The 71,335-nt window shown below is 42.3% G+C and overlaps 3 protein-coding genes and 1 long non-coding RNA gene across 7 annotated transcripts in view; 1 reads left to right on the top strand and 3 right to left on the bottom strand.

Moving 5' to 3' along the window:
• The window catches only part of LOC109522029 (uncharacterized), a 14,989-nt gene extending 5,110 nt beyond the window's left edge, over window positions 1–9,879 (bottom strand). The window contains exons 1-2 of the long non-coding RNA XR_002169486.1: window positions 9,769–9,879; window positions 5,473–5,591 (exon numbers count right to left, since the gene is read on the bottom strand). This is a non-coding gene — a long non-coding RNA (uncharacterized LOC109522029). The remainder of the gene's footprint in view (window positions 1–5,472; window positions 5,592–9,768) is intronic.
• A 19,490-nt stretch (window positions 9,880–29,369) lies between these two features.
• Window positions 29,370–36,287, bottom strand: timm44 (translocase of inner mitochondrial membrane 44 homolog (yeast)). Of its 2 annotated transcripts, none has more exons than XM_019880193.1 (13): window positions 36,198–36,287; window positions 35,703–35,807; window positions 35,343–35,522; window positions 35,177–35,257; window positions 34,933–35,082; window positions 34,162–34,298; window positions 33,945–34,030; window positions 32,804–32,896; window positions 32,323–32,447; window positions 31,586–31,636; window positions 31,352–31,441; window positions 30,687–30,797; window positions 29,370–29,987 (listed from the first exon to the last, which is right to left on the bottom strand). In XM_019880193.1, exons 1-13 carry the CDS (start codon window positions 36,225–36,227, stop codon window positions 29,868–29,870), a joined length of 1,359 nt encoding a protein of 452 aa, XP_019735752.1. In that variant the 5' UTR covers window positions 36,228–36,287; the 3' UTR covers window positions 29,370–29,867. The 2 variants fall into 2 exon arrangements, with proteins under 2 accessions (XP_019735752.1, XP_019735751.1); XM_019880192.1 differs by having other exon boundaries at window positions 35,343–35,546.
• Window positions 36,288–36,753: 466 nt separating this feature from the next.
• On the bottom strand, window positions 36,754–43,511 carry hnrnpm (heterogeneous nuclear ribonucleoprotein M). Of its 3 annotated transcripts, none has more exons than XM_019880175.1 (16): window positions 43,309–43,511; window positions 42,638–42,819; window positions 41,132–41,184; window positions 40,412–40,419; window positions 40,211–40,304; window positions 39,898–40,128; window positions 39,086–39,239; window positions 38,927–38,976; window positions 38,792–38,849; window positions 38,558–38,665; window positions 38,436–38,480; window positions 38,272–38,340; window positions 38,101–38,196; window positions 37,418–38,004; window positions 37,272–37,323; window positions 36,754–37,166 (listed from the first exon to the last, which is right to left on the bottom strand). In XM_019880175.1, exons 1-16 carry the CDS (start codon window positions 43,380–43,382, stop codon window positions 37,003–37,005), a joined length of 2,025 nt encoding a protein of 674 aa, XP_019735734.1. In that variant the 5' UTR covers window positions 43,383–43,511; the 3' UTR covers window positions 36,754–37,002. The 3 variants fall into 3 exon arrangements, with proteins under 3 accessions (XP_019735734.1, XP_019735733.1, XP_019735735.1); XM_019880174.1 differs by having other exon boundaries at window positions 38,272–38,346; XM_019880176.1 differs by lacking the exon at window positions 41,132–41,184 and having other exon boundaries at window positions 38,272–38,346; window positions 43,309–43,510.
• Window positions 43,512–43,986: 475 nt separating this feature from the next.
• dmap1 (DNA methyltransferase 1 associated protein 1) lies at window positions 43,987–50,110 on the top strand. Its single transcript, XM_019880191.1, has 10 exons — window positions 43,987–44,398; window positions 44,578–44,669; window positions 44,977–45,172; window positions 45,276–45,434; window positions 45,542–45,709; window positions 45,945–46,130; window positions 46,459–46,530; window positions 47,215–47,287; window positions 48,687–49,027; window positions 49,492–50,110. The coding sequence occupies exons 1-10, from the start codon at window positions 44,303–44,305 to the stop codon at window positions 49,549–49,551; spliced, it is 1,443 nt and encodes a 480-aa protein (XP_019735750.1). The 5' UTR covers window positions 43,987–44,302; the 3' UTR covers window positions 49,552–50,110.
• Window positions 50,111–71,335: the final 21,225 nt, after the last annotated feature.

Below are 71,335 nucleotides of genomic sequence, written 5' to 3' on the forward strand. Positions count from 1 at the left end.
ATTACGCTAAATATTTTTGGGGTTGGATTTGGAATGACATACAGAAGAAGTATTGTACCTAAGTTAATTTTTGTAAAGCAAATAAATCATCTTAATGTTGGTTTGATGTTTAGCAGTTTTGTGTCATCCTTAAATGGCAAGTCTTATGCACGACAGCCTTTTGCACTGGGAAAAAACCCCCACAATATGTGGTTATTTTTTTGATTCATCAAACCGTTGGATCATCATTTATGTCATTCATTTATATAGGAGGTCTGAGGTCGCCCACAGTATCGCTGAGGAAAACTTGTGGCCCCGCCCCTCCAGCATTTACGCTGTCCATCCCCGATTTAGACATTAAATTATCCATCCGTCCATTTTCAAGACCACATTTCCTGTTGAGGGCTGCAGGAGCTGGAGCCATCACAGTGAAAGGCAAACTACACCATCGAGACAGACAACCATTCCCACTCACAATCACTGAGTGAGACTTGTACCCACAATACCTGCAGAGCAAGTGAACCGTCAGTGAGGACATTGAAATTGATTTTGTTTTTAATTTAATCCCCTTTTTCTTAATAGCCTTATTTTTCTTAGATGCCTATATGAAGGGAATCTATTTAGTAAAGGAACCAAATTCGGTCAAAATGGAAATGCCACACCCCCAATAATGCAGTACATCAATGTGATTTCATCCAGCCAAACAGTAAAGAAAGATAATAATAACAATGAAACATTTGTATTCAGAAATGCTGCTCGAAAGTTACTTTTTCAGAAGGCGTATTATTCGGAATTCACCCACGACTTCTGGTAAATGTCTAAAGTAGCCCCAAAACTTAGACTTGCTCATGCGTGATGTCACACAAAATGACCTCTCATTTGGAGAGAGCCCAGAACAGCAACAAAGGAATAACTCAAAGTTTGCTTGCTTTTGAGCCAGCCTCAAGACGCTATATAAAGGGAAATAGAAAATGAAGAAATCCAAACCTGTACATCAGGTTTCAGGCCACCTGAGCACCCTCACATTCAAAGCAGTAAGCAAAGGTTGCAATTTTGAGGCAAATTTCTTGAATTTCCATGATTCCCATTGAGAAAAATGTGACATCTGAACAAATTGTGTTTGAGCTTATGGCTTCCACTCTATATCGATGCGTGCCCTATATGGGGTTATGTCAAAATAATATGTAGTGCCTCAACACTTTGCCCTCATCAGGGTGATAAATGGCGACTGCAAAACAGGAAAAGTGGTCCTCTGCTGTTGGAAAGCGTTCCAATCAGTCCACAGAGAAACTTGACATTGTGGCAAAGTAGACAAATGAGCGAGGGATATTGAGGGCAAGACAAATGGAAGTGTACACAGATGAAGGAGCAAGGGGAAAAGAACGAGCTCTTTGTGATTCTCAACAACAGCAAGCAATTCCATCTGGGAACCGGCCCCACCATCTATCATTTTAGCCACAGCTCAAAAAGAACATGAAGTCCAGTTCCTCTATCAGCAATTTTAAAGCTTTCAAGGTTACTTCCACTTTAGTATTCACAGTTCTCAAGATTCCACATCAGAGTTTGTTTTGCACATTTCTGACGCACTCTCCTTAAATAAGAATGATTTAAATACATAAGCCGGACGAAGAAGTTAGTGTCGTGTGTGTGTGTGTGTGTGTGTGTGTGTGTGTGTGTGTGTGTGTGTGTGTGTGTGTGTGTGTGTGTGTGTGTGTGTGGGCACGCTCACTCCTTTCTCCAAAGACGTCAAACAGGATCAGATTCCCGGACGTCGCCTCAGGCCCGTCGTGTCATCTCCTCTGGTTGTTTGTGTCACTGTCCCTGACAGCATGGAGCACCAGTATGGCTCAGCTTAAATCTGACGTCTTTAGATAGAGTTTGAGCTGGTCATCGGTCAATAATCATGGGATAATCCGTAACATTAGATACAACTGCACCACCAGAAATATATTAGATATCCTGGTGTTAAAAAATAATAATAATTTGGAGTTTCGAGGTATTAATTCAAGAATATGTCCATTACAGTGCAATAGTAGTTTTCCACGATGTAAAACCTGCAGTGCAGTGTCTCTTCAATTTGGTAACCAGGTGAGAGGCTGAAAGCATTAACAACAGAATGATGTTAAATTATTACATTTCTAAGGTCATCGAAAATCTGATTAAAAAAAAGGTTTTGGTTTTTTTCTCTTCCCATGGAGCCATGTGAGTCTGATTTTAACGATGTGTCTAACACACACCTCACAACCCCTGAAATTTATTGAGAAATCTAGAGCGCCCACACGCCCGCTCTATCACTCTTGCCCACCAGTATTTGCAGCACACCTCAATCATGTGCGTCATATCTGACCATCAGTTCCATCAGTCCCCCTCAACACCACGCACTGTTGTCACTTGCGTCCCTTTACAAAATTGCCCTTATCACCCTCTCCAACCCCCCTAGTCCCCAAAGCCCTCAATCCCTCCAGTCAGAGTTAATCAACATCAGCCCAATCACCTCCACTTACATCATATATTTAATTCACAAATCCGACACATGAAATATTCATACAATGAGTCGGACGGGTCCACAACTGGTAGCAAGCAGGTCAAGCGGACAAAGGCCCAGAGCTTCGAATCTATACAAATTCATTTCCTGAACAATTTATCTGAAGTTTCATGTTTTTATTTTTCTTATTAAAATTGTAATTGCACAAATTAATATTAAAGCTTCAAAGAAAAATTATATCACAAGATAATTAAAATATTAGTACTGTAGTCACATTCCAACAATGCGCATTACATTGGTAGAAGACTATACATGTAATTAAAAAATGTATCTAAATCAATATGATTCTATTGGATGCAGCCACTTAACAAAATAAACTTGAGTAAACTCAACGCGCCATTTCTTTCAGTGTACTGTACACGCAGACATGTACACAAAAATTTTACAACAAAAACAGCAGGCCCCAAACCTATTTGAGCTACTAACCATTTTCATGTGAAGATATATTTTCAAGGACCAAAATAAAAAACAATGCTTAAAAATATCACTCAACATTAGCTCGACTTAAACGAACTGTGGCCATTTGGCATATTCGAGGTTTTGTTACAGTAACGACACCTTGCAGTTGGTATTTGTTATCTTATTATGAATAACGTTGTTGTTTGCACAAGGTTGTTGTCTGAACATTATTGGACATAATCTGCTTGAATGAAGCTTCACTGTTGTCACTCCCCTTGCTCCGATGATATGAATCGCAGCGACCGGTGTTAGCCTCAATCTGTTAGCTTTCAAGCTAACATTGGAAGCATCAGCTAGCTTCCACTGCCCGTGAGTAAACAGTAACACGTTACGCCACCGGAGCTTAAGGCAGTAGAACGCCGTGCCTACGGCGTGTTGTAAACCATACATAGCAACCGACTACCAAGTATTTTTGTTGTTTTCAACCTGCAACGTGACACATTACGTTTTTTTTTTTAAATGTTCATGCCAGTCAATGTTACAGGCGTGATGAGGGAGCGTATACTGATATTCGGAACAAAATATGAACGATCTTTAAGGTCTAACGTCTGCACGAGTTGAACGCTGGGTGACGACTATTTTTCTGTATTTTCGGACCACACAATCATTAAGAATTGTCAACAATGAAAAAAATAATGCATTGTGCATTGGATTTAAAAGCTATTGTTATCGCACCTTTCATGGAAAATAATTTCTTCAGTAATTGGAGGAAAAATATTACGAGAAACACAACAGTGCGCTGACTGATAAAAGTTGAATTAAAGGAGTTGAAAAGTGGATAAAGGTCAAAATGGACGGATATAGAAGCAGATAAGAGGAAGGAGAAAAGGCGTTAAGGAGAATACTAATAGCTGTGATTCACCCCTTCATTTCGCAGCTACCTGGGGAGCTCGGGAGGTCGCATGGCATCAGTCAGATACATCTGGAGGTCGAATGGAGAGAACAAGCAAGGAGGAGAGGCAAAGAAACAGAAGACTTAAGGAAGATGAGAAGCACTGCAATATGGACATGTCAGCACTCTTAAAGTCTGAAAACAGCACTTCCTTTCCATCAGGCCGACCGTCTGTCAAATCCACCGGGACAGAACGGAGACGGTGCCAACCCGTCATTCCGGCCCACGACGAAAGCCATATATATTACATGCGCTACCCACACAACGCAACGCTCAAGAAGCATCAAGCTGGCAGGGCAAAGAGTCAGCAGGAAAGGAGCGAGACGGTTTTTGCTGCAGGCGTCTCAAAGATGCGGATGATTAGACAGGAAGTAGAACAATGTTTTGGGGTTTCAACAAGAGGGCACACACCGCAGAGGCTGGAGAGATCATATCAACACGGGAGTAGTTGTTCCTCACGATGCAGTTCTAACTGCTTCCATTCACCGAGGAAGACTCTCAACAAGATGTTGCAGTGTGTCTGACAAAAAAAAGGGGTGGGAAGTGATTCCGATACCATTGATACTGCTTATTGATCAGATTCCTTAATGGTTCTCTCATCAATTCTCTTTGGGTGAGGGAATGAAATGATGCATCATTTCACACGTCCAGTAAATCAAAATGACGAAAAAAAAGGCAGAATGTGTTACAGACGGTTTATACGGTATATGGTACATTAGAGGTAAATGGACCAATAAATTGGGAAATCGATTTCTCTGCAACCCGTGGATTAACATTCCACGGGTTATGCAAGGTTCCTTGCATAACTACCTGTAAAAAATTTAATATTAGAAACCCTTAATCAAACCCAGATGTCACACGATTTCTACTTTGTCGTGGCATTTTTCGTTTGCTGGATGCTGTGAGATGTTTCCATTTTTTTCCATCCATTTTCTGTACCATTTATCCTCACGACAGTCACAGGTGTGCTGAAGCCTATTCCAGCTCACTTGGGGTGGTTGCTGGGGTACACCCTGCTGGTCGCCAGCCAATCTAATCTTATCTGAATAATATGTTTGCCTTCTGTCACACTTGTTTGTTTGCGTGGTGGAGTGTGGAGGCAAAGGGAGGACCCAAGTGCAAAGAAGCAGGGAGCCAAGACAGGAACAGGAATAATTCCCCTGGAGGAATTTCCTTTCAAAAGAAGAAAACGATATAAACAAGGTGTGGGATTATCAAAACATTAAATTCATCAAATCTAAAATAAAAAAAGAAGGGTTCAAAGTAACATAGAAACGAATGGGATACATTCGACTCCCAAGAGCAGGAATGATAACATGACAAGCCTTACACGACACATGACAGCACATTTGGGAGACGCTGGCTTATAGGTACAAATTCTGTACTTAACAATGGCAATGTAAATCCACCCTATGATGTCAGGTATAGGCTAGTCCGTGTCATGCACTTGGGTGATAAAATGCAAATTCGAACCATAAAGCTCAGCGAGACCCTGCTGACTAACCTGATCGCTCATGACAAAAGAAGCCACCAAGTGGTCTCGGAGGTAGCGCTTAAAGGCACTAGAAAAGACATAACAAAGACACGGACACATCACCTTGCTGAAGTGAAGGCCATCTGTGCAGCTGATTACATTATTGAGTTTACGGCGTAGCGAAGAATGGGGGCCGTGGGTCGGAAAGCCTTGCGCACCAGAAGAGGCCAAACACATCTGGGCTGCAAAAAATGGGAAAGATTATCTGCACACTTTTCTTTTGTGGATCATCAGCACTTTTCATTGACACATGTCCTCACTTTTTCTTTTTTTTTTTTTTTACCACAGGATTTCCAGTTAATAGACTCTCCCTGGGAGCTAAGCATGAAGGGTGGGTGTCTGGATAGGTGGCGGGGGGTGTCTTTAAATGACACCAAATGGGTTGTTTATGACCTTGTGTGCTAGAGAGTCACATTACATACAACCAAATTGAATCACACTCACTGTGACATTGCTATTATTTCAGGGGCAATAAACTGCGATATCAAAAAATATATCGACACGCAGGTCATTTTCCCCACATAGCCACTTGAAAAAGTCATTTTCGAACTGAAGCGTATTATAGCATTTAAATTACGGCTGTCAAAACAAGGAGGCAAAGACAATTTGGTGTCTTTAAGAGAGGCCTGACAGTGTCATAAAGACGCCGCCATGGCGGGCGATGAAGAATAAATGATAGCAGATATGGCAGCTAATAACACAGACAGACTGGCACAGTGTGTGCGCTGATTCACTAATGTGCTTTTTGTTACATTGCACATCCTCCTGGTAAACCTCAGGAGGTGTTTGCGAGGCAAACCCACCACAGGGTTTTTATTTTCTTCGGTCACTCCGCTCCAGTTACAGGTCATTACGGAACGACACTGGCAGGGGCTTCCTGGAGATCAGCATTACCTCGCCGCCGTTGTTGTCTATTTATCGACAACGGTAAACTGAGAGTGCACATGGAAGCAAAGTGGTCAGGGACTACAGCATGTAGGTTGCCGAAAGGCTTGGATCAGGAATCATTTTCCACATGTGAACCCCCCCCCTCCCGACACTTAGCGGGGACATACACTGGGCTCATACGAAGTCACGACTTCTCTCATTTTTATTGCACTGTTCCCCCACTTTAACATGGTGATCATTCATGGCACCGTTGTGCTGCAGATTTTCAAAAGATCATTTGAATGTTTTTTTGACAGTATACATACAGGTCAGAATATAGAGTTATACGCCCTCAGTGTACTTCGTAGTTATCACAGTGTGCCAAAGCGAGCAGCACTGAGGTCGACTGGAAATGATGCAGCATAATTCAAAGCAAGAAGGAGAGGAAAAAGAGGAAGAAAAGGTCCCAAAACTAACTGAGCTCCAGCAGTAGCTGTTGTTCCCACAAAGCACAAACAATATATGCCTACGAGTTTGGCTGTATGCTCTGTTGTGTGTTTTGGTAAATGCTACATTCTGTTACCCGGGCTATTATGTTTCCATATATGTATTAGCATTAAGTAAGCAGACTTTTCGTTAGCCAAAACCATATGGTTTGGTTGAAAATGTTGGTGTTTCCATATTTAATTTCTGTACAGTGGTACCTCTACTTACGAACGTCTCTTCATACGAATTTTTCAAGTTACGAAACGCCTCAACAGGAAAATATTGCCTCTTGTTACGAAAGAAATTTCAAGATCCAAAAGGTAACAATACAGTATGGGCTGCTCATCGCAACTCCGAGTTTCCTGAACGCAACATACTTTTATAGCTGCTCTTCCATTGGCTATTACCTAGCATCTTCCTGGCATGCCATTGGTTAAGAGGGACCTCGACCGAATGTGTCTAAGCAGCGTCCTCATCATTCGCCCCTTGGGCCATGAGGCGTTCCGATAGTTTTGCGTAAATGTGAATCACCCAGAAAAAGTGTTCACCAGTCGGGCGATCGCTCACTCTGCTGCTGTTTGCCTTGGACATTTTCGTAGGATTGTTAAAAGCTGACAAAAGCAAATGTCCTTGGATCAGTTCAAAACGCCAGGCAAAAATACTTCGGAGAGAGACCATGAACAAAAGAGGGCAAAAAACGATGAGGACGCAGTTAAAAGTTAAATGACCATTATTATTCTTTACTCTATTTTTTTTTTACATTATGCACAACTCTCATTTATTGTGCAATAATATAATTGTAACATGCATTTGTTACATATTATAATGCATATTTATGCTTTAGAAAACACTTATGTCTAATTTTTTTTGGGGGGTGGAGGGGGGCCTTGGAACGGATTACGGCATTTATATGGAAAACAGGTCTCTACTTACAAATGTTTCTAGTTAAGAAATTCCTTCGAGAACCAATTAATTTCATCAGTAGAAGTACCACTGTATTTCATTTTTCAGTTTTAGAGTCAACTCGGAGTGACAAATAAACAGCTTGAAATGAGCACGCTTGACCTCTCATTTGGCAAACTGTACAATCGTGTGAGTGAGAACAGGTATGAAGGTATGAAGGAATGCTTCCAAAAGCGTTTTTTCAAAGGTTTAAATATATTTTCCCAAGTTTAACTTTGTTTAAAGTGTGTGGGAGGGGTAAAAACACTTTGAAAAGGCATTTACAGGAATTACAGAAATTTCAATTCTACTCAATTCATCAATGTACTATTTATAAATAACTGATCAAACCTTTAAAGTGTTTGGAAAACCACTACGCCCTTGTAATTGTTTTTAAACATTTTTTCTAGAAATACAGTTGCTCAGGCATATTTCAATACAGAAAACAGGCGGCACATGCATTATATATTGAAACATGTCTGCAAAGACAAATATAAGCGCAAAGTCACTTTTGAAATACCCGGGATGTCGAAATAATGACATGCATCCCTCCATCCACTTCAGTGCAGAACGAGAGCCACAATAACGAATTCATTGTTAAATGAATACCTGTCTGACAGTGTCTGAGCAAAGCCGAGCAAGTGTACCTAATATTGTGGCCTGTGACACAGATGCCAGGGTGGGTGTGTGCATTCAGTTTTGTAACCATGACTGAGGGAGGTTTCCTCGAAAATCCGACCAATGCACAGCCTGTGGTTACAAACATTGGGCCACATAGGAGACCTTGATTAGATTTAAACCTGGGATCCAAGCAACAAAAGTAATATCAACACATGAAAATGCAAACTAATGCTCATATCGCCAATATATCATTCACCTGAAAAGTACCAGAAACACACCCATCACTCATTTCACTTAACAAAACGTCTGCGATTCAACAGGACATCTTGGGCCCCTCTTCTGTCCAGCATCAATTTGCAAAACTGAGATTACATCATGATGGGAAAATGAGATTTACTTTTCTGAGTGACAATTTTGAAATGAAGATTCATGCAAATGGATGGCTGATTATGCACATGTACTTTGTACAAATCTAATGAGCCACAACAGAGCATCCCGCGAAATAATAAATAAGTCTACCCGGCAGGGTTATTCAATAACCTCAAGGTGTCTTGTTCCTGACTAAATGGGAATTCCACACAAGCAGCGTCATTGCGATTGCATAGCACGCTGGTGGTGCAAGATGTGGCCATACGGCTGCAAATAAATCCAAGAAAGCACGTGGTTAAATGCATTCTGGTTGATTTGCAGGTCAAGTGTTCATTTGATAAATATCAATTTAAATGAATCTGTATTGTTTCAAACATGCGTCGATACTATTTCCTAATACCATGTGTTGCAACACATTATTTGCAAGAGAGAAAAGTATCACATTTTACTTAATCTGTAAAAAATGTCAATTCGCTCACTTATCTATGACAGCTACGCACAGTGGCAGGAGGAACGATGGAAAATAGATGGTGGAAGGGGCAGACTAAAATTAACCTATGTAGAAACTTTTTTGGGGGGGGGGCCATTTTTGTTTGGTGGTGCGCCGTGTGATTTTTCTTCCCCCCTTACTAACGTGCCGTGGCTCAGGAAAGGCTGGGAAACACTGGTTGATTATATTACATAATACACCATGTTTAACTTAATGTATATCATAGTATATTATATATTACAACGCCGTACTTAAAACAGAGGTTCGACAGACAGTCAGCAAAATTCTATGGCACATTATACACCATGTTTAACTTAATGTATATAATGGTATATTATATATTACAACGCCGAACTTCAAAACAGAGGTTCGACAGACAGTCAGCAAAATTCTATGGCACACTGAGCTGGACAAACATCAGAATGGCAGTCAATGCAACTTTGCTTTAAAGCTACGTCAGACTGCAGTCACTTTAAGGTCGATCAGGAGTCTGGATTTTTGTTGTTGTTGTTGTTTGTTTGCTGTTGCTGTTTTTTTTCCCTCCCAGGCAAGCCTTTTAATCGGAACACAAATATTTTACGAACCTGATTCCAGGCGCGTTTCCTCAGCGCAGCCTCAAACTTTACGACGCTGTCCTCCTCCCTCCGCCTCCTCCTTCTCTCTTGCTGCTGTTCAGCTGCGCTTTTGCACAAACTGGAGACTCCCTGCAAAAAGCAGCCGCTCTCGTCAAGCCTCGCCCACGCCGAGTCGGCAGCCAATCAGCCAGCGACTTTCTCTACCTGATTGTACTCATCAAACGTGACATCCAAAGCCAGTGGTTTTGTTGTTTATGAAATCTTGTGACATTACCCATAACATTTTGGTCCACTTGCACTCATGAGATATGGTGCATTTTGCACCTTTTCAAAATTTAGTCGGGCATCCACACACACTTCTCACTGTGCCCCTCCCCAAATGTTATATTTAGTACATGACAGCGAAAAGTTGGCTTCAAATAGCCCGCGGACAGGACTTTGGACACCCTGTTGTTTGTCTGTGTGTGCCCTGCAATTGACGAGCACCCATTCGAGAATGTACTCCATCTCTCAAAGTCAGCTACGATAGTCTCCAGATCACCTGTGACTAGTGACAAACACACCTTAGGTGTTTTGGTCGGTAGAAGGTTTGGGTTGAGTCTCCAGGTCAGTTTGGGTTAAGGCAGGGTTGTTAGGTTTTGGGTTTGCATTAGGGTCGGGTGTAGTTTTAAGGTGACTGTAGGGTTTGGGTTGTCGCAGGTGCATGATAGATACAATTCGTCCATTGACGTGTGCAAATATAAAATGCATAGCTGATTGAAACACCACAGCCTGTAAATATCTCAAAATTGTTCTATTCAGATGCACCATTAACAGGTTGGTGCTCCTTCGCAACCATAAAATGACATTTAATAGACCTGGTAGACTTATTACTGTGCAGAGTTAACACCCCTCTGTGTCTGTCCTTGAAAAGTCTTTTAGCACGCTTCAGGCCAGACCGGACTGTTGTAAAATCGCTGCAGGCCTCCATTGAGCGTGTGCTTTGCGTAGGGGAGAACATTAATTATAAGAAAAAGTTATTTTTCTACATCTGTTTGAAATATCAATTATCTGCAAAGTGTTCATGTGCGATTTGGTTCTACATAAAGGTTTCAGAGGTCATTGTGACCTCACTCATCATTTGATCTACTCTCTCCTCAGAAGACGAGCTCCAAATGATAGCTCTCTGATGAGATTCTGGTTACATTTGTGAATAAAACACAAAATCTTCTAATGCTTCACATCACACCACGCGACATTTGCAAACCATTCCTAGTGGCCTACTCCTAAGTCCCTTCTCCGCTCTTCCTTTTTCCTGCGGGGGATGTAGTGACATCTGTGCAATCTGTGCTGCCTGCTGCCACCCTTCCATCGTGACGCCAGTTGCTGCTGGCACGATCGGTTCGTATGGGTTCCAGGTACAGTGGGTTGGTGGCGGGGAATTGTTTGTGTGTTCACAGTAAGGAGACAATTACCAGGCGGACCGGCCGTGCATGTGGAGAGGCCTTAATTAGATTTATGACTGTGGCCTTTTGGATCTTGGTGTACGACTTCCACTTTACTTATGTAATTAAAGAGGGACTTTGCCCTGTTTGCTGGGGGCATGGCGAGCTAAATGTAGACTGTAGCTCCTTTGAATTGATTAGCAGTGTATATAAAAATGCAAAAAAAAAAAAAAAAGGGAAACTGCTGAAACGCAGAACATGGAACAAGATTACCTTTGACCTCAGTCACTTGCACCATCTGCTGCCTCATATTCAGCAGAGGCCTTGGTCCAAAAATGACTCCATTTTCAAAGAACACAGTTAATATACTGCTCTTCTGATCGTATTTCCCACTTTATTCGATTTACCTTTATTGTAATATTAGGGTCATTGTTTAGTAAATCCATTAAATTATTGTACTTTTTCTTTCTCGAATACTTATTTGTATTCCAAAAATGTTGATAAATATAAACAGAAAGGGGGGGGGGGATGAACCCTACAATATACTGTAACGATGTAAAATAAATCCTCCTCTCATGTTGTCATTCAAAAGTGAGTCTTTTCATCTTTGTGAAGGTAACATTTCTGATCCAGCTCTTACATCGGATCTCATTTGATTTTGCACTTAATGTTGCTTGAGTGAACGTTTTTAATCGCCTGCCTTCCATTTGGGCAGGCAAACACAACGTCGGAAGTTCTTTGATGAACGTCATGTGTGCATGTGGGCGGACACAAGGCAGCGTTCAAACCTTTGACCACCCAAATGGACTTACATCTATTAACACGGTACTTTTAATTAAGGCAATTTCCTCTTGGAACAAATTGGCAGCGTCACATTAGGGACTAAAAACGCTCATGAGTGCACGACCAGAGAGACTGAAAGCATGTGTGCATGTGTACGCAAAAGTACATTACAGATTCGTTAGTGTGTCTCGCCATGAGATTGCTTTCTCTGGGAGGTTCCATTTAGACCCTAATCGTATTTATTGAAGACCATTTTCCATCTTATTAACCTTATAGCATATATTTCTGATGAATGTGTTTTTATATGCGCGTGTGTGTTTTGTCCAGCATCCAAACATTCATCTTTTGTTGATTTGAATATGTGTGTGGGGGAGCCAGGTGGCCATAACCAATCAATAAGCCTGATAATGAGATCTAAAGGGTGTCGTTATGACTGGCCCGCGGGCGTGCAGGGGCTTGTCTTCCGTAAAGAGCACCCTTGTCCTTTGAGAGTACACATCCATCATTTCCCTTTTTAGCCAATACAACACAGATGAAACACCACTGACTATTTATTTTTTCTTGTGTTTTGCAAAGATAGCACCGCTCAACAATCATTTAACCAAACTTTAATTACAGTGTCATTTTCATTTGCAGTGGTGAATTGTACTAAAATTTATTTTCTCAATTTATTTTCTCAATGTTTTTGTTTGACTCAAAATAAGTTGGGTCCTCAGTTTTATGTGTGTGCGTGCGCGCGCGCGCCTGTGTGTGTGTGTGTGTGTGTGTGTGTGTGTGTGTGTGTGTGTGTGTGTGTGTGTTCTTTAATGTGAAACAGGACACTGGGTCCATTCATCCTTCTTAAAACAATTACCATATTGGCCCAAATATAAGACGGTGTTTTTTGCATTGAAATAAGACTGAAAAAGTGGGGGTTGTCTTATATTCGGGGTCTAGACATTATACCCATTCATGACGCTAGATGGCGCCAGATATAATTGAAGCGAATGCTGAACTTGACTCCCAAGGCCAAAGTGAACCCCTATCACAAAGAATAAAAATAAAAATAGCGGTAGCACGAAGAAGAAAAATAAAAAATAGCAGTAAGAAAGAAAAGAGAAGAAAATAATTGAAGAGATAACAGAAAATGGAGAAACGTGGTGACAATCTGGAGAAAAGTGGGTCGAAGATCGGCCAGGTTAACCGGCAGCTGAGGAGAAGTTATGATGTAATTTACATTTTATAAAACCAGAAGCCATTCATTTATGAATGTGATTGCACTTTAGTTTACATATTTAGATGTTCAGATAGTAAGATTTGAATGAGGCAAAATAACATGCTTTTTCTCTCAAATATATTGTTATAATCATTTGTTTCAGATGTACTGTAATTATTTTCTGTATAAAAATTAATGTGGTGTTCAAAAAGTCTTTTTTCAAACTTGAGTCTTGAAAAAGAGGGGGTCGTCTTCTAATCAGGGCCGTCTTATATTCGGGCCAATACAGTAATGCCAAAAGTTTCCTCACCATGCTGACAGATAAATCCAGGCAGTTGTCAGCGCTTGGTTGAATGCTTGAGTTTTGTTTTTCATGCAAAATGGGGCCGTGATTGCCTCCCACTTCCTTGGGAGAGGAATGGATGGCGTGTCTGTGTTTTAACCCTGATATGTGAGCGTCAACGGAGGAGCAACACATGTAGAAAGACAATATAACGATATTCACATGTATGTATTGTTTATCATCTGCAAAAAATGACTAATATTACTGCTGCTTACCGTTCAGTTGTGACTGTCTCCTCGTATATCTGTATGTCTATGTTACACTGCCCCCAGGTGGGCAAGGTGGTGCAGTGAATTAATTATGATGCACAAACTGTTTAATTCTTCACATTCTATTTATGTTTATACCAGATGTTTTTTTTATAAAGTACACGATTGTAGAGTGCTATTGAAATGGATGAATGACATTTCCATTCATTTCAATGGAAAACGTCAAGTTTTTTAAGTTACACATCTAAACTCGCATCTCAAGGCACCGTTTTATTTTAATGTAGATATATACTATAAAAATAATAAATAGATCATCAAGTACATATAAATATACAGCTTGCATTGCCTCTCATGAGATACACACGACAGTGTGCTTAAAATGCAACGCCACCACTGAGTTTGCATAGACCTTATTTAGTGTAGATACAAAAGTATTAGTCAAGCATTATGTTAACAGACAAGTGGTACAATTTTGAGTGGCAGCAGTTGAAATTACTTTCTGGTTTGCATACACAGAGGCATGTTTACATAAGTGGAGGCTACATGGACACGGACATGGAATATGGTCATGTTTAGTGTATATGTGTGTGTGTGTATGTTATGTACGCGGGGGTGTGGGGGGGGGCGGATTTTCACAGAAAGCTTGAAATCTTCTCACTCTTCCCTGAGGCTCCATGTCCTCTGGAGGCTGTAATCCATCCCGTGGTGAGGGCTGGCAAATGGATCATGACAAAAACATGAACGGAAGAACACACTGGTCTTCAAAGTGATTGAGCCAAAGTGAGCTGAATCTACGTGAAAGTCATCAAAACCTGCTGGGGAATGTGAACTGCTTTGTTGCCACTGACCTTGTGAGTTCCATGTCCCCCATGTATAATGTGTGTGTGTGTGTGTGTGTGTGTGTGTGTGTGTGTGTGTGTGTGTGCAATTTACTGTACAGTGTGAGTTTCGGCTGATGGAGCATGGAGGAACCTTGCTTGTATTGTGTCAGTCCTCCAACTGAAGGTTTCGGTTAGTCTAACGTTCAATTAATTCTGCGGGGGATGCCGAGCCGAATCAGTCCATTTGTCTGCGCGGTGTGCACATGAATGCAATCTTTGCAGAACTGTCGTCTCTGGGTGCCTGTTTTCTGAGTGTGTACAAGTGTGTCCTCTGCTGTCAGGGTCATTGAGAGGAAACCTTTTATTTCTCTGGTGCGTTGCTGCAAGCGGAACAAAGTGCACTTGGAGGGGAATGGGATTCAGTTGTTTCTTTTTTGTCCTGTTTTAAGCCAAGCTTTCATTCTCAAAGTTCAACACCTTACAACAAACAACACAATCACATGCCTCTTACTCCTCCTCCTCAGATGGTAGAAACTGGGCGCGGAGAACTGAAGTTTCATGAAGAAATAAAATGACAGTGTCACAATCTATGGCATCATTATCTCAGTAATGTACACTAAAAATCCATCCGTTACGACATTTCGCACATATCATATGATGTGTTTCTCGGTATTCTACAAATGCAGGGTGTCCAAATTAAGTCACTGTAGACCTACGTATTTTTTCTGTTCCGCTTTAGCTATTATTTGGACAATATTGCTACCTTGCCAATGGCTCATCGACTGACAGTGGAGCAGCGTTGCACACCTGCCACCTGGCAAGATCTTTTTCTGTCCCTGACTGCAATTCAGTACCAGTTTGAAAAGCTTTTGTGGTGGTAACACGGCTCGAATACGTACTACAATTTATGCCACCCAAGCAAGTTTCTGAAAACAAAATCGGATTTGACGAACCTTTCATCGTTGCATTAAATTCCTAAAGCAGGCATTCATGTAAAGTAAGATAAAGTCTGTCTGGAGGGCTTCATTGGAATGCAGAATCAACAAAAGTTCAATGAAATATACTTTGTAAATACTTTTTGTGCCATGATTTTTTTTCCAATATAAATGATGAACCTTGGTTCATGTACATAATGAATCAATGTAGGGATAATAGCAGTGAATATATATATATATATATTTAAGTAAGATTAGCTAGGAAACAGTTGGCATTCCAAATCAAAGGCCCATTATAGCCTCTGTAATGGCTTTTTTTTTTTTTTGGTGTTGTGCCATGATTTTTTTTCCAATATAAATGATGAACCTTGGTTCATGTACATAATGAATCAATGCTGGGATAATAGCAGTGAATATATTTTTTTTAAGTAAGATTGGCTAGGAAACATTTGGCATTCAAAATCAAAGGCACATTATAGCCTCTGTAATGGCTTTTTTTTTTCATCTGGTTGACGCACGTTAAATTCGGCATTAAACTATACTAGGCTGGTATCAATGTAAAATGTCAGGGCAGTGTTTGGATGATCATTGTGGAACGGATAAAGAAATTGCTGAAAATATGATTTATGACTGCAATGTATTTGAAAGCTAGTATCATCATCATACCAGTGACAAAACAGTCATTACATTAACTAAAATCAAAAGTGAGAAAATGTGCGCAACTGAGTCAGACACATGTACAGTAAGATTCCATTTATGTTCCCCGACATCAGAAGTGAACCATCATCCATCACGCCTCACTTATGATGGCAACAATTTGCTTTTATGGCAACATTAGCTCCACCTATGACCTTGGTGAATGGAATTTAAGGATTCATTTTATGCCCCGGAAGAGAATGAAGCCAAGTTAAATGCACCATTCCTTCTTTGGATAGACTTTGATTCTGAAGTTGTTTCTCTCATACGAGTAAACAACACCTAGGTTGGCTTGTCCAAGTGATTGTACAGAATGCGTATGCATTGGGTGTCAAACAAAATTACTAATTCTGAGACTGAGTTTGAAGGACTAATCACACCTTTCTTAAATTTATGTTGAATACTTTTTTCAAAAAAATAATGTGGTTTCGGACAAAAATGGAAAAACAACTCAAACGATGATCTACAGTACTATAAAAGTTCCTATACAGTGAAAACTTCTAAATTTGACATACCACATAGAAGAATGTTAACAACGAGGCGCTCTAATGTAGCCAGGTCAATGCGAAGCCCTTGCCCATCCGCTGGCTGTCACGTCAGACTTTTTACCTTTTTTTACCTTGCTGTACCTTTGTGAGATGCACTTACTCACGGCAGACAACAAGGCGCTCTAAAGTGGTCATGCCAGCCCGAAGCCCTGGTCCACATCCTGGCTGTCAAGCAAGCAAAACATTTGGTGTTTGCTGAACATGAAAAATAGAAAGAAAAATTTTCAGCAGATGTTTGTCACTTTTTATCTCTAGTTAGATAGCTTGTAGCATATATTCAACACCAGCTGGACTGAATATATACTAAAATGCCAGTTTAAAGGATAAAGGATTAGGTCCGAAGTAACAGGTGACCGTGCAGTACCTGTTTGCAATGTTCAGAAATGAGAATAAAAAAGAAGACACAAAAATAATCACTGCGTTTTCTCTAAAATCAATGTAAATAGGCTATCATATCCTATGCCGATATCCATTTAAAACGTCAGTGCAGATTTTTAAACTTAAAAATTTGCTTTGTTTTACTACTCTACAAGCAGACCACGACTACTGCATGACCATCAAAGAGACCAGTTAAGAACCTCAGCTTTTAAAGTAAAACAAATGAGGAGTGTTTGTTATCAGCTTTAAATAAAATGCAAAGTAGAAGTTCAAGAATGAAATTCACTTGAACTCAAAAGAGAAGAGACTTGGTTGAGTTAAGTTAATGGATGGTCCACGATTTTAAATTCTTTGCACCTGATTAACATCACCAAAGGATTCATTCTGGCCACTTGCATATTGTCACCGACTCTGGGAAATAACTCAAACAAATATTAATACCAAATGAGGAAAAATCCTTGTCACCTGAGCAACGAGTCATTCTGTTGCAATGCATCACACAAATTAACATACTCCTCCATGAGTCAACTAAACTTACGGTACACTCCCTGACAAGAGTCGAGTCCAAATCTCAAATCCATGAAACTGTTGGACATATTGAAGGTAACTTCAGCAGGTCGCTCAAAGTTATACCTTTGTAGCTAAAGCGGCCAGAGCTCAACTCATTCCAAGATGCATAAGCTCGTTTGAACAAGCTAACATATTTCAGGCTACTCGTTATCAAACTTGCAGGTCATGTCAACCCGAACAACCATCCATCCATCCATTCATCTATTATCTGAACCGTGTTATCCTCACAACGGTTGCGAGCGTGCTGAAGCCTCTCCCAGCCGTCTTAAGGCAGTAGGCGGCGTTCACCCTGAATCGGTTGCCAGAAAGACAACCCGAACAACCCAATATTGAAACCAAAGTAAGCCTTGATTGTGGCTCTCCATTCCATTTGGTATTTTTAACCTACTAAGCCTAAAATTGAGATATGAAAAAAATTGGCTTTTTTTTGTTTGCATGTTTCAGCTAAATAATCAATACATAAATAAAAAATCATTCACATTTTCATTTTTCTTATGTGAAATGAAAATGGAAAGAGCAAATGATACACGGATACACTATACTGCTGACCTTTCTGTTTTCTTTTACACACCAATTTCACTTGCCAGAAGCGACTGTAAATATGAATATACTCCGAATGTTGTTGGCGACATGGTGACGCATGTGGTTAGCGCCTGTGGAGTTTTCACGTCCTCTAAGTACTCCAGCTTCCTCGCACATTCCAGAAGGATTAGCTTCATGTGAGACTTGAAATTGCCCAAAGGCGTGTGTCATGTGCCCTGTGATTGACTGGCGACCAGTGTTGTGCTGTCACCTAACCAACTCAGCAGCTATCGTGAACAGAGTAAGAGCAGAAAACGGATGCACGGATGGCAAAATGGTTCCAAATATTTGCCACTTGTGCAAGATTAAATAGTTACGATTCATGTGAATCGATTATGCAACAAAAAAAGACCTAACCAGGCTGTGCTCGTGGCAAATGACAGCAAAGGGTAAAAACAACAACAACAACAACAAACGGAAAACAAGTGTGACATATTCTGTCCATTCACGACTCAACTCCACATCAGGGTCAGTCATTGTGGGATTTATGACCCATAAGGTAGAGTGTAAATGTTGCCTTTGGGAGCGCACTCGGACCGTGTGAAGTGAAGCAAGTGCACATGAGCGCTTCGGCGACGGGTGGGAGGCTCACAAAGACCAGACGTTGTGCTGAAGCCTGAAGGGGATGCATTAAAAATTCAAAATTGCCTCAACGCTCTTCATCAGCTTGCAGTACAAATGCAAAAACGGAGATGAGTGACCAGTTTGGGATATTTTCCTCTCGGTTTTTAATTTCCGCCCTTTGCATATTTTATCAAAAGACCCCTCGCCTCTCTCCTTAATCTACCTCCTCATCTTACTTCCTCCCCCTGCTGTCTCCTGGCCGCTATCCATCATGCCATCTGACTTTAATATGCTTTACACAGGAATATAAACCATTCATCACTCTGTGCCGAGGCCCGGGACATTGCCTCGCTGCACATTTCATAGGCCAGTAAGCCTCAGCAATAGAACCGCTAATGCCTCTATTTCGTCCGGCAGGCGGGTCAGGTACAATCCGTCACAGGCCCGACCACGCTGGCTGTGACACGCCCTCTTTGGACCCATCTGCGGTTTCTTGGTAAACATCTCTTCGTCTCTCTGGAAGGACGGATGGATTGGCAGAGGACTGACTCTTGACATGCATACTCCCGATGCTTATCGACGACGTCATTACATTTCTACGACTCAATCAGAATAATCCAACTGATGTGATAACGCCAGCACTCGCAGAGTAATCTCAACACGAATTGGGGGACCTAATGGAGACTTTGCCGCTGGTTCTAAGTAGGGTGCGGAGGTTCACTAGGAAATGAAAGTCTGTGGGGACAATGAAATCACATTATCAAGTTCCATTCATGCATTGCTTTAAAATGACTGCAATTATTCCTTGAAGCATGATTAGCCTAGCAGGGATTCTCAAGAGAACTGTGCTGTGGATTAACTGTGTCAACCTGACATTAGTGTAATTTGCCAGGGGATTGCAGGAAAGGAAACACTGAACGATGAAGAACATTCAAGTGTGTTAACGTGACTTTTGTTGCAGGGCTCTGTAGGGTAGCGACATGTTTTTTGGCTTTCTGACTGAGGGGTTCAGTTTGTTGCAACCAAAGTGTATCAGGGACACACCAAAAGAAATATAGTACAATTCTAATTTAAAAAAAAAAAAAAAAGGGGTACTGTTGAGGACATGTAGTAAAATTAAGAGAGAAAAAAGTTGTATGTTAAACATTGAGAGGAGAAAAAATAAGTCGATATAGAAGAACAAAGTGCAGTAATATTGTCCAGTTGTACGGTAAATATTATGTCATCGTAATAAAACAAAAAAAGTTTTCAAATCAGGTAAGTCTCAATGTTACAACAATACATTCTTTTTTTCCTTGAAAAACATGATTTTAATCTGTCTGCCACCAAGAGGCTGCATAATGATGACAATGATGATGACAATAACAAAGGAGTTTATATTAGTCATTTTTACGTCAACGATAAAGAAAACATGCCTGTGAATATTGTTTTATTGTTACGTGTATTGAGGCACCTTTTTTGTTATCTGTTGTTCAAATATCTGTTGCTTAAACTTTTAAGGAATAATGTCACATATTTGTGAGCCCATTTAAAGGTACACCCTGAACCAGTTGCCAGCCAATCGCAGAGCAAACATAAACGAACAACCGTTTGATCATGAGAGCACCGTCAATTTAGAGTGTTCACTGAACCTACCGTGCATGTTTTGACAATGTGCAGGCACGTGGAGAACATGCAAACTCCACACAGAAAGGCCACATCCGGAATCAAACACCGGACCTCTGCACTGTGAGGCAACTACCGTGCGGCCCAAATGATTAATTCACTATCAAAATAATGATCAAGTAATTTGATCATCAATTAGTTGTTGAAAAGAATCAGTCATCACAATTGTCCAATATAAATTCCTCCACATGTAATTTAGAACAGAATAAGATCAGCAGTATGTGTCATCATGCATGTCATGACAATGTAATTATAAAATTAATTAAATAAAATTATATCAAACACCACTTATAAAATATACTTATAGTCAGATATTTGTAATACTTTGAATTGGTCCTTAGAATATTTTAGATTTTTTTTTTCCTCAATGTCTATTTTTGATGTACATTGTGGTCTTTAAAAGTCTTTTGTATAGTGCAAATAATCATTGGGGAAAAGCAAACTTTAGAGGAATAAGAATAGACTGGATTCAAGCTCATTTCAGGAGCGCTTAGCTGCTGCTTATCGCAGGTCATCAAAATTCCTGCATTGTTGAATGAAGCTTAATGAAAAGATGCTGTTTCATGATTACTGCACAAGATGTGGAACTTCATTAGGGGCGTTAATGGCGTAAGTTGAAAAATGATCGTTAGTACCTCTGCCAAAGAGTTTAGGCTTTCATCGGATTTTGTTTGCCTGTGAGAATTATTACTGCTTGTTTATTCTGATTTACTGCATTGTGCTCATCCTCATTCGTGTCACGACTGAGCTGGAGCCTCTTTGGATGAGAACCGAGGTCAACCCTGGACTGGTCACCGTGGTCGGGCACATGTAGACAAACAACTTTTCACACTCACATTCACAAGTCGAGGCCCTTTGGAGTCTTCAGATGATCGAACACGCGAAAGAAGAAAACTCAAGAGCACAAGAAGAAGAAAAAAAAAAAAGCAAACATTCTAATCTGGGACTTTAAATCTGTGAGCCGGACATGCGAACCAGTAGGACACCATGCTGCCCCATGGGAATGAATGCAAATTATTATTTCTTTAATGACTTTTACCCCCCGTGGCTGATTTAAATATTAATTCAATAATCAATGTTGAATAGATGAAAAATCATTCTGTTGAAATTGTTCAAATAAAATCTAATTGTACAAACTATTCAAATCAAGACCTTCTCTGCAAAGTTCATTTTCAAACATATAATTGGTCCCTACAATTTCCACTATATGAAGTGCAGTCATTCCAACTTTCATTTATTATTGCAGCATTCTTTTGAAGCCTTGGTGGAGGTCCTGAGGTAAGTATAATAGTTTTCCGTGCACTTCAATTCTCCTGCAGTGGTTACCTTGCACTCACTCTCATCTCTAATGTTCCCACTCAGTTTTTATTCATCCATGTTATGAGTCCTCATCTTTCCCCACTTGGCCTTATTCTCGTTCCACCTTCCGCCTCCGTTCATACATCACCTTAGCTCCTCTACCATTCTGACCCTGACCTTAAACACTATTGATGAGAGGAAGGAACTATTCGTTCACAAGCTCATCTGCACTACCTGTCACGCTGGCGTAAGAAGAGGAAAACGACTACTGTGTGAAGTTGGGGGGGATAAAAATCAGTCACATCACAAGTCTGTGGACCAGCGCTCTGACCCGTGGGACTTACAGAAGATTCTTTTTTTCATGATTAACAGTCAACAAATTTCTTTCTGCTATTGCCCACAAGCCCCAGTGACTGATCAGGCTTGGTACCATCATTAGGCATATTGATAGGTGATGTAGAGCAGGGAGCCAAATCGAGCAGCAGGATCCAAGACGTAACCCACCCCGTTTATCCTTTGGCCCAAAGTCCCACCCTGATTTAGTCCCATGGATTAGCTGCCACTGTGACTCAAGTCAGCTGTCACCACGTTTGCACACAGGACTTGTGAAACTGCATGCTCGAGACCTCCGGCAAGGCCTACACAACACCAAAGATGCATAATCAATAAGTGAGTGTTCCGTAATTTCATATGGATCCAAGGAACAAAATGTCTATGTTATATTAGCACGACTAATAACAACCTGATCTGTTGAGATTTGTCCGTGAGTGTCCGAACATGTTCAATGACATTTTCTGCTTGAATTTAAATCGCAGGCGGCCCGGTGATCCAGTGGTTAGCGCGTTGACCTCACAGTGCAGAGGTCGTGGGTTCGATACCGGCTCCAGCCTTCCTGTGTGGAGTTTGCATGTTCTCCCCAGCCCTCCGTGGGTTTTTTCTGGGTACTCCGGTTTCCCCCCCCCCACATTCCAAAAACATGCATGGCAGGCTGATTGAACACTCAAAATTGTCCCAAGGTGTGTGTGTGTGAGCGCGGATGGTTGTTCTGTGTCTCCTGCGATTGGCTGGCGACCGGTTCAGGATGTCCCCCACCTACTGCCCAAAGACAGCTGGGTTAGGCTCCAACACCCCCCCGCGACCCTTGTGAGGATATGTGGTCCAGAAAATGGATGGATGGATGGAATTTAAATCGCTTCCAAATGCTCAATTAGATTCTGATAAAACTTGTTTTGACATTGTAGCTTCTGATCCAATACAAACACACAGACAGATATATACACACACACACGCACGCACGCACGCACGCACACACACAGAGTTTAATTTTAGACAAATATGGAAAGATATTATATAAAGTTTTATCCACAAGTGAGTGGCAGCACAAGGGACAAGTACTACACGCATCGGCCTCTGAAGTTGGAGGCTGAAGTTCAGGTTGTGGCCTTCCAGTGTGGAATTTGCATATTTTCCAGATACTTCCAGATACTTTGCCTTCTTCTGACATTCCAAAAACATGTTTCCTCATTTTATTCGGGCAGGCACAACCGAGAAGCAAAGGGCATTCCAAAAGGGATTCCAAAAACACTATTCACAAAACAACAAAAAGGCAAACAGGGTAAAAAAAAAAAGCTCTCTTATACAACCTGCTCCCACTGGTATGATAAATGTCCCTCCTCATTTTTTTTCTGTCTGCCTGTGGGGGCCTAACTGTAGGCCAAAAAGTTAATGGCCTTATTTGACACTTTTCCAGGCGACTTATGAAGCTGTGTGTGTCTGCAGAGGAGTGCCACGTGTATTTACAGCCATGCTCCCATCACATCGGTGTACTCAGAGTCCTCCTGTAGTGGCTAATATGGGCACTGGGGCCACTAAATCTTACGACACATCAGATCTCTGCACGGGAAAGGTAAACACAGCCCCGACTGGCAGGGCGACAGAGACAGTGGCCGATCAATAGAAACAGCATTTGCATCCATTGTTTTGCCTCCTCTCAGCAGAATCACTTTTCTCATAAAGGATCTGCTCCCTGCAATTAGACTGAGCAAGCTGATGGCGTCGCAGGTTTGGACAGAGGATTTGATTTGAGATAGAGAGGAGTGATGATAATGGAAGTGAAATAGAGACAAATTGTGTCCCTGAGGGGAGAGAAAACTATTTGAAATGACCAAAAAGAAAAGACTGAGTTATTGAGACTTCGGCATGTAGAATCACATAACTGAATAAATTGGAACTGAACATCCCAACATTTGTGCAGGTAGTATAGCGAGGTTTTGTCATAGCGGGCACACCCTTGCAGCCTCACACCGACTTCAGTTCCTTGGGCTTCAGAAACTTTGTTGAAACTATGGCGGAATATCCGCTGCCGGAAAGTTACAACCCCCCCCCCCCAAAAAAAACTGAAAAAAAAACCCTGGACATAAAACGTGCAAACAGAAGCTAATCCGTGGAGACCTCAGGCAGCTGAGAGGATTCAGAAGCAGCGTGGAATTAGCAAAATTTCTGCTTGACAAGTTTGTCACGTCTGAAAGTACCCCCCCCCCCCCCCCCAAAAAAAACTGAAAAAAAAACCCTGGACATAAAACGTGCAAACAGAAGCTAATCCGTGGAGACCTCAGGCAGCTGAGAGGATTCAGAAGCAGCGTGGAATTAGCAAAATTTCTGCTTGACAAGTTTGTCACGTCTTTGGTTTTTAACTCATTGTACATTCCAAAAAATAAACCTGTAAAAACACAAAAAGTAACACTTAATTACAAATACGTCATGCCATCAAGGTAGCAGCCATGCCTACTGTTAGTGGGTGTACAGTGCTATTGCTAGCTTAGCATTGCTGGCGCTACTATTTTATTCAAATGGGATATGCGTTCTTTGTGAATATTTATGACGACTATGCACTCTCCTAATCGCAGGCCTTAATGTGTGGCCATTTTTCAGAATCACAAATTTTTTTGTGTTGCTGCCACACTATCACTCAGTGCACGTGCTGTTTAGTTGTAATATAGACGACAATGCATTGTTACTTACAACTGCTCATGTCATGTGACAGTTATCAGGAAAAAAATGGATGTCAAATGTGGATAAAAACACGAAGATGAGATGACCTGTGTCTTGAGCAGTGTCCCTGCTTTATTTATCAGCATCGACACATGCAGAGCCACACACGCGCCATAGGAGCCATCATCCAGCATTTGCACTGTAATGTGAGTCATGGGAGTCGCATCACGTCTTCCACGGCTAAGCGGTCCGTGGACGTGCATGGTGGGACAGACACAGTGCAGATCAGAGTACACTCACAGCCTATTACTGCAAAAGCACCACATCTATCCCTGCATAAATTAACTGCAAGCTTTTTGCCACTCATCTGCAACGCTGAACAAATGCAAGTTCCTCTATTGCAGCTGCCTCCTACTCTCGTTTTTTTCATTAAAAGTGGGATCATTTCTGTTATTGTCTCTTTGATATCACTGGCAGATCTTACGGGACCTGTCCTAAAATGAGATAAGAACAGATGACTTTCCATGGAAAACAAAACGTTATTCAACATTATTAGATCATGAACATGGTTAGACTTTCAATAACAATGAAAGGCTTTATGAAAAGATGAAACAGATAACTTTTGGTCAGATAAATAAAATAAAATCAAAGTGGCGAAGCTAAGGCACCCCTTTTACATGAGGAAAATCTCATGGCAAACGAGCAAAGAAAAATGCTCCAGAAAGTATGAATACTGAAATATAATGATGTGGGAGATCAATTTAACCCGTTTTTTTATTTGGTGTGAAATTTGGGCCTGTTTAATTAATTGAACACAAAGCCATGACTTACTCGGAATAGCAGATAAACAGTTAATTCTGTCGTCTAGTGGAAGAGCACCTAATTGTTGTGTCTGTCACTTTACGTTGTTGCCTTGATAGATGAACCAAGATTTTGTTTTTTGAATGAAAAATAATTTGGGGACAAATTAGGTGGCTTCATCCTAGTTGGCAATCGCTGACTTTCAGTGCTTGTTTGATGTGAATCCACTGCACTTTTGAAGGACAAACCTCAAAAGGCAATACAGAGTATGTCATATAATTCAAGAAACCAAGCATCAAAACTTTGCAGCTGAAAAGCACTGTCGTGCATGACACCATGCAAAATCAGCAAACCTGAAAGGATGAATGCTTTGGCTTTTCTGCGACACCAAAAGGAGCAGCCTCAACAAGAAAAGGAGTCATTCCCACGAGACAATACAGAAATTCCTTCCTGACCGAGTGCTTTAACAGAAATGCAACTAACTGTCCTGCAGAGTGCACTTTTCCCACTGCGTGAGTGTGTGTGCCCATCAAATGCCATGTTGGCACAGGCCCTTCGATGTGCGCTGCCAAATCTGGGTCAGAGGGAGCACCCACGCGTGCAAAAACGCCCACGTGTACATCTGTGACCTTCATCAAGCTCTTTTCAAAACTTCCAGTCGATCAGAGACAGTGCGGCAGTCAATGTTCACTTCAACTCAGATCAAGTACATAAGGAGCTGTGCCATGATGTATTAAAGTCACATTATCTGAAACACTCACTGCATAACACTATTTGTTTTCGCCGGAAGACAGACAAGGAGGGCACATTAAGAAAAAAAAAGCCTCAGCGGAGGACCGTCTCGGTTAAATCGTCCCTATGGAAGCCGAGCGTCAGGGGAGCACAAGGGCGGCGTAGTTAATGGGACGTCAGTCAGATGACGGGAGATGAAAATGGGGCAGCTGTTTAAAAAAAAAAAAATCTGACAAGCACGTGACGCTTTACGTGTATTAAGTACCAATTGGGATAGAAAATTAGTATCAAGGATGTCATGTTAGGGTCACGGGATAAAATGTCATAAAAATGAATTTGAGAATTCATCATTGAGCTTTACAGTGAAAAGTACTTTCCTCCATGCTGATGCTTCCATATGTTTGACGGTGCGGATTTTTTTTTTTCTCGGTGCAGTTTGTATTTTCCGAGCTGTTGTCACTCAGCCTGTCAGCCTTGCTTGCATCTGCCAACTTGGATTCCAGGCCTCAGCATGATGTCTGCACTCACCCGTCAAGTGAGAGAGTCAATGTGACACTTGTGTCCCACTTCCCTGGGACGTAACACAGCACCACCACCATGTGCGCCTGTGTGTGTGCATGTGTGAGTGTGTACCCCCACGGAGACGTGGGCGCAACAACCCGATTGTCAGTGGCCTGCTTCTTACGGACTCTTTAAGCCCCATGTGTGGTGACTACTTCATTCTGTTTCCATCAGTCCACACGGGATGCAAAGTGCACTTTACAAGTACATCCTCACTCCCCACTGCAGTGTGTGTGTGTGTGTGTATACACCCACCAACCACAACAGAAGGAAGACGTGAGCATCATACTTTGCAGTTATAAGATACATCTTTTTGTTTACACAATTAAACATGTAAAAATGTATTGTATGCAGTGGTGCTTCAAGCATTTGATACAGACGGACAAGGGGTGCGGGTGGCCACCCTGTGGCTCCGCCCCTAGGCTATTAAAAATCCCAACGTTAGACATCTGGATGAGGGCAACACACGTGCATTTTCTTCTGACACCAAATCATCTGCAAATCATCTATATTTAAGTTTAATGATAGTTTGTGGCATATTGACAATTAAAAGTATTAGGCTATTGTAAACATATTGGAGATATTGGTGACTGACATTTCGCCATTTGCTACACGACTCATTCGGTATTCCCTGTGGGTACCAGTGTTTACTGTTGTTTATTTTGTTTTTTGTTTTTTCAAGTTGGGGTTAGCTGTATTGTTAAATGAATACAACTGACAATGTGAGTGTGTGTACATTATTACCATGCAAAGATACCACTTGCATTAGCATTATTATGTGGGTTGTGTTCTTTTTCTGCTACTTAGCCGTGCAATCAGTTACGAAAATCAGTCTGCGAAATATGAAGTGATAGACAATGAGTGGCAACTCACTTAAAATACATCATAATTGTACTTACGTAAAACAAATGGAAGGGGATTTTTTTCTGTCCCCTTTAAGAATTGAGTCTCTCCACCGATTTCCACATCAAGACCTACTGGTATACACGCACACACACGTTTGTGTCAGCTAGTTTCTGATTCAATGCGTCTCTAATCAGATCCACCTGACCAATCCCCAGTGTGTGCATCCTGCGGTGTGGCTCCTGCGAATATCCGCGTGTGGAGATTGTGGGGGGTGCGTTTAGAGCGATGAGTGCCACATTGGAGGAGATGCTACCTCAGCACAGCTCAGCAACAAGGAGGATCCATCATGAGGGGACAGTTTTGGGAGCAGACGAGCTGCTGGTCCTCCACCCACGCAGGGCTGTATAAGCAAACACGCGGGCCTGTTTGAAGCCAGTCTTCAAAATTTACACTGCGGAGTTCTGTAATCAATCCTATGGATTGAAACGGGATGTTTACCACAAATGCATGCAACATTGCATCGTGCTCTCCTAGCCTACCATCTGTACCCACCTGGCTGTCTGATAGCTGCCACAAGCAATCAACTATTGCGCTGAGCCATGTGCACCTGAACTCATCTGAGACACCCGGCCAAGGAAGCTCACTGCCTGAATATGAGCAACTCGTTTCTAGGGGGATTCGTTTTTTTTAACGCACTCTTCCATGAATACAAACACGCAATCTTTGAAGATTTGGAAGTGACAGCTAGAATAAGGATCAGGAAATAGATGTTTTCAAGGTGGTACAACCCTGAACGTTGATGCAATAATGCGTGACGAAGTACATATAGACTAGAAACAACATATAGACTATAATAGGAACAATAGTAATTGTTGACCAGTAATCAAAAGCCCTCTTCGGGTGACGGCTAAATATTCTGTTATTCACTTCCAACAAATTACATGTATTGGTTAAAACAATTGTCATGTTTATGTTGGGGTGGCTATTGCTGCTGCTGAATGTAACTGGAAGTAACGTGTAACCCAATTTAGTAACTTTCAAAACCGAGTCATCAATAAATAAGTTACTTATAATATCAAGATGTTAATTCAGTTACATTTGAAGGGTAACTGTGGCAACAGTGCCCCATTAACCCACCATGAATGACTTTTATAAAGAACGTCAAGTATTTGAATTGCTTACTTACATCTCACAACAAAACATTAAGCCTCTACAGTATAATAACCCCTTTTAGTTGAAGCAAGCACAGTGCGCTGTGAACATAATGGCGACTTCCAGTACAAACATCTATCCCCAAAGTGTTACAGAGCAAAGGCACTCCGAGGCCAACCTAATTCTAACATACACCTAATTTCAAGTAAAAACAAATCCTTTAAAAATATGTTGACGTTGATCACCATTTCCTGCCAAGCATAATTATAAATGTGAATGGTTGGCGGCGGCGTGATGACTTCACACTGCAACTCAGTATTTAATCCCAAAGGAAGAAAAACATCAGCTATCACAATGTAGAACGAATTTTAATCTAAAAATAATTACTGGTGTGCAGACAATATCAGGCAGATGGGAATCATAAAAATGCTCAGACTGTATATTTGATTCTTATCAACATGACATTTATTTTAAAAATGCCTACGTGTGTGTGTGTGTGTGTGTGTGTGTGTGTGTGTGTGTGTGTGTGTGTGCGTGCGTGCGCGTGGCCGTGTGGTGGTGGGGGTTTATCTTTTACTTTTCACAATAAATACAGACTTTTTGACAGTTTGACAATTACACTGGATGATTATCATACAAGTACGGGATTGGGGGGTTGTAGATGCCCAGACATAATGGGGATTTACAGATGTGGAAAACATGATTGGGGAGAAATTGTTGCAATCTTTTGTATAATTTTCCAAATATTTTGCCATCTGGACCTAAAAAAAAAATCTTTTGAAGCGAGGGGGTGGATGTCCAGCACCTTACATGCATGGTTCGAATAGATTAGCGGGGTTGGTGCTCTACCGCCCCCTTGTGTGAGACATAAAAAAAGCCACCATAATGGAGCAGAAACATTTTCTGCAGCGAGCTGACTCTCTGTTTCCTCCCCATCTGATTACACGGTGTTCAGGTTGAGGATGTTCTCTCCGCGGGTGAGTGAGTGTTGCTTCTGCGGGTATCAAAGAGTCTTAAAGGATCTGTTCAGTGCTTGAGGCAGAGATGTCAAGTAGTCTCCAGGCAGCATGTGGATTGAGCTCCTCTTGGTCTCGACAGAGAGCCCACACGTACATCATCCTCAGAACTTTATCCTAACAAGAGAGAAAACAAGAACATGACTCATCGTTTTTTTCAAAGGTGACGCAACAATATTAGGTTGATCTGGGTGATATACCCAATTAGATTTTATTTACTAAATACTGTGATACACGAGGGGCACAATATTAGACGGTTCTTTACGGCAACCAATAATAGAAATGATGTATTATGAATATAGTTCTGACATTGTCAATCAATATATGCCTTTCACGCACATAGGTTCATGTGTACCTAATGTGTGTGGGTTTAATAGTTCTCGTGGCCTGATCTGAACCCTGTTGAAGATTGTAAATGTCCCTCCCGATGGTGAGACAGTCAATATGTTGTGAATTGTGAGCGGCTGTTGTTTTCGCTTCTTGAATAGATGCCTTGGCCTCCATAACACCACCACATGTCCCTGAGGAACTCGAATAGACAATTAGGCTGATTTACAGCTCATGAAGTAGGAGTTGTTGAGGGTTGAGGATATAAATAAATGCAGACAAATGTATCAGACTTGGCCAATGTATGTCCTGTGTCAGAGTCACACATTGGTGATTATGCACCAAATTTAGCGATATTCGTGTCAAAATCTAAATTACCATTGTACAAGCAGGCATATTTAACCTGAAAGAGAATCTGAAAATAAACCTGTGTACTGTGTGTACATGTGTATTTTTTTTGTTTGTTTGTTTTGTGCGCATGTCACTTACAGGGTCACCTTCCACCACTTCTCCTTTGGTATTTCGTACTACCATCACTAACTGAGCTTGGAAGGTGATGATTAAGACCGGACCCTGGTCCATCATCTTTCCCATGGCCAGCTGGAGAAGAGGACACACGCAAAGTGTTTAAAATGACACTTTTAAAAACGTCACACAAAATATAGTCAATCATATACAATCGGATATATTTGAACAGATATATAGTTGAACAATACCGTATGCGCTGTGTTTATTAATGCGGTTGCTGAATGCAGTGGTGTACAACCTGCACTGAATCAACTTATTTTATGCAGTTCTCTTACAAATTATATTTGGCCAAATGTGTTTTGGGTTAAGTATTTGCAACCACTGTACTTTGAGCCATTTCACAGATGATTACCCTATATTTTATTTGTTCTATAATAAAACATAGTGAGATCATTCATGATAAAAGTGAGCACTGTCTCATGGGATCTGCTTTGGTCTTTTTGTTGCGCTGAAGTTCTGTGCAATTACCGTCCGGAATTTACCATGGCGCCAGCGGTGGCGACCATCTGTCAGAGATTTAGGGGAAGCCGCTAAGGATGGCTTCGTTGAGCAGAAGGAGCACGCTGCTGATTCTCGTCTACCTCGAGCAAAATCTTGGCAGAGTTTGGCGGTGTATTGTAACTTACATCAATGCTGTCGATGTCCAGGATCTTTGAGTGAAACTGAAATCCCATGGCCTTCGCTTGTTGGATCGGGTGTGCTAGCTGACTATATGTCTGCATATTGTGAAAAAAAAAAAAGAGCCAAAAGATGACTTAACATTCATGATCACAGACCAGGAGTGAAGCCCTGACATCTTAACAATTCAACTGTCAAAAGCCTGTTTCTAGACTTGTAGTACTGAGTGTGTGAGTGTGTACCGCTTCGTAACACCAGTCTTTCAACACATCCAGCTCGCCTCTGATCATTGCCTGCAAGGATAATAACATCGTTAGGTATATCTGAACAATCAAAGAGCCAAGACAAAAACTGTTTTCAAAGAAAAAAGTCTTTACAAAGACAATATTTTTTATTAATAAGAAAAAAAGACATTAAAAAAAGCCAACGTCGTGCACAGTTACACGATACGGAAGATGGTACAGCGCAGCGCAGGAATTTATATTTCAAAAGTATTTCCATATTTAGAATTTTCAAGGTTGCAGATAAAAAACGGAACTGAGATTTGGAGCCATGCTAATATCCATCCATCAATGATCCAAAATATTAGAAATATAAAATTGCGATGCTCCCCAATGACATATAATCAATACCTTTCTGACAATGCCGAATTTTAATTCAAATCAAGTCAAATTTATTCATATAGCCCTGCATCACAGAAAGTCTCAAGTGGTGTCACATCATGCCCACAGTTTACAAATATTAACGGCATCCCCTGATTTTAATCTCCTGGAGAAAAAGGAAAAAAAAAAACAAAATGATTGAAAATTGAAGAACCTTGAGAAGGGGCTGCAGATGGGAGAAATGTTTCCCAACCCCAATTTCCATACTTCAGAATCTTTTGTGCGTAAACATGGGCTGCATTGAGTCTTAGCGTGATTTGTGCGTTTGACCGAATTAACAAAACGTCACGATAACACCCTGGCTGTTTGCTGCATACCTCCAAAATATTAGGGATGATGTCATGTTCACACTGCTTCAGGAAGGAATCTTTGTCAAAAGACGGGTCCGCCTTCAGAATTTCCGTCAGTACCTCGGACATTTCCGTCTTGGAGAACAGTCCACCTGGACATGCGTGGTGGTGAAACACAGTAAAGCGTTTAGCAGCAAACGTCAGACGGTTGTAACAATGTTGTAGTTCAGGCACATGCTGCACACGTATTTTACGAAAACTCTGAAATAATTATGCAAAACTATGAGCACTATACAATAATCAAAATATTGTTTCATTACTATATCAGTGTCAATAACAACTGATTGTTACATATTAAAATGGGGGCTATACACTTTTTTTTCTGTTAATCAGATTACCAGAACATCAAAGTTCAATCTAGAAGATGCAGCAGTTCTACTGTACTTTTCCGTTATCAGCTTGAATAAGCCTCACAGCATGACTAATGCAAGACTATTAGATCTCACACCTATGAGGTCGGTCATTTTGTCAGTGACGGCCCGTGATGCTCTGATGAAAGCGTTGTCACTCTCATCATACTTCATCTTCATTTCAAAGAACCCTGGAGTGGGAATGAAGTTTGCCGGTAAAAGGTGAGCACAGAATTGCAAATGTATGAATAAGGTTAAATGTAAAAATGCGACTTCCCATTGTGTCAGATGGTGAAACAATGAGCCGTACAGTGATTAAAAAAAGGGGAAAAAACTGAGATAAAAAAACCAGATCAAGATATAGAATTTCAAAACCTTTTCCACCATTTGTGTGACCTACAAGTTGTACAATGCAAGTGAAAAGAAATTATGTTTTTCCAATAAACTGGGACAAACGTGCACACACCTGCCACCATTTAAAGTGCCTTTGATGACCCCCAAATAAAGCTCAGCTGTTCTAATACTTTGGGACATTTTTGTTGTCACATACTACAGCACAAGCCATGGTTTGCAAATAACATGTACAACATTAGATGGAGCTCTCTCACTGTGAAAACGTTAAAGTCAGGACAAGGGTACAGAAGAATTTCCAAGGGATTAAAAATAACATGACACTCACAACAGTGACATTACCAAATACTGGGTTTGCCTCCAAAAATGATGAAAAGACAAGAAAACTGGTCATTGCTCATCACCCCCCGCCCCCCCAGCATCATGCTGTGCATTGTTTTTCCTTCAGCTGGAACTGGGCCCTTAGTCTAAGTGGGCGGAATTATGAACAGTTCCAAAAAGCAGCTCGTGTTAGCGCAAAACCTTCAGGCTCCTTCGAGAAAGCAAAATATGTCAAGAAAAGACTCCTAGAACATCTGAACTTCATTTGGGGTTAATCAGTGGAACTTTAAATGGTCTCAGGTGTATGCTGACTCATTTAACATGAGTTTGAATGTCACTGGTTATTTTTGAAAACAGCAACATAAATATCTCAGTTGTTTATTTTCACAACTACTCCGAATAATATGTAATTTTTTGATGTTGTTGTTGAGTTGTTAAGTTATATACTGTAGTTCACAATGGTGGAAAAAGCTTTAAAATGCATATTGTGCTCTTTTTTTTTAGATCACAAAAAACAGGCAGTTGTGGCATATGACAGAATTGGATGAAGCACTTTTTTCTCCTTACTATTGAAGACCACATTATTGTCTTTGAAGTCCTTCCACTGTTGGTACCATTTGGAGTCCTTGTGGAGCACCACACCCATTGCTTCCCTAAAGAGCACATACAAATGATGAGAACCTCGCTAATGTGTTTAATTAACACACGATGGTCCAGAGAGGAGAACATGGCGATGGCGTGCCCCCTCTCAGCATGAGAGCAAAGCGGGTGGCCACTCACGTACTCGTTGGCTTCAAAGACCCTGTTGTCATCTGACGACCCCTTCGAGGAGAATTCGCTCCTCTTCCGGAGTCGAGGAGGGGGCCGGTAGGGGCCAGTGTGGCCCAGATCGCCGATCTCTTTCTTGACACTCTCCATACCCTGAAAACACAAACACAAAGTAATCGAGTGAAATTCTCAAAATGAAAATCTTATTATCGAGGAGGCATTATTTGTTTCACACTAATGGGACAGCGAACCTCTAAAATGTTATACAATAGCTATGGTTTTGTGTTGGTGATGCTATGTAGTTCATTAAGGCACACACAGTTTCATGATTTTATGGACTAGTGACACACATCTTCAGAATAGAACTGAAAACCTATTTTAAAATACCGTTACACTACGCCAGAAGAGTGGCACGTTAGTTCTGCTCGACAGTTCTGAAGTTCGAATCTCATCTCTGCAACTCTCCCCAAAATTTAGCTGAGCTCAGCTCCAAGGTTAATGGTAACAGTCATTTTCAGAGCCTTTTTTCTTTTTACATTTAAGTCATGAAAAACAAATTGAGAAAAAAAATATGAATAATTTAATTGGATTTAACGTGTGGAGTCTGAAAACACATAAAGGTTTGGGGGAGTGAATGCATTAAGTTGGCTTTACAGGTTTAAAATACTGAATATCTTGAATGTTACTTTTTATTTCACCTCCCCCCGTAGCTCACTAGTGCCCCCATGAGGATGCTTATCAAACATTTTGAAAAACCCCATTTGACAAAGCAGCAGTGGCTCCAAACCTGTGATATAGCTTTGAATGCACCAGTCTTTCCCAACATCTCTCCACTCTTTGAGACGCTCTCTGCTGAAGTCTTTGCCGTTTTGGCTGCCTCCTCCATTCCCTCCTTAATCTTCTTACCAATTTCTGTACGAGTGACTTCCTCCAGGCCCTACTCACCAAGAACGCAGATGGATCAGTCAACGTGGGCCACATATTGATAGTAAGACCATAAAGGAACTGAGTCAGAGGCTTTTGGCATTTACCTCCTTCACGGTATCTGAGAGGGTCTCCAACTTCTTTTTGAGAACTTCAGAAGTCTTTACTGTTTCAGACTCAATAGTTTTCTAGGAAAAAGACAAGGTTTTACAAACTCAACCAAATGGATTGCATAGATGGACACAAATGCAAGTTGTGTGGTCAGATACTAACATATTTCCTGCGCGCTTGCCTCAGTGCGTCTGAGTCCTCTAGTTTTTTTGCCTCTTCCCGGAACTTTTTAATGTTTTCTTTCATTTCCTTGTTTTTGCTCATCTCTTGCTTCAAGTTGTCCAGGAACTCACCGAGAAAACCTTTTTTTCCTCCGCCCCTCTCCCCTGACAAATATCTCGCCTGTTGAAATGAAGACTGGGGCACCTTTGTAGCGTTTCAGGGAGATACAGTACCAAGAGAACACAGGAATTTAATAAATTCAAGACGTCCGCATGAGTATTGTTATATCTTTTAAAAAACGTGATGGAAAGGTCATCGATACAAAGGTTGAGGTTAAACATGATTTATCGATACTCTTACCTGAGAAGTGCTTGCGAGAATGCTCCGTATTCTGAAGACATTTGCTCCATTGTGCAGGAACAAGAACGATGAGGGGAATGCCAAAGAGTATCTTTTTAAACATACCTAATGACAGACGCATAATATTAAACTGGATGGCAATCCAATTACGATCACAGATATGTAGGTTAAGTGAGCATGAGGCGAGATATTAAATTTTGAAATTGTGTCAAAACTGAATTTGTGTTACTTGAACCACTTGATGAAAGCATCACAAATTCTATTGAGCAAAGTCAGTCTTGTTCGGAGTCCTTTATTATTTCCGTATTTTGTCGGCGTGGTACAATGACGGTATGAGCCTACTTGACATTCTAACGTCAGTCCACACACCGTCTAGTCGTAGGAAAAACAAGACACGCTACAGAGAGCCCGGTTAACAGTTGCACGCGATCTACATCAGTCGAAATAATCCTACTTTTGAGTGTTCAGTGAACGCCAAACGACCCAAACGCTCACCTGGTAGCACTGACACAAGGGGGCCGCCATCTTGAATCTGCTGACTATTAAACTTCTTCCGGTCTAGAGTCGCGCTAGCGTGTTCCTGGGGGCGGATCTTTTATTTTCATTGGCTAACTTGCAGTAGGGGCGGGTCTTCACTGGGTACTGGTTTAAACCTGACCTCCGACCCTTCTGCGTGGAAATTGCGTGTCACTCCCTCCCACCCCCGCCCAGTGATCGCGAGAGATATCTCCAGCTTTCCCCTCCACATTGCAAATACAACTTTCGAAACTAAGTACTAAATACTTTGTGTAGTGTGACTGGCTGGCAACCAGTTCATAGTGAGCCCACCTCTCGCCCAGTCACTCGGGATGTGAAGGCTTCAGCTTCCCCATGATGCGAGTGAGGAAAAAATACAGCTGACCGATTACAAGACATACATTCACTTGTGTGCTACTAATAAGTGTGCAGAAATCGCATTAAATACACTTGACTAAAAATGAACATCTGTACTCACTTGGTTCAGCGAGAAAAACATTAAACATATAGGTGTTAAACACATTGACAAAAACAGTCAAGATTAATGGTTGAAGTTTATTATCAAAACACCTTGAATTACAAAGTGATCGGATGGACCATAGCAGAAAAAAAAACCCAGCTTTTACAAACTAAAAACATCTTTTACAAACTAAAATCAGTCTACTAAAACTATTTCACGGTGACAAATGTCAAACCAAGGGAATATGAAGAGAGTGTCTGGCAAATTTAGACAATTGTGTAATAATATACAGCAGCTTGATGTCAACTGCTGAACAAGAACAATCTATGCATTCCTATCAATCCTAACATCGATTTCTCTTCCACTGAGGCGATAGCCATTCATGGTACGACAGGCACGCTCAGCAGTCTCAGGGTTGTCAAAGCGAACCACACCACAGCCCTTGGACTTGCCATTCTCCATCTTGATGTCAGCATACTGCACCACACCTGCAAGAAAATGCACAGGAAATAAATAAAAGCGCCAATTAATTTGTATTGGGTTAAAATCAATGCTGTGGTAATTCCATTGATGATTATTATCAACAATCTTACCACATGTACTGAAGGTATCCTTCAGCATCTTCCAAGTTAAGTCAAATGGCAGCTACAAGACAAAAAAAAAAAAGCCAAAAGGTTAATCATACTACATGAGAATGTCTTGCTAGAAGCTATAACTCCATACAAGATGAAAAACATACATTGCGGACAAAGATCTGGCAACCCTTTCTGATATTTCCTGCTCCACTTCCAGGGCCTCCTGATCCAGCTCCTCCAAAGGAATTTCCACCAAAGCCACGATCCAAATCAGAAGAACGATCAAACTGACCACTGACACCACCAGATCCCATCCGGTCCATTCCAGAGCTCATACGATCAAGGCCACCAGACTGAAAGCGGTCAAGACCTCCAGTGGACCCCATGCGGTCAAAGTTGCTGGACATTCTCTCAAGCCCAGTGTTGCCCATGCGATCCACGCCCATTGGGGAGCCGAAGTCCAGACTAGAGGCGATGCGATCCAAACCTGATGGGCCCAAGCGGTCGAAACTAGTTGGGCCGAGGCGATCCATATTGGAGCTCATGCGGTCGAGGCCACCTCCAAGTCTGTCCATACTCGGTCCCAGGCGGTCCATCCCAGAACCAAGACGGTCAAAGCCAGAGCCCATCCTATCCATGTCAGACACGCGGTCCCTGTCAATGCCCATTCGATCCATCCCTCCAATGCGATCCATGCTCGTTCCAAGACGGTCCATTCCAGAATTCATACGGTCCATACCCATGGAATTTCCTGTACATAAGAGAAACGTATTACATATGCAGTCTGGTGTGTAGGTCTTGTACAGCATTGGTAAGTTGCAGCCATTCAAGGAACATGATCTCATACCTCGATCAAAGGAGTCTCCAAAATTATTGCGAGACATGCCCATTTCATTTCGACCAAACTCCCGGTCAAACCCACCACCAATACCTCGGTCCATATCTGAAAAATGCAAGAGATGCAACGATTGGATATGAAGTAAGCCTTACACTTTATCTATGTATCAAAACTCCTGACCATTCATTCTGCCCATCCCAGAAGAGCCAAAGCGATCCATGTTGTTCATTCCTCCAAAATTGTCCATCCCTAAATCTCAGACACGAAAACAATAATAGCAAATAAGTATTCAAAACATGCACACCAGAAAATCCTGCAAAGAAAGATGGGGTTCTGGAAAATACCTCCCATACGGTTTCCCATGTTGCCAAAGCCCATTCCATCCATTCCTAAGAGAGAAGACCGAAGACCAGTGAGCAAACAAATGTATTCTTGTTCTCTTTCTCAGTAAGAACTTGGCAATAACCTCCAATGCCCATGTTGCCCATTCCACCACCGCCGCCTCTGTTCAGCTGGGTTGCATCAATAGGCTGGCCACCAGGCCCCAAACCCAAACCAATGCCACTCAAGCCACCTGGGTTAAAAAACAAAACAAAATAAAACGTAACTATGACGGATTTTATGAACAGACATTACAGAAATGTATATGAATGCTACTGTGGTGCATTTGTTTAGGTTATTTAAAACATTTTATGCTTACGTGGGAGAGATACACCTCGATCAGGTGGTCCAAAATCTTTGGGCATGGACTTCTCATCCTAAAGGAGACAAAAACAATGTACGAAATCACCAGATAAGATAAACTGGACCCCAGGGCGCCGTTTTGGCAGCATACCAGTTTTACGTGCATGATCCGGTTGAACAACAGCTGTCCATTCAACATGGCTGCAAAACTCATTAAGGAAAATCATAGTGCAAATCTTTGAGACTTGGTCAACTTGGCTTGAAAATGATTCCAACAATTAAATGAGAGGTGGCGATTTTGTAAGGATACAGACAGCTTGGACCGCTTCAATGGGCAGGTTGAAGGTTACGGTGCCCATCCCTCTGCTCTTTCCGTCCTTGTCCTCCAGAATGTCAGTCCTCAACACTGCGCCAGCCATGGCGAACACCTCTTTCAGCTTCTTCCAGCCCACCTTGTAGTCAAGCTGAAGAAATAAATTTCGGCAGTGTTAAGACTTACACCAGTTGCATCATCGCAAATATTCTCACGTTTTAATCTGGGATGCACCAAAATGAAATTTGCTGGCCAAAACCATAATGAATAATACGCTATTATAGAAAAAAAAAAAAAAAAAGAGCAGGGTTGAATCATTTCCTGCACATTGCCAAATCAGTTGAAGTGCGAGCTCTCTGGTTCCTTCCAAGCAATGGGCACACATTCACGGTCTGCGGGGAGGCAGTCCGCGGTGGCAAAGCAGCGTTCTTGTCCTGGGCCACGGCTGACTTTGCCATGGCAAGGGAATTTTGGGCTCATTGCTCCACCGCCCAGCTTCTGCACTGCACCACGTCATCGTGGTCGACCACGATGGCTCAAAACATCGCAAACCCTGGCCGGATTTCACTCCCCTTTCTTTTATATCTAAGCCTAACCCAGGCACCAAAGCAGTATCCCACAACATTGCGGCAGTGGTTTTGCACTGGTTCGCGCTTGCGTCTTCACGACATCCTTTTTCGGACGTGGTGTTTCTGTGTCTTTTGGCTGGAAACCGAAAGAGCACTTTTTGGCCATTTTCAGCCCAAAAATTTCAATAATTGAATTTTCGTTACAACCACGGTTTTCATCATTATATAATGAAGACTCACATTTGCAACAAAGACAGTGTTGCCAATTCTCCCCGCTTGCAGGCCATGGATGATCTCCATGGGAATACTGGGGTTGTTCATCAGGCTGGGAGGGACGTTGATCATGGGGCCATTTGGTCCAGGGCCCATTCTGTCCATATTCATGCGATCCATTCCACCCATGCCACCATGGGGGCCTCCACCCCCTTGTGCCTTGCTGATTTCCCTCTGAGCAATCATACCATCGGGGTCCTAAACAAAAAATACAAATCAGTGACCATTTGGCAAGGGGGCTGGGGGACAATTGTGCAAACTGTTTCTGTGGCGTACGTACCTCTTTCACTTTCAGGGGACGGCCATTGAGGTTGTGCTTGTTGACCTTCTCCACTGCCTTCTTCATTAGCTCCTCTGTCCTAAACTCAACCACACTAGCGGACCAGAAAGAAACAGTCAGAAAAAGTTTTATGGCAATGTCATACAAATGCACAATTGAAATGACAGCCTGTCACATAACAGAAGAAATAAAGTTACTTACGCACACCCCTTTGTTGATTGAAGATCATGAAACCACCCAAAATGGGAAAAAAAAATGATTCAAGTTAGGAAAACCCACACGTAACTTGATTTTACAATATGCATTTGTTAATACAAAATGAAGATCATGCACATCAAAACATACATTACCACACGCTTAAATCCTCGGCCACAACAGGTGCCACAACTATTCAATTATTTAGCCAAATCTCCCATCAATAACACAAAGCAGTCACATGCTTGTTTTTTTTTCTGTCCAACATCCAAAAGAGGAAATCCACAATGAAATTGGATTCCTCAATACGGAGATATTGGAGGTTACTGTTCCAGGAAAGAGATTCTTCTTTCTAAAAATATTTTTGGATTAAACAACCATCAATAAGACCCTCGACCGCCACTTGCAGGATTCACCTTCTTTAGGTCATTAGAAGAAATTCCAGCAACCATTTCAGTACGTTTGCGTGAGTACATAGCTATCTCACAGCTAAGAAGCTAAGAGAAAGCTGAAGTCCTGCCAGAGCATCAACCCTAAAATGACCTCACGTCAAGGCCACAGGCGACACCACAAAGGGCATGTCTCTGACATGTCACAGTCTCATCCACTGCCTCAGGTTTCGGAATCTGACAATTGTCCAACAATGAAGATAGAGACTAAAGCTGACAAACACACGTTTGTCAAGGATAGTTCAAAAATGGTGTATTTGTATATATTTGCACTTACCCTTGATTTGCCTTCTGCGTCCATTAAGTGTTCCACGTACGTAACCTCACCCACTACAAATCAGATCCCAGACGACACACACCAAGGGAGAGAAGCCGAGAGAACAATTGGGGTTTAGAATGGAAACAAGGAGGGTGGCCGGTGAGCTCAGACTTGCAGTCCCAAGCCTTCTTCCAGCACTGCTCTCGCAGCACAATATGGTACAGGTCTACAAAAAGCAAACTTTTTCTTAAACAAAATGTACTCCTTAACCCTGTCCTTTTAAAGGATTCTCCCAAAGCACCAAAACAAAGGACTAAGACTATGCAAGTTTTGCCATTAGTCTTCCCGTTTGGAAATGAAACAACGCCTTGATGATTGACATATTTTAGAACGAATACAAACTCTGTTCAAAACCACGACTCGCTTCATTGCTAACCTGTGTGCACCGAGACACCATTGTAAACCTCAGGGCAATGCATAAATACCTTTGTCAAACAGCTCAGTCTGTCTTATCCTATGAATACACTGACCATAGCCTGAGTTACAGTCATGAGATTTGTGAGCAGAAGAGTAGCGTAAGGCATTTTCTTAGTGCGCTGTTTTATGAAGTACAATTTAGATTCAGCGTCGACCACAGCCTTCACTCCTGATACAACAAAATGGACCAAACCTCTCAAGACAAGGACAGTGTGATGTAAGAAGTTGTTTCATTTTGTAGACCTGTACCCCAGACAATCCCAACACACGTCTTTGATTGGCACAACATGGAGACCTGCTGAGAAAACATTTGGCTTGTCAATGACACACCTAAAAGAAGAAAATGAAATTTAACTCCACAATCAGATCACAGATACTAGTGAGCCCTTTCTAGAGGGGGCGCTATCGGCATTTCAGGACATGCTCAAGATGCTCAATTAACTAAAATAATTTAAAAAAGAAAAAGACGAGTTTTGGAAAACCCACAAAGGTGGACCAATAGTCAGTCCAAAATCAATAGTGTACATTTGAAATGGGACTTCCCATTTCCGTCTTAAGACTGTTCAAATGTCTCAATTTATTTTTAGACAAGAATACTCATTTTACCTATCGCCAAGTGAGCGCAAGACAGATTTTCTGTCATGCAAATCAATGAAGTTGAAATCATCTCATTTAGCACACATATACACACCATAGGTTATAACTAATATGAAATACGACATCAAGAATTAAACAGACTTCTAAAAAAAATACCCAATGGACATTTTTTGCTAAAAAAATTCGAATAGAAATGATCATTCCGTCAGACCTCCAAGGCGACAGCCTCAGTGCAAACCTACTGCAAATTATTTGCTGACCGCAAAAATACGATGGGGCCTTCGCTCCAAACCACACAATTTCTCCAAAGAGGATGTGCAACTGAAAAATCCCAAAGCTCTTTACAAGCACTGGTAGTCCAATAAAAAGTTAATAAATAAAATAGCCCAAACGACCACACACCACTTCAATCACATGGACTCAATGAACCCCCTAATCCAGAACCCTTACCTTTTTCTTTCATTAGGTCTTTAAGGGCTTGCCACTTCACATCATAGGGGATGTTGCTGACAAAAACTCGGTATCGCTTGTTCACATTTCCATAGGGCTCAAAGCGTCCACCTCCACCTCTCTTCTGGGGTCTCTCCTTCCTGCTAGAATTTCCCTCATGTTTGACCTTCCCGTTCATTTCTCTGCAAGTGAGGGGAAAACCACATCCTCAGATAAATACTTTTTCGCTAACCCAACAATCCATTTCAGTGGCCTGTCTGGTTAAGACCAGAGACGAATTATCGCTAAAAACACCTGGTGAATGAAGATTTTTCAAATTACATCACCGTAAAAAGATAAACACGCGGACAATTAGCATTAATATAGTTGTATGCCAAAGGTAAACTGGTTAAGGTACACAACTAATCTGTTTGTTAACGCAGCGTCGATCGTAAAATGGCTGCGCGTCCCAAGCAAGGAATTGACGAACGATAAGCCCACAAAACAGGGAAGGCCCGATTCCATTTTAGCACAATTTACAGTGATCTGTCACGACCCATAGCCACGCAAATCTTCAATTTAGCATGTTTCCATGATGTCCCCTAATCGTCATAACCGTGTGATATGTTGTTCAGAGCTAGCTAATTATGTTAGCTCTGGGGGGCTAACAAAGAAAACGTTGAAGACATTACCCTTGTTGCTGCGGCGACTGCTGCTGCTGTTGCCCAGCTTTGTCGGAAGTATTTTCATTCTGCTCGGCGGACATGGTGTTTGACGATAAACTGATTGCAAACAAATGCGTTAAACTTCTCTTAAAAATAAACCCGCAGACAGCAGTTGACTTAAGAGATCGCACAACGTATAGAAAATGGCGGAGAAAAATTTCATGGGGGGCGGATGTAGAATTTTGAAAAAGTGTAATGAGGCACATACTTATTTCCGCATTCTTCCTTCAAAAATAAAACGACGTGAATTACGAATCTTGCACTTCTATGATCATCATTGCGATCCAGATTTCAAGTTAAAGTTAAACACACTTCCGGAAAGGTTTCCCCACTGTTTCCAAAACATACTTGACTAAACCCGTGATGGCTGTGCTTCCGAGTTATGAACAGCAGAGGGCGGGATGGTGTTCCTAATATTTATTTCCATTTAATCATTATGACCTCGCAAACGAAAATTAGTTTTGTGTAATCTATCCACCCATCCATTTTTGTAGCACATCATTAATTATAACTGGAGTAAAATTAAGGATCCAGACGCTACAATTTTGTAAGTAGTACAAACAATTCACAACCCGCGGTACATGGTGCAACGGCAAAATATTCCACTCCTGTTGGTGGCACTACTTTGTTATCGCCAACCAACTTACGTATAATGTAAAACACGAAGAAGACGCCAGCAAGGTAGTCGGAAATGTTAGCTGTTTTTTTGCTAACCAGAACAATAGCAGAGCATATTAAACCAGAAAATAGAAATCGTGAAGCGAAACCTTCATATTAACTCCATCTTCAAATTAATTTAATCTGGCTACCTTTGAGTGTATCGTGGTCCTGTGCGATTCTGTTTAACTACGCAACAGAAATGAGCAACGAGCAACGCGTTCTGTAGACTTCAATGAATAAGCGCCAGAGCACGAATTCGTTGTGTTTACCAGTGGTGTGAAGCATCGTTTTATATAGCATCATGACTACCGGTGCTGATGTGAGGGACATTTTGGAGTTGACGGGAGGGGATAACGATGGCCCGATCAGCAAGAAAGACCTCATCAATTCTGACAAGGTGAGAGTTTAACCGCGCTTTCCCATTCATTGCAGTTGGTACATGTTGTGTGGTGCTATTAAATACAAGAACTCAGTGCCTTTCCATAAGAAGAGTCCACCTTTGTTGTGATTGATTGTGAAGTATGTGAAACGTGTCCTTAGTGTCTAGGTGCTCTATTTCTTATTTATCCCTTCCAGAAAAAGTCTAAGAAAACAACTGAAACATTAACCTTCAAGAGGCCAGAGGGAATGCACAGAGAAGTCTATGCGCTGCTGTATTCTGATAAAAAGTATGTATTTTTGTTTTTTAGGTAATGTTTTTGCCTTGAATGTGTGTACAGGTTAAGATTGATTTAAAATTCGATGAGTGTTTCATCCCTAATGTGTTTGATAATATTTGATTCAACCTGACTGGGTTGTACTGTATCTCATTAATTACGATTAAATTGTTAATTTCATGACACTTTTCGATTTCCACCTTAACATTCTCCCAACATTCACTTTTAAATTTACTTGTCTCCATTCTCTTATTCCATAAACATTTGGCTTTATTAAAAAAAAAAAAAAAAAAGCTTTTTGTTTTTTCACAATCCCCAGGGACGCGCCTCCACTTCTTCCCAGTGACACCACCCAGGGCTACAGGACAGTCAAAGCCAAACTGGGCTGTAAAAAGGTTCGTCCCTGGAAGTGGATGTCCTTCAGTAATCCTGCTCGAAGGGATGGTGCCATATTCCACCACTGGCGACGAGTGGCAGAAGAAGGCAAAGACTATCCTTTTGCCCGTTTCAACAAGGTGGGAATTGGTAACTGTCTCTGCTCTCTTGAGCCAAAAGACATCAATAATTATTATTTCCCTTATTAAGTTCATTTGCTCTTCGTCCCGGTTCCCTGAATAGACAGTGCAGGTACCTGTGTACTCGGAGCAGGAATACCAGCTGCATCTCCATGATGACAGTTGGACTAAAGCAGAGACGGACCATCTGTTTGACCTGTGCAAACGCTTTGACCTGCGCTTTATAGTGGTGCATGACCGCTATGATCACCAGCAGTACAGAGTAATCAATCCTCCTTCCACCACGTTATTGTTCAATGTTACAGAATTAGAGCAGAGTAAGGGCTCGTTTTATTATCAGTAATATAGTTTCTCTGTTCATACTTTCAGAAACGGTCCGTAGAAGATCTCAAAGAGCGCTACTATGGTATATGTGGGAAGCTGACGAAGGTCCGTGCGCCTTCAGGGACTGACCCCAAAATCTACATCTTTGATGCCGGTCATGAAAGGCGCCGCAAAGAGCAGCTGGACAAGCTCTTTAATCGTACACCTGAACAAGTGAGAGACCTTGCTTTTTCTTATAAGGAACTGCTACATAACATGATATTCTCAATTTAAAGATTTCCCAAAGAAGCATCACGTGAACGTCAAATAATCTTCTCAAATAGTTTTCAACGTTTAATTCTGAAGAGTAAAATAGAGTGGTGTCAGCAATGGAAACAATTTGTTCTGGAAAACCTATAGGTTGCCAGCTCTGTTCATGTTACTTGTACTTCTGTTGTTTTGTCTACAGGTGGCAGAAGAGGAATATCTGATCCAGGAGCTGAGAAAGATAGAAACAAGGAAGAAGGAAAGGGAGAAGAATGCTCAGGATCTGCAGAAGCTCATAAAGGCCGCTGACACTACCACAGAGTTGAGACGTGCAGAAAAGAGAGTTTCCAAAAAGAAACTTCCACAAAAAAGAGAAACAGAAAAACTGGTAAGCACTCAAGCACCAACTTCATTTTAGATGTGGTTCACATGGTTTTTAACAACCAATCTAATTCACTATGTATGGATGGTATGTAGTGTTTAAAATTATTATATTATTGTTATCATCATCACTATCATCATTTACCGGATAAGCAACAGCTACAACAATTTTGAACCAACATTGACAGTGTCAATAAAACTGAGCACTTTTAGCTAATTATTGGTGTACGTGCTGATACAAAACTTTTCATTTGCAGGTATCCTTAATAACCAATTTCCTACATATTTTATCAGGCCAGGTGAATCCATTTGAAATGTTTCTTTTCTTTTTTAAGGCTGTTCCAGAGACAGCAGGCATCAAATTCCCAGATTTTAAGTCTTCTGGAGTTACGCTGCGCAGCCAGAGGGTGAGTAGTAATCTGTTGTGTGTGCATTTCTCACAACCTCTTTGTAAATATTCAACTCTCCTTGTGCACTGTTGAAGTTGGATTTGTCGAGCAGCAGACACATTTATTTTTCATTAAACGTAACAGGGTTTTCAAGCTATTCATACGTGCACAATAGTTCATTAATTTACATTTTGTGGGCTTTACTTTGTAGTTCTTATATTTAGATTTTTTTTCCACACAAGTTGTTAGACAGGATTTTGTATTTCATTGATCTTAACAAGAAACTGGTTCATTTAAGTTTTAGCATTAACATGACACTCCAGCCAGAATGTTTGACTTCTGCTCACTATCTCTCATTAGCACCGTTATGATAAATTCTCCTGATGACATATTAGTACCGGTGTTTGTAAGAGCTAGCAATGGCGGAGCCTTATTCATCTTCAAGACTGATGAGGAGCTGCTGCTCTCTATGGGATGTGCATTAGGCCAACTACGGAGTGGAGTTCCCCTCCCTCTCATCAGTCAGAGTTCAGTGAATGAAAACATTTTGATCTGGATCTGGCCCACTGAAGTGAATTTCATACGAATTTAAAAAAAAGAAAAAAAGCCTGATTTGTTTCTCATCATTTCCCTTGCCTTCCTTAAATCATGTCTGTGAGTGTGTGTCTGTCTCAAGCTCTGTATTTTTTGTGTGATTTAAAGATGAAACTGCCAGGCTCAGTTGGTCAGAAGAAGATCAAGGCAATCGAGCAGATTCTGGTGGATCAAGGAGTGGGTGAGTGGGAAACTTGTCCCATCGCAACAGACGCACGACGTGGAACTTATAAGTTAACCTTTTATTGGAAATGGAGACACACATGCATTCTTGGTAGAAGCAAATTGTATTTCAAGTTTGCAGGTATATGGTCTGCTGAACATTTACATTATCAAACATCTTGTCATATTCCTTGGATTATTTGAACCAGTTTTCTCCTCAAATGGGTTAATTAAATTGCATTTCTTCATTTGTTCAATTCATATATCTCATTAATTAACAGGTTAGTTGATTCAGTGTAAATAACAGTAAAATAAACAAGTTTACATGTACCGTATTTTCACACCTATAAGGCGCCATTAAAAGTCTAAAATTTTCTCCAAAGTGGACAGCACGCCTTATAATGCGGAGCGTCTTGTGTATGCGCTGAGTACCAAAACCTGACAGAGAGCCGACGCGCGTTTATATAGAGAAAAGGCGGAAGTGAATGAGGACAGGCATGCGGCGAAGAAGTCGGCCAATCAGTGAAGGGTGGGCGTGTATATATAATAGAGAGAGAGCGAGAGAGAGAGAGAGAGAGAGAAAAAGAAAAGGCTGACGTGAGTGAGGACAGGCATGCGGCGAAGAAGTCCGCCAATGAGTGAAGGGTGGACGTGTAAGTGGATGCTAAAGGCACGCCCCTAGCAGGTACCAGCACCTGTATAAAGTGTGGATATGTGCGTTATTGCAAAACAACTTCGGTTTTGGTTTCTAAGAACCCCCGAAATTACTTCTACAAAGAGACACGCCTACAAAGCTTCAAGCCATCGGTTATGCGGAGAAACGTGGGAATCGAGCAGCCGCGAGAGAATTTCAAGTCAACGAATCCATGGCTCGCATTGATTGATCAAAAAACGTGAGTACATTGTAAGCTGGCTAAATAAAATGCAACTGAACTCAGTTTTGCTTCCGTTGCCTCTTTAAAAACGTGTTTTTAGCGTGTATCCGTATGTCTTAGCATGCTACCGTATGCTTCAAGCTAACGTGTTTTTAGCGTGCGTGCACGCATGCCGTATGTTTAAGCTGGCGTATGTTTTACCACTGTAAAACTGCGCCCAATAATACAGTGCGTTTTGTCTATGTGTAAAATACCAAAATAGCACCCGTTAGTGAGACTGCGCCCAACAATACGGTGCGCCGAATGGTTGTGAAAATACGGTACAGCCCATTTCACATTTTTGTTTAGATTGTATTGAACAATAGTTAATCATAATTCATTTAATTATGAACATTAATATGAGAATTCTATCATTAAAATAATGCAAATGAAATGAAAAGTGTATTTCACACCTTTCAACTATTTTTAATGATTTATTTTTCCATCATCTTCAAATTAAATCATATGTTGACCTTTTTTAACGTTGTTATTTTTGTGCCGCAGACCTCAACCCAATGCCGACAGAAGAAATTGTGCAGATGTTCAATGAGCTGCGAAGTGACCTGGTGCTCCTCTACGAGCTGAAGCAGGCACACAGCAACTGTGAGTACGAACAACAGATGCTGCGTCACCGCTACGAAGCCCTGCTGAAGGTTGGGAGTGGAGGAGCAGGCGGGATCATGGCGACGTCTGCACCGCAAGGCATCGAACCCGGTGGCACCAACAGCATGAGTGCTTCCACTCCGGTGGGGGAAGCACAGGCATGGCCCGGCACTGATGACATCAAGGTTGAAGCGAAGGAGCAAATCATTGATGTGGTGGGAGCTCCACTGACCCCCAATTCGGTGAGTTTGCTTTCTGTCAGCAGTAGTTGACATCTGGTCTTTGAGAATCAGGTGAGGAGGAGCAGTCGGAATGACCTCAAAACCTTCGTTGTTTGAGCCCCGCTGTGGAAAAATATAGAGGAAATAATGGGTACGATGCATGATATTAATTTTTAAATGAGAAAAACTCACGTGAAAAAAAAATCATGAATAAAATGCATTACTGTATATTCATTTTTGAATGAGAAAAAAAATCATTCTGCAAAAAAATTCTGTCTCTCACATTTTTCACTCCCATGAAAATACAATCTCAGGCTTGACGACTATCAGTCTAATTTAGGCAGTTAGAACCCTGAAGAAAGTCCCTTCTGGAAAAAGCCACAATAACCACAACAGCGATTTGAGAAAAATTGATTTATTCATGTGAACAGAGAGTGGAGGTACTTGTGAGTTGGCCTGAGGTTGTAACATTTATCCCATTCCAGCGCAAGCGGAGAGAATCAGCATCCAGCTCGTCATCAGTGAAGAAGGTGAAGAAGCCCTGATGTCGACTGCTAAAAGGTGGGGATGGGAACAACGGCTCACCTAAAGAAAGCGTGACGGCTGAAACACGCGAGACACGGCAGGATGTAACACACACACAGTCACAAACGCAACTTCTGAGCTACTAATGGTACCTGCCTCACTCATCCGGGCTCAGTCTGCTCACCATCATTCGGACAAAGGCGACGACTGAGTGACATTTCATTCCATTACTGCTCTTCTGCCTGCTTTCGCCAATGTTCAGCTTTAAATGAGGCAAGATCAACTGTAAATTGCCAGGCTGAGCTAATCGGGACACGGGGAAGAAGATGGGGATGACTTCGTAATTGAAATGAATTGGAATGAAAGAGAAGGCTCTGGAGTGGGAAGACCACGATTCGCGAGGGTCCTGAGACACTCTTGGTTTTGTGTCTTGTTATGCTGTAAGGTTGACTGGAGATGGCGTTTGTATACTCTGATGAGCTCTGCTGCCATTACTGGGGACTCATTTTGTTGTTTGTACTAAGGTGACCTTGATAATGCTTTAGTCAATGTTTCAATAAACCTCATTGTGTTGTTTCACAGGCTGTGTCTTTCTGGAGTAGACATATTTAACATTTCATGCACCTTTCCCTTGAAAGACATTTTAATGTTTGGAAAATTACCTTTGAATACGCATTTGCCGGAGAGAATGTAGTCTCATGACTTCCTTGCTTTATATGTCATTTACGTTAAGTGACAACTAAAGACTTCATTACTGTGATAATTAAGCAGCGATCAGTGTCCTGGCGCAGTCATGGTAATGTAATTAGTTTCCTTCCTGATAATTCTGCTAATTGCATGCCAGTTTAACCTATGTTGACATCATTTCTATGCAAATTGTGAACATGTTGGCCCAGATGAGGGGATCACTGGGAATCTTTAATTACATACACACAAATAGTGTAAACAGGGTTCCCATGAGTGCTCGGACATGCTTTAATGTGAGCTTAAAGCATTGTAAAAGTGCCTAAATTGTTAAGTTGCTATAATTAGTCACTTTCTATGACCAAAAAAAAAAAAAATCTATCTTACTGAACGACTTGTTTGCTAAAATAGAACTTAACAAGCATAACATTTTTCCTTTTGATTTTATGAAACAATTCTACCATTGTATTTGCACTAATGAATACTTTGATGTATATTCATTATGCTGCACTTTATATTCACATTTTTGGTAGCCGGCAGGTCTGGACTGCTGGCAGGCCACTCTATTACGTTCACTCTTTTATTACAAAGCCATGCTGTTGTAACATGTGCAGAATGTGCTTTGGCATTGTCTTGTTGAAATAAGCAGGGGCGTCCCTGAAAAAGATGTTGCTTGGATGGCAGCATGTTTCTCCAAAACCTCTTTGTACCTTTCAGCATTGGTGGTGCCTTCACAGATCTGCAAGTTACCTGCACAATGGGACGAACACACCCTCTTACATCACAGATGCTGGCTTTTCAACTTTGCGTTGGTGACACTCAGGATACATGTTTTACTCTTTGGCCCGGAGGACACGATGTCTACAATTTCCAAAAACTATTTGAAATGTGGACTCGTCAGACCACAGAACACTTTTCCACTTTCCATCACTCCATCTTAGATGAGCTCGGGCCCAGAGAAGCCTGCAGTGTTTCTGGCTGTTAATGACATGTATCTTTCGCTTTGCGTTTGTAGATGTAGCAATGAACAGTTTTAATTGACAACGGTTTCCCCAAAGTGTTCTGGAGCCCACATGGCAATATCCCTCAGACAGTGATGCTGGCTTTTAATGCAGTGTCATCAAAGGGATCGAACATCATGGACAATGCATCCAGTGTTGTTTTTTGGCTTTGTCAATCGCATGCAGAGATCCAAGCGTAATGCAGTTGAATTGCATTTCCAGTTTTTAATCCGTGCTGTTCGGGATACGAACTCTGGTCTATGTGTCGTTTGATTTTGAGAGAAAGAAAGAAGAGAGAAGGCAAGTAAACATGGGTAAAATTGATTCTCTGTGTCTATATTTCATGTTGAAAATTGGCTCATAAATCCAGCGGTTTGATCTATGGTGCCCGTCGTTGCTTGAAAAAACCTCCGTAAATGTGTAATTTCTCCCTTGACAGAACACAGCCAAGAGGCTATCTTTCTTTTGCCCCCTCCTTCCCTCACACACTCCCCTTACACCCCCCTCCGGCTCCATAGCTCTGCCCTAAGGTTGGATTAATGCTCCTCTCTTTCTGATATCTCCTCTTCATCACTGCTCATCCATTCATCAAAACTGCTCGCCCTCTTATCTCTCAATATCTAAACCTTTCTTAAGTTAGACGGCAGCGGCGGCGGGTGTGTCGCGTAAATTGGGCTTCGAGAAGGTGGAGATTATTAATAAATACTACGGTCTAAATTGAAAATCGGTCTGCAAGGGGTATTGCTTCACCAGTCGCGTGCGAATGATAAAGAAGAGCTCCATCCAGGCTTTTCGGTGTGTGTTCTGCAACGCTGACGTGCAAAACATGAGTGTGGAGTGTGTTATGTGCTGCTGATGGGGTCTCTTTATCAAGGCCCAGCTGAAGCTTTAATCACGGCCTAAGAGGTGTGCGGGCTGTTTATCATAATTGAACTGTATCCAGGCTAATTGTGAGCATACGTCAGCGTCAGGCGGAAGGGGTCGCACGGCCGCACCAATAGGCGGCCGCTGGTGCGAGTGATTGAACGCGCAGTTAAGGGAGAGGCTGTGCACCGAAGGGGCTTCAGTAGGAAGAAGCAGGTAATTGCAGATGTGATAGAAGCCTCTTCAAATACATCACACCTTGTGGTAATCATTGATGTGACAATGATTAGATTGTCGATGCTTCCTCTCCGAGGTGCGGCACTTTATACCTATCATGTCACATACAATCATTGATTGCAACAAAGGGAAGGAGGAGGAGGCCACAATAGAAGCGTCCTGTCTCGCGTATGCATGAGCGCCTCGCCATGTGCCCCCAAACAGATTGTCACCTCCGTGCCCGCCTCTCATCTTCATGTCGCCGACTTTGGCTTTCACCTCACCCGGTATTGAGGTCACCTTGGGGGAGAAAACTTTTAATCATCACATCAAATTCACCTATGACCTCTGTGGGACACAGAGCTATAACAACGGGGGGAGAAGAGGAGTTGAAAATGACAAGTGCCCTCAGGGCTGGACGGTGGAAGTCATTTCCATTGGATTTTTTTTTTTTTTTTGCTCGTGGGGGAAGTTCTGCAACCCAATCGCTACTAGTACTAAGCAGTGCTTACAGCCAAGCATTAACCCCACTGTCCCACCTTCCCATTAAAGCCCCGGGGAGGCAGAGCGGAGTGTAGTGTAGGGAAGACAGACCAGACTCAATGTAGACTTTCTATTCCCCAATTGTATGGTGCTGTTGGCCTCAGGTCAACAGTTGTCCTTCAAGCTCTCCTACGTCGCTATAGATGGGAAGAGATACTGTGTTGGTCTAATTTTGTCCATTAGATAAAACCTGTAAAACAAAGTACTGTATTTCTTTCATTTCGGTTTGTGTGAAGGTGTTTTGTTTCAACAATTGTCACGTACACATATCGTATTAACAATTAACATAAAAAAAAAAAAGATCCATCTGTTTTCTGTACTGCTTCTTTTCATTCGGGTTGACTTGGGGTGAGAGGTGGAGTACACCTTGCACTGTTCACAAGGCAATCGCAGGGCAAATAAAGACAAATCACACTTGCGTTCACACCCGAGGGCAATTTAGAATTTTCAATTTACCTAACATGCATGTGGTGGAAGTAAGTCGGGACTCCAGAGTAACTGAAGAAAAAAAAACATGCCAGCAGGGAGAGCACAGAAACGCTGAGCTTCAAACCACGAATCTTAGAGCTGCGAGACAGGCGTGCTAACCACTCTATCACTATGTTGCCCTCTTCAAAAAATTGTTGCCCATGGTGCATTTTGAGTCTTTGTCCTTTTTGTGAAAGCTGAAGAAACTTCACTGTAATTGTACAAATGTGTACAACTGCACTGAGTCATAATGAATTATCTTTCAGTTTTACGCAAGAAGTACATTCTTGCAAGTTGAATTCCTCCTTGACATTGTCAATCAAGACAAAGCATTCTTGCGTCATACCACGCACAATATTTGATAAACGCTTTCGCAGGTGTACCTAACAATGAGGCCGCTGATGTAGGTGTGAGTGTTGGCAATTCATATATTTAACAGGGAGTATCAATTTGGCGATTTGACCTGTGACAGAAATGGCAACCTATAACTCCCCCTCCCCCACCAACAGGATAATACAAAAGACACCCTGTTCACATATTTGACTTTTCATTGATTGCATGTACTACGTGATGAAGTCAGCAATCCTGTCAGGGTGAAGAGAAAGCACCCTGCCCATGTCAGACAGGCGATTGCACACTGCCCATAAACTTGGATAAAACAGCTCCACTTCAGGTCAGCCAACGACAGCCAGAAAGAAACTTGATGTGATTTGTGAGTGAGAGGCCCGCGTGTCAAACGTGACGCACCTCAGCCAAGCAGTGCAGCCACTGTCTTCGATAGCCTTACCTGCTCAACCAATTGGAGCAAAGAGAAAGAAAGGGGGGAAAAAAAATCCAATTTGCCATGTGGATCCACAGCTGTCACAGCAGGAGAATTAAACATTACCCATAACTCAGCGGGGGTGCTGTGCAGGTCAGTAAGCGGCTGGGCTGGCAACATCACTCCGGCGTGCAATAACAAAGGATTTTAACCTCTGACTCCAACAATGGGGCTGCTGGCACAACATGTGGTTAACAATGTTGTGCACACACCTTACGAAGAAGACATGGAGAAATGTCAGCATAATCGCTATATTTTACACCCTGCTGGTTCCAGCGCAGCCACTGCTGCAGTGCGGGGGTATCGCCGGGTTTCTGTGGCTGCCAGCGTTCCCGTGTCATCACCCTTACGGGCCGACTGCCTGCCTGGTTGGCCCCACCACTGCCAGAACCTCAATTACCTGACTGACGTTTCATTAGCGTCTGCAGCTGATCCCGTGGCTGAGAGGCGGCGGGGCGCAGAGGAGCATGGAGCACCAAGGGGGTGGAGAGGTGTTTGCAGGCGTCCATGCGTTCTATTCCCATGCGCTGTCAGTGTCATGGCTCAGAGTACATCCACACAGCCACCCCATTATACTCTAGTCATTTATACATGCTTGTATTCATGCGATGTGTGTACTAAAGTGGAGCTGGCAAGGCGTCATCCGGGCGATCTGACCTGGATTGTTGGAGAAAATTGGAAATAGGAAAGTTTTTGCATGTGTGTGTGTGTGTGTGTGTGTGTGTGTGTGTGTGTGTGTGTGTGTGTGTGTGTGTGTGTGTGTCACCCAGGCCACTTCATTAGGTACAACTGCACTATCATGAGATCCGAATATCAGAAGTGTATAACCATCCACTTTCTTATCACTTGTCCTCATTTTTGTTAGAGGAAGGCAAGTTAGACCCGATGGTGGTCACACTAGTGCCGTGGTTGCTTCCAGGCATCGCCGGTGACTGACCGTCCTGCATACAAACCGGATTTTCATCTACGGCAAGTAATATAAAATCTCGTTGTCACCACACACAAGAAGCCTAGCTGAAGAATGCAAATGCAAACTTTTGTCAGAGGCATTTTTATTTTGGGGCAGGAGGAAGTTTAACTTTGACTCAGATGGCAAAATAAAATGTGCATTTTGTTTTGAAGGAGTGGTTTATCGTCAAAAAGTGAAAAGATGAAATGCATCCAGCATTTTTTTTGTACAGAATTAACCCAAACATTTGGAATATTTCTTGCTGCCTATGACTCAGTGACCCCTCCCCCCCAAAAAAAATCTCATGGAATTACTTTTTTTCATTGAAATAGTTTTGCATACTCCAGGTTAACCAAAAAACAAAGCAACAATAGGCAAAACCTTTCATCCTTCCATTTCGTGCTTGACAAAAGAACACTGTTAGGATGGGGTGGGGAATGCACAGGTCAACCCCCCCAAACGAGTCACTGTGCCCCCTTGGAATGTAGCCTTTTCATGCCAAACTTTATATTTTAGGGATGAATTGCAAGGATGAGAAAGAGGCCTTTTTTGTATGGCTGAAGAAGAGTTTTATTTCAAAATAGGCAAAAATAGACCATTGCTGCTTGTTGCAGAAGTGAGGAACATTAGGCAGGTCACAAAAGAGCACACAACATTCCCACTTTTAGTAATAGTTGGCCTGGCCACTATCAGAGGGCGATATTGTTATGTCTTGTACTTTTTGATCCCACTCCTGTCTTGGGTCTCGTTGGATTGTGCCGGTTTACCGAATGAGGATACAAGGCAACCGGAGGTGTCATACTACGTATTGTACGCGATCTGCCCAGGAATTGATGTGACTCTGACTGATATGCTTGTAGCCTCCCCACTTGTGGGGTTAGAGCAGGCCACGGCAGAGATAATCCAGGGTGAACTGAGCAGGCTTAGTGAGACTTCCAGTTTGAGCCTGTCCACAGAGAACCACGCTTGCCTGAGTCTCTGCTGCCCATTTGTCATGCTCACCCAGTAGGATCTCCACAGAGATTAGGGCAGAGCACAGTCTACAGGAATATAAAATAATAGCAATAAACACAGACAAGTTTGTCTCTCACCCCGTCGGGCTTGTTGACATTTTGTAACGGATGGCTAAAGTTTGCTGTACAGTACATCTTCTTCCAAAGCAAAGTGAAGTGGGGATGTCCCACCATTCCCGTGTCAGCAAACACAACAGGTGAAACCCCCGCCACTACAACCAGTAATGTGGTGCATGTGCTGTAAAAATTGGACAAAAGAGCCACCGGCTTCAACCCGCATTGACCCGAACTAATGAATCATGACCCGATGCAGAACATAAAATGCAAAGGCGTGCCTGTAATTGGAATTCTTTGCCACAAAGACCATTAGTCAAATCACGAGTGCCTCCTCATTTCCATATTTTTGAATATTCTACTTAATTATGCAAAGAGAATAGTGAGGTAGATGAAGTTCTAAAAAAAAAAAGAAAAAGCCCCATAAAGTCCTCATGAAGAGCAGAGGGGATTAATGACAGTTACTATGAGGGCAATCAAACATTTAATGCAAAGGCCTTCCTGCGGGCAAACAGTATTTAAATGAGTCAATTAGACGTTCATTATCTCCTCGCCTGTAAGTGGAGTCAGACCTGCTTCAATGTTATCTCAGAGAATAAGTCCCACCTAAAAAGGAACTAATGAAATATTTCAAAGTTAACTACCTATACATGGAAAATGTGTAAATTTTGATTGCTCCAGGGCTGGCTACATGTTGTTGTCAAATCAGGGAATAATGTGAGCTATTCCCTAAAGATTATCCCATAAATCATAATTATTGAGTTAGTGCAATCCCTCCTCCCAATTAGTGCTATTGTTGGGATGGAATGATGAGAGGAGGGAAAAGGGGAGGCTGCAATTGTCCATCATAACGTCACATCAAAGCCGACATGCACCCCTAAATATGGCCCCGAAATTATTGTCGTACTAGCAAACCACCCAAGTAGATACATGCATGGGAAACAAAAATATTGGGCGCAGGATAACTTGAGTATAAAACTATGCAGATGTATCATTGTCAGGACCTCCCTCCATCTTCCTCCTCTTCATTTTCCTCCTCTCTTTCCCGTCCTCCACGTCTGAGTCTCCGTTCTTGTCATTTGCCCCAGCACACAATTACTGTGTGTGATTGCTATCAGGCGGGACGGTCGGGAAGCCTCCTAAATTAGGGCCTAAATAGGATTTCCTACATGGCGAAGGCCACAGCCCTGGACATGGTAATGAGAGCCTATACATCACAATCAGGCCGACAATCCTATTCATATTGCAACACATTACTCTCACTCCTCATAATTATAGAGGGCTGACAGACGGGCCTGTGAGGCGTGCTGGAGGTGGCGAGTGGGAGGAAGGGGTAAGGGAAGTGATCGCGGTCGAGTAGTGGCACTCGCCGGCCACTTCATTAGGTACACCGACGAAATGGAATGTCATCCGGTACACCAAAATTCTGCCTTGACAGAGATAACTCCCAATAATACTCAGCAGTGTGCAGGCTCCCGCCGTGCAATCCTAAATATGTCAGGCTAACAATTTTTTTATATTTATTTCCACTCCTTTTTCAATTAATTAATTAAATCATTGTTTGTGCTAACGGTAGTTTTCATTCTTTGAGAGACTCCTATAATCCTGATCAACAAATTTTTGCTACATTTTTTTTTAATTCAGAGATGCAATTAAACTTAACATAAATATTTTTTGTGCTGATTCTGAATCTCACTCCTTTTCTTCTCTAGTAGATCAGGTTTTCGTAATAGATTTTTTTTCATTCATGTTCTGTTTTTCGTACTACAAATAAACTACTAAAGTCAAACAATAAAACTTTTGCATGATAAAAATTCATGATACTGTTTCACTCTAGTTGTGTGGCTCACAGTGATGCGAATTAGATGCAAGTGGGTGCCAAGTGCCACACACAGCAAGGAAGTTACACCACATCTCCGTCTGATCCATCATGTGTACTCATTAGGGTTTTGTCTCCACCTGTTCTTGGCAACCCTGTTCCTTGTGTGGACCAGTCAGCTACCTTCAGCCACTCGTGTCATGGTTGCCTTGTCATGCGATGATTCTTGTAATAGTGACTGTTTTGTTTCCTGGTGTTTCTTTGTGTTTAGATTTTTTTAGGACTTTCTTAATTAATTGTTTACACTGGGTATTAAAAAAAACTGTTGAATTTTCAATTTTATTTTGTCATGTGGCTGGACATAATAGATAGAATCATCTGGATTCAGACACATTTTTAAGTAGATGTAGAGTCGACTTAAAAAAGAAACAAAAAACACCCCAACAAAAACCATAATATTATGAAATCTAAAACGAAGCTACTAGTGTTCTATTCGGTGAAATATTTTCACTTTTGGATTATTTCGGAGCATTGTGATGTTCAGAAAATAATAAAGCTGATCTTTTTCACCTGATGCCGGATCAGCTGAAAATAACATCATCGACACTGATTTCTGATCACGTGATCAGATTGAGACATCTCAAATTTGTTCTCATTTAAAAGTGGTGTACCTAATTAAATGTCTTGCGAATATTCCAATGGCTTTGTCTCCTTGCTACTAGGAGTGACCGGATTAGTTCTTTGGGTTCAATCCTGCTCTCTGTGCGGTATGGGGTCGTAATTTATGCATTGTTATGACAGAAAATAAGTTTAAGATCAGCATTTTCCCAAAAGGAGAAGATCCTTCCATGACGACATCCACATTTTCGATCAAACAGTGACTCAAGTCCAAATACGCGCTTGCAGGCAAACTCACTCCTTCACACAGAGCGATGTGATGAGATGTGAGGGGAGACAGCTTTGCGATCAATAGCATGAGCAGGAATCAGCGATGGGGAGAATAAAACAATGGCCTATCAGATTGAGGTTGACTTCTCCTTGTATGTGTGGCAGGACTGTGACAATAGATTGGCTCAGAAATCCGATGGCACTTGGCGGCAGAGTGACGAAAAAAAGGGGAGACAGATGAAAAGAGCGATTGCTAATGCTCTCCAAGCAAGGCATTTTAATCTGTGACAGAGGAGGGATTTGGCGAAAGCCATTATCACAAGGCGACCCCTCCACTTCTCCCCTTGCCTTTCTTTTCTGATAAGCCAGCCTTATCAGTCTGCTCGGGGGGGGCGTATGTATGTGTGTACATCCATACTTTTGCATGTGTTTGCGTTGCAAAATGGGACATTCAAAATGTGATGCACTGGAGCCGAGCGAACCCTGGTTCAGTCGATGTAAATCTCCTTAAGAACTCTGTCAAACTGTCACCATGGCAAAGTACAAAGCGACAGTCATGACGGCGACCTAACATGAAGCGCATTGTTACATGTGTTCACTGCTTGTGCCTGAACACACAAGCCAGTGTGATGTGTGTGTGTGTGTGTGTGTGTGTGTGTGTGTGTGTGTGTGTGTGTGTGTGTGTTTTTATTTTTTCCCTCACCTTTGCGCTCCCGGCCCTAGTGCGTGCGTGCGTGTGTGTGTGTGTGTGTAAGTTTGTGAGTTTGTGAGTGTCCCTCACCTGCATCTGCTGAGATACCTTTCATCTCTTGATTACAACTTTCAAAAGAGAGATGAGACGATGATGGTGTGGGCCCATGCGGGTCACGTGCACTCTTTCTGCTCGATCAGGCGTGCAAGTTGGAGTGTGTGTGTGTGTGTGTGTGTGTGTGTGTGTGTGTGTGTGTGTGTGTGTGTGTGTGTGTGTGTGTGTGTGTGTGTGCGTGTGTGTTGGACGGTAAGAAAGTAAGCAGGTGGAGCGTTGTGCTTGAGATCACTCTTCCTAATGTAATGGACTGAGCTGTGCATGTGTCTGTAACAAGAATGTGGGCGTGTACATACATGTCTGTCTGCGTGTGTGTATCCCCCGAGTTTTCACTTGTGTTTGCGTTTAAATCTGTGCGTGTGTATGCACGTGCTTGGATTCTTTAGCAGCCTTTACCTTCCTGCTTTGTGTGTGTGTGTCCAGAGTACACTGTCCCTTCTGTGATCAAGACAATCCATCAGAGTTGGCTGTTCATTAATCATCACAGTCACACAAACGCGCAAGCACACACACACACACACACACACACACACACACACACACACACACACACACACACACCTGGAGTCAGGTTGGACAGTGGGGTCAGTTGAGTTGAGCTCTCACACCTGCACCAGAGAGAGCATTTCAGCACTTGAGAATACATCACATCTTCAGATATGAGGTCCCCAACCACTCCCCCAACCACTCCCCCTCGCTTCTGAATACGACTGCGTCTTAGTCACCGATTGAAAGTGCAGCGAACCCTTCCCAAGGTTTCCCCCTGATTTTCTGTGCTTTCAGCGTTTATCAACCTTTGTGGGAGAGTGTTTGGGGTTTAGTTGTTATGATTATTTTCCCAATGCATTTCAACAGGCGGCAATTATACGTGAAATTGAGGCCCGTCCTAACCCCCCACGCAGATCTACCTCTGCTGTACATAAACAAGTTGAATTGGATAGTTTGGAACATCTTGGGATTGGATTGATGATTGGTTATGGTTTTGTTCTTTTTTTTTGTTTGTTTTTTTTTAACTCAGTGATGAACTCCAAAACGCTTTTACAGCCAAATCGCTAATGTCTTCTGAAACAAACATACTTCTTCAGCCACCTCATTCACCACACGAAGTCTTCCCCTGTCAAAATACTGGGCTGCTGTTGTGCCAACTTAATCCACAAAAGGGGTTGACTCTGGTTTTTCATTTTGGCATTGGAATTGATTTCAAAATGCAAACAGATCACAAAGCATTTTGAAGTGTTCGGTGATATTAAGGAAACGCAAAAAAAAAAAAATACGAGTAATAAATATACCACATTCGGGTTGAGCCCTCCCAGTTCTAAGGTTGGGGGTTCAAATCTCCACTGTGGCCTATTTTCCCCCCTGTTTGCATGTTTTTCATAGGTTAATTGAAGACTCTGAATTGTCCATAAGTGTGAATGTGATTGTCAACGGTCATTTGTCTATAGCAGGAATGTCCAGCTCTGGACCTGAAGGGCCGCTGTCTTGCCTGTTTTCCATCTCTCCCGCATGTAACACACCTGATTCAAATGAGCAGCGTTCGAAGCATCCAGATTATTTGAATCAGGTGTGTTGCAGCCGGGAGGGATGGAAAACAGGCGGGACTCCAGCCCTTGAGGATCGAGTTTGGACAGCCCTGGTCTATATGGTATGTGCCCTGTCATTTATTGCTGAGCAGTGTAAGGTGTACTCTGCCTCTCACCCAGTCAGTGGGATAGGCCCCAACTCATTTGCAACCCTAATAAGGACAAGTGCTTTTGAAAATAGATGGATGGATGTACTGCATGAGATCAGAATCAGAGTGAAGTTTTAACATTCAACATTTGGGATATGATTCGGTGTCTTTTTGGCCACGATGAGACACTGTTCTATTGATGTCTAATTTTATAGTTTTTCTTCATGCTCTACTACTTAACTGGGATTTTGTCAGAGAAGACATAACTACCGGCTTTTGACCATTCAACTGACAGTATTTGACCCATTTCAAGAGTTTACCAAAATTATGCCCATTTATTGGAACACATGTACGGGCATTACAAAATATCGCCGTAATGCTTGCAAAGTTGTCAGGACTTCCTCAGTTCCTTTCTTGGCATGGTACTTTGTGAGCAGCTGTGGGCTGTAGAGGCCACTGTTGGAACCACTCATGGCCTTTTTAATGGATCATCGGATCGGAGCTGAGTGAGCAGCCCGAAGAAGCAGCGCACTGGCTAATTCACTATTGATCTTGCTCCATAGACCAATTTCCACTTGTGTTTGGTTTGGAACTACAGTTTCAGTCACGCTCTGTCACTCCTTCTGGGCCAGGAGAGGAGCCCGGGGTACTCTCTTATCAGTCCGAGAGCACACTCGCACACAAGGAGTGTGCAGGGCAGAGCGAGATGAGGAGTGAAAGCCAAGGAGGGGAGCGTTACTTGCTTGTACAGAAAGGGAGAGAGGTCATTCGAGGATGGTGATGAGTTCCATCCACCAAGAGTGGAGGTGGCGTGGGCACTCTGGAGCTGCACAGGAAGGACCAGCCACCATTATTTCTTCCACATCTTCGTACGAGTTGAGCAGATCCGGGTTCAAAAGCAGAAAATAGAACGGGAATGGAGAGCTGTCCCTGGTCCTGAAAAAGTTTCAATTGAGTTCTCCAGAGTTCTAGACATTCCGGTGTCTCGCCCGAATAATAATTCAGTGTTAGTTGTTTGGATTTTGCAATAATTGTATGAATATTTATAAGACAAAAAAAAAAGTTTTTCCTTGTAATTTCTACGAACGATATTTGGTGTGATCTTGACTATTTTAGAAAAAAAAGTGAAGCCTGCCTCAACATGCTCCCCAAACATATGTCATTTTACAGGTCAATGCGTCTAGGTTTTGGGGTTATCTTATTTCAGCTTATTTTGTCCCCCTACACACGCAGATTCCAAGATCAAATATTTCACCCTTGCCTCCACTCTTTTTTTTTTCCTCCAGCCACTCACCTCTCACTCTCCATTTCTCCTGTCTCCACATCTCCCCTCTCCTGCATCCGCTACCCCCAAACATACCTTCACCCCTCTTTATCTACCCACCTCTCAGTCTCCATTTATACAGACTCACCCCAACCCTCTCTCCCCCCTCTTCTTTCTCGCAGTAACAACATTCCCCGGACTAATTGCAAACCTGTCAGCAGGTAAATGCTTGCAGACCAGTGTGTGACAGTCACGCTTGGCAACCCCCAGGTTGCCACTGACAGTCATTGTGGGTCAGGACAGGACTCGCCAGTCTTAGAAGTCTGTGCGTGTGTGTGTGTGTGTGTGTGTCAGTGTGTGTGGGTGTCAGTGTGTGTACACGCGCCTATGTGTGTGTGTGTAGATGTAGCCTCTCAGCTTGAATAGTGAGACTCCAACTGTCTGCGGGTGTGTGACGCTCCCATTATGCTGCTAAAGAAAAAAGTAGACAGCCACAGAACAGCTGGGTAATGCACTGTCTGAGTGACAATACACTCTACCTCTCACCCACTCTGCTTCTCACCTCGTCTGTGGGCCTATGACAACGCCACATTGATACTGTCAGGTTAGGGGGCGGCTAGTGTGACATGTCAGTGCTCACACACACACACACACACACACACACACACACACACACACACACACACACACACACACACACACACACACACACACACACACACAATATGAAAGCAAAGCCCAGGTGGAAGGGAGTCCACGAGGCAGGGTGATGAATGATGGATCGCTTCAAATAAGAGGGGAGCAATCATATTTTTATGTGACGCTCCATCACCTGTTCATGTTTAAACCTTCCCCTCCAATAAAAGGATAGAATGATGCATTTACCTTCTAAGCCTGTTAGTTTTCCCGTTCAGCAGCCCTTTACTCTGATATCAGCCTTGATAACAAAGCTCAGCTAATTAAAGCGGGCTGTTGACAGTTGTGAGCCTGACCCTTAGCATGGCTCCCCCCCGGGGGTCCTGTTAGCATGCTAATGCTAATCCCCGGTGACGGGGGACAGGGCAAGGCTGTCCCCTGCAGCCGCTCCGCTCTTGTGACCACAGGATGTGTCAGGACAGGCACAGTGATGTGCTAACATGGAGACGTCCCTATGTGCATGTCACAAGTCTGTAATTAGAAAAGAGGTAGGCTCGGGGGGACAGCTGTTGTCGCAGCACCCCATCCGCGTTCTCGAAACGGCTCTGCGAAAGAGCAATCGGCGCCTAAAATGGGCTCATAAAAGAGCAACTGGTTCACATGCTTTGATGCGCTGATTTGCCTGACGCAAGCTTGAGGTCATGTTCGATGTGACTATATTCATGCGTTAGAGAGCGACAGGGCCTCAATAGACACAATCCAGACTCGGGTTGGGATGAACTTGAAACAACAATGTAATTATCTCTGACTGTGCAGTTTAGCTCTGCTAAATATATTGTTGCTCTGCTCAGTCTGTTCACTTTATGGGGATTTCACTGGCACAAGAATTGTTGGGATAAAATACCGATACAATGTATCAAGTAGTTTTCTTTGTACATTATACTGGAATAAAATATTTATATTGCTGCTATGTATCCCTCTTCATGAGGACTTCACAAGAACAATATGGGTTGTGATCATGTATCAATATCATGGGGTGGTCCTTCACATACACCGGCAGCAAACATTAAAATGTAGCAATTGTGGCAAAGGGCAATACAATATACATTGTACATTATACACCATAGTTACCTTTGTTTTCAGTACACATGCGTTAAAACTGGCAATTTAAAAACAGTGTAAAGTCATGACAATGTGTGCCATTAATTTTTCTGTAACTCCAATCCAAAGCGCTGCAACACCACCATTTACAGAGATCTATAAGTCATTGGAAAACATACTTCACAAATATATTCGCTGTCGGCAGTCAATGGTTGGAGTCCAGGTGACAGAATTAAATGTCCAAAAAAAATAATAAATGAGGTAATATCAGCATGTATCATTTGCGCGTTCCTTGTAATGGCATTACACTGTAAGACTTTTAAATCATACCACGAGTCACAACCTGGTTTACGATGTAAGTGAGAGAAGGGAGAAGCAAATGCTCCCACCTGCCTGTCAGTCTATCCGTCTCGAGCTCCCTTCTCTTCTAACGGAAGGTCAAGGACACATGCATATTCATGGCGGAGCCTGGCATAGGAATCGATGGCTTTTAATTGTTTTCCCTTAGTTGGTGCAGCGACGTGCCAGTGTCTATTGATCTGTTTGAACAGAGTCCACTCACAGTGCAGAACTATGAGACCTTTGCCTGACTGAACACCAATAGACCACAAGGACGAGGGGGGCTTGTGATTAGACATTTGACACACGGAAAAACACAAGGTGTGGGGAGAAGGTCTCGAGAGGCTTCGAGGTTGATAGACAAACATAGAGGTGACACTGTAAGAGAAGTGGTAAGGACAAAAAAAGGCTTCCTATTGTTGTAGTAAATGCGAACGATGCCATAAAAAACAAATACCGGTACTTAACACATCAAAGCTTACATAGAATAGCTGTCGGCTTTTAATTATTATTTTTTAACACTGTACTTGTAACTCATTCAAAATAAAAACATCGGCATGCAAAATTAGTGTAAATTAAGAATAACAAAAAATGATTTTGTTCGTCGTCAAATCTTCCATGTATCCCATCAATGTGTATCCTTCTGTAAAGATTACATTTTGCGGATGTCCCCTCTTTCTCTCTTACCATCTCATTTATTCTTTTTGTCACTGTAGAATTTGTATTAAATTGTCACAGGAAAACTTTGCAGATAGATGGAAAGTAAATGAGAGATAGAGCAACAGCATGTAGGCGAAAGACTCGACAAGGAAAAAAGCTTGTGACAGTCATCCGTTTGACCCGGACTGGTGAGTGAGTGCAGTCTGGCTTGTCAAATCTCTGTGCTAACAGTGAATAGGCGTATCTGTGCAGAGCATAGAAGGGTGTCATGCACTGTGGTTTCATGGTTGAGGATAAGGCTGGATAAAGCCATTGGCTGGATGACACGCACACAGTTTTGTTCGAACGCCTTGTCTTTTTGTGCCTTGTCTTTTTGTACTCCTGCTGCTTTGACCTAAAAAAAAAAGAATATATTTCAATTTGGTCTGTTTGTTTGAGTGGAAACTGCACACTCTCTGGACAAAAGGCAACATCAGGATTTAATTGGAACATACCGCTATACACTGTGTATGGCAGTTCCGTATAAGTTGGTCGCAGTCTTTCACTTTTTCCTGTTGAAATCTGCAGTCTTGCTCCCACGCTGTAGAATATGTGTAAAGATTGGATAGTTAGCTTTCCTGCCTCAGATCCATGTTAAAGACCAACAACAAATGATCCAGTGACATTTTGGACATTGCTCCCATCACTGAATCTGTGGAGGACGTGTCTTCAAATCCGAGGGACTCCACATATGATGAAGAAAGAAATCCTCTCTCGTGTGGTGTACTCAAATGATTATCACAGAACACCACACATAATTCATTCACAATGGTGAGTCCATCCATCCATCCATTTTCTAATCCGTTTATCCTGATGAGGGTCGCGGGCGTGCTGGAGCCTATCCTTGCCGTCATCGGGCAGTAGGCAGGGTACACCCTGAACTGGTTACCAACCAATCGTAGGGCACACAGAGCCAAACAACCATTTGCGCTCACAAGCACACCTCGGGACAATTTTGAGTGTTCCATTAGCCTGCCACGCATGTTTTTGGAATGTGGGTGGAAACTGGAATACCCGGAGAAAACCCACTCAGGCACGGAGAGAACATGCAAACTCCACACAGGAAGGCCGGAGCCGGAATCGAACCCTGCACCTCTGCACTGTGAGGCCGACGTGCTAACCAGTCGACCACAATTTTAAGTCTCCTCCCCCGAATCAGACGTCTGTTGTAGTACTAACAGTGACCTGTGAGAGGCAGCATGTTGCTACAGGGTAACCAGATTCTCAAAAAAATATATAAGGACAAAAGAGTAGTCGTTGCAGAAGAACTAGAAGAAGATAGGCTAGCTGATAGCCTATCTGGGCATTACAGTCTGGTTGTAGGCTCTTTGTCGTTTTTGTTGTGATGAATCACATGTGGGTCATGCGAAACAAGGACTTAACAAAATGAGTTGCTCCTCCGTTTCTGTTGTTCTGTTTCATACCACAATCAAAGACTCTGTTGCTCGACTAAACTCGGGATTTACATTACATTTACAATTCGATCTGGGTTGATGAGACCGCTTTGCTGCTCTGTGTGGGAACAATTCAACACTTCCAGCCCAGTCAGAACATTGCATGGTTTGGATTGGTTGTAGGATTTTGATGTGGACCTTTAAACCGATCAAACACCACTGGGGTGAATTGAAATAGTCCAACAACCTTGGCCGAAAAAGATCCCAGTCACACTCCAGAATACCAATTTTGAAGGAAACTCTACCAAGGAGGGAAGCTGTTATAGCCCCACATTTTCTTCAGTTTTCACCTTCTGTAGATGTAGCAGCTAAGTATCCCAATACTTTTGTGAAAATAATGTCACAAGACAAAACTCTTTGTGGAGTATTGGCTAAGAGTTTCTGTGGGCAGGAAAATAATCTCGCACGAGCTCTTGCTCACAGATTAAGCCTTGTGCCTCCATTAGTGAGCAATGACAACCCTCCATCCCTTTGCCCTCCTCCTCTAAATTGTAATATCTTTCTCATCTCAAAGAGCAGACCTATTACCAGCTCATTAAACAGAATCATAGGAGAATTAGACCCGTGCCTGCTGACAGTAGTTCAGAGAACAGGCTGCTTTTTTGCTCAAGAGTCAGGGGTTAAGTTAGCAATCAAACTAGCCGGGCAGATGTATTGAGACATTTTAATATTGGCTGTTGTAGGAGCTCTAAAAATGTTAATCTCTCACTGACACGAGTGCAACCCTCAAGGCAACTCAAATTAAAGTCTCCAGGAGGAGTGGGGGTTTGGTGTTCACAGAATTGATGCCCCATGCAGCATTTGGATAATTGTGTTGGAATTGTTGCGACCTGGAATACATCTTCCTTGTTTTACTTCGGTGCTTACCTGGAGAGATTGTTCTTGAGAGTCTTGTGTTCATGTCTGTCTCGCTCTTTTTAAGTCATTTGAGACTTAACAAGAAGACTTCTTCAAGTAGTGTTAGCGCTCTGTTGATTCCGATAAAGTGGATCGGGTGTTATTGCCTGCCTCCCTATTGTGATTATGATATAAATCACCACAGAGGGTCAGTGGTGAAAGCAGCCGCGGTGAAACAGATGCACCTTTTTTTGTTTCTGCATGTTACGAATATAAAAAACAGGTTGTTCCTAATACACCTGTCAAGGCTGCACTTCACCCCCGCCCCTACCCCTTTACACAGTATAGTCTTTGCCATGGTCCCACGCCACACCTCCCCCCTCACCATGGCCCTGTTCTCTCCCAGGGCTCAGACTAATGACTGGTGACAGTCCACTGAGGGGAGCGAGCTGTTTGCAGTCAGCAGTGCGTTTGTTGGTAATTATTTTCCAGAGTGTCACATTAGTGTCAGCCTTGTGGCGGTGAAAGAGCAGCAAGGACGAGGGCCCTGGCCGGCTTGCTGGGAGGAAGTGGATGGAGCGAGGGGAGGGATATGGTGTGATGTTTGGCGGTGGGCAGTGTTTTGTTGATGCGCCTAGATAGAAGTTGTGGTTGTGGGTTGAGGATGCAACCTTTCGCTGGCTACTGGGCTCTTGGCTGCGTAAGGCCAATGGTTAAGGATTGAAGCGGATATAAAAAAAAATAAAAATAAAATCCTAACTGAAAGGACAAAAGGCGTTGATGGTGATTTATGCTTTCGTCACTTTGAGCAGTTGCATACAAAACCAGGTTTCATGTATTTTGTGGTGCGACTGACTGGCTCGTCCTTTATTGCCTACTTGGCGGAAACGAAACAATCCTTTTGAATTTACACACAAATTTAAAAAAATATATATATTTGTTAATCTCGACTCACTGGATGGCTCAATAGGTACATATGCATCATATAACGTCTGATCAAATAAGATACTTTAGTGTGTTTGCATGTAGGTGTGCGTGCGCTGTGAATGTGCAAGCGTGGATGCGGGCTGTTGTGCAGGGAAGGGGGCAGTCAGCGGCCCCCTTGGGAGGAAGCGATCAATGATTGAGACCATAATGCACCTCTCTGTATTCCTCCTCGCATTCACGCTGGCCGGCTGCTTTGGGGAGCTGTCACACACGCGCACACACACATAGTCACATGTTGGACAGCTCATCTCTCACACGTACCCCTCCAGTCCATCTTGGAGCTGTCTGGTCGATGGCCTCTCTCGCTGTCTCACTTCCACTGGCAAACTGCTCTAGCTCAGGCTCTCCCTATGTTAATAAAGTAGACCCCCCCCCCCCCCTCTCCCACAGCACTGTGACCATAGAGACAGTCTCGGTGTTGACACACTGAGAGAGCTCTTCCGAACTTTCTTCTCTAATCACTGCAGCAGCCTGGCAAACACAACAGGAAATGAAATTGCTTAACAATGCTTTTATTTTCATATTATTTCACTTGTTATGAGAGAGCGCAGAGTAAATATTGAAGCCAACCAAGCATCAAGAGTCCCACAGCAAGTGGCAATTATCACTAATTGGTCTGTGGAAATAATTACAGCTACATTGACTCCAGCCCCACTAATGCATTAAGTGGGAATGAGTGAGTTAGAGGGGGGGAAAAAAAAGAAAGAATAATACAAAAGACTATTCAACATTTATGAGGACAATTATATTTTGAGACGGTTAAAAGACTCGTCTGATGACCTCTGGCGTTCCAATTTAAGAAATGAGGAGATGAATTATATTACTAATATAATTTAATTTAACTTTACCTTTTAACTTTTTAACTATTACAATCCATAGCGTAGTTAAAATTAACCCAAATACCACTTTTGGGATGTGCCCTTCCGATCAAAAAAATCTAATTGATTTGTTTTTTATTTTAGGGTAGCATGGTGAATAATTGGTTAGCACAACTCCCTCACAGTTCGGAGTTTGAATCTAAGGTCTATATGTGCTCTGTGATTGACTGTTGACCGACCAGAACCCCTTGATGATGCAAAGCGATGGCTGGATATTAAATTTTGTTGTGCACAAAAACTACTATTTACAGGATGTCATGAGTATGACAAAGCAACATTATAACCGTTAACAACCATAATCATGAAAAGTATAAGTAACTGTTTTTCATAGTTTGGCCGGTTCTATGACTTATACTCAGCTGTGATTTCGATATATTAAAATTAGAGATTGGACTGGCACCCCAAAACCCCCGTTTTCTAATCATGTTAATGAGACTGAACAAGTTCCGGTTGGATTTGAAACTTGCGCTTGAAAAATGAACCAAAAGATACAGCCACCTTCTGAAACAGAATGGGTGAGACAATATTCAATGATTTTTGATGATTCGAATCCGAAAATTCTGATCTGAAAATAATTTTTTGACAGCCAATTCCGACCCTAATTTGAGTCGCCACTGATTCATTTCATACTAAAAAGAAAAACTTTTCCATGGTTAGAAGTGAAAGGTTCAGATCTGACCGGAATTTACTTGCTGCCATCAACACGATTCGGGAGCGAGCATTTGGGATGCCAGTCCAAGTTCTGCTGTTCTTGGTTTTGGTTTTTGGGAAAATAAATTTCCTCCCAAAAGTGTGAGGAAAAAAAAGACAAAAATCGACATAGCAGTCAGTGTTTTTCACAGGACAGCACTATGTAAGATAAGCACAGTGTCAAATAGTAATCTATCTATTTTCTGATCTGCTAATCCTCACACGGGTCGCGGGGGGTGCTGGAGCCTATCCCAGCCGTCTTCGGGCAGTAGGCAGGGGACACCCTGAACCGGTTGCCGACCAATCGCAGGGCATACACAGACGAACCACCATCCACGCTCACACTCACACCTAGGGACAATTTAGAGTGTTCAATCAGCCCGCCATGCATGATTTTGGAATGTGGGAGCAAACCGGAGTACCCGGAGAAAACCCACGCAGGCCCCGGGAGAACACGCAAACTCCACACAGGGAGGCCAGAGCTGGAATTGAACCTGGTACCTCTGCACTGTTAGGTCGACACACTAACCACTTGTCCACCGGGCCGCGTGTCAAATAGTAAAGAAATAAATATATAAATAAAATAACTGACTTGGAAAATCTTCAACCTGGCAGTCAGATTTTAGTAGCCTAAAATGCAGTTTGTGGGTTGACAAAAAGCTGCTGAACTCTTGAAAAATAGAAGAGTATGCATGTACATGGCCTGAATCAGCCTTGCGTCTTTCCCTTTCTTGCACGTTTGGATCACATACACAAACGCGCAACTTGACTGTTGGGTGCGAGCGAAGTCGACACATAATAAACAAAGACACCAACGGCGAACTCAAAGCTCAAGTCGCACACATCATGACGTGTGTGTGCGTGCGTGTGACAGTCACCAAGACAGCCAAGTGACTCACCTCCTGCCAGAAAATGAAGACATACAATTAACATCGCATCCCATCATCCTCAGCTGAGTGGGCAGGCCTGTAATTGGCTGGCTGACCAACCCGCGTGGCTCCGGGTGGCAATTTATTCTGGGAGCCTCGCACTTTACCCACGGCGGCTGACGGCCCCTGTGCCATAACCTGGCTGAGGGAGCGGGGACATCATTAACACTTCAGTGGGCCTGCAGGACACACAA

Source organism: Hippocampus comes, unplaced genomic scaffold (genome assembly GCF_001891065.2).
Source record: "Hippocampus comes isolate QL1 unplaced genomic scaffold, H_comes_QL1_v1.1 scaffold151, whole genome shotgun sequence".
NCBI classification, from domain to species: Eukaryota; Metazoa; Chordata; class Actinopteri; order Syngnathiformes; family Syngnathidae; genus Hippocampus; species Hippocampus comes.

What these genes read in the sequence shown, in the direction of transcription:
- timm44 (XM_019880192.1), bottom strand. Translation starts at nt 36,227, where the DNA reads ATGGCGGCCCCCTTGTGTCAGTGCTACCAG. An exon ending in CCTTGTGTCAGTGCTACCAG is followed by an intron (nt 35,808 to 36,197) that starts GTGAGCGTTTGG and finishes GTCTGTCATTAG; the next exon opens with GTATGTTTAAAAAGATACTC. An exon ending in AGGGTCTTTGAAGCCAACGA is followed by an intron (nt 34,031 to 34,161) that starts GTACGTGAGTGG and finishes TGTGCTCTTTAG; the next exon opens with GGAAGCAATGGGTGTGGTGC.
- hnrnpm (XM_019880174.1), bottom strand. Translation starts at nt 43,382, where the DNA reads ATGTCCGCCGAGCAGAATGAAAATACTTCCGACAAAGCTGGGCAACAG. An exon ending in GTCCCCTGAAAGTGAAAGAG is followed by an intron (nt 40,129 to 40,210) that starts GTACGTACGCCA and finishes TTTTTTGTTTAG; the next exon opens with GACCCCGATGGTATGATTGC. An exon ending in GGATACCTTCAGTACATGTG is followed by an intron (nt 37,167 to 37,271) that starts GTAAGATTGTTG and finishes ATTTTCTTGCAG; the next exon opens with GTGTGGTGCAGTATGCTGAC.
- dmap1 (XM_019880191.1), top strand. Translation starts at nt 44,303, where the DNA reads ATGACTACCGGTGCTGATGTGAGGGACATTTTGGAGTTGACGGGAGGG. An exon ending in ACCTCATCAATTCTGACAAG is followed by an intron (nt 44,399 to 44,577) that starts GTGAGAGTTTAA and finishes TATCCCTTCCAG; the next exon opens with AAAAAGTCTAAGAAAACAAC. An exon ending in CTTTTGCCCGTTTCAACAAG is followed by an intron (nt 45,173 to 45,275) that starts GTGGGAATTGGT and finishes TTCCCTGAATAG; the next exon opens with ACAGTGCAGGTACCTGTGTA.